This window comes from Oryctolagus cuniculus, chromosome 2 (assembly GCF_964237555.1).
Source record: "Oryctolagus cuniculus chromosome 2, mOryCun1.1, whole genome shotgun sequence".
Taxonomy (NCBI): Eukaryota; Metazoa; Chordata; class Mammalia; order Lagomorpha; family Leporidae; genus Oryctolagus; species Oryctolagus cuniculus.
In genome coordinates this window covers 1,993,817-2,059,596 of record NC_091433.1, presented here as the reverse complement: position 1 = coordinate 2,059,596, position 65,780 = coordinate 1,993,817, and the positions used below count along the sequence as shown (strand labels likewise).

The 65,780-nt window shown below is 70.1% G+C and overlaps 4 protein-coding genes across 10 annotated transcripts in view; 1 reads left to right on the top strand and 3 right to left on the bottom strand.

Annotated features, from left to right (window-relative positions):
- Positions 1-11,225: 11,225 nt before the first annotated feature.
- Positions 11,226-22,096, top strand: LRPAP1 (LDL receptor related protein associated protein 1). The gene is made up of 8 exons (XM_070069536.1): positions 11,226-11,514; positions 17,084-17,228; positions 17,836-17,960; positions 18,844-18,964; positions 19,366-19,524; positions 19,979-20,061; positions 20,384-20,560; positions 21,819-22,096. Exons 1-8 carry the CDS (start codon positions 11,290-11,292, stop codon positions 21,879-21,881), a joined length of 1,098 nt encoding a protein of 365 aa, XP_069925637.1. The 5' UTR covers positions 11,226-11,289; the 3' UTR covers positions 21,882-22,096.
- Positions 22,097-23,784: 1,688 nt separating this feature from the next.
- Positions 23,785-44,552, bottom strand: DOK7 (docking protein 7). Of its 2 annotated transcripts, XM_070069534.1 has the most exons (10): positions 44,275-44,552; positions 44,158-44,203; positions 37,930-38,160; positions 36,610-36,810; positions 32,147-32,266; positions 30,532-30,642; positions 29,421-30,142; positions 26,803-26,845; positions 25,905-26,033; positions 23,785-25,780 (listed from the first exon to the last, which is right to left on the bottom strand). In XM_070069534.1, the coding sequence occupies exons 1-10, from the start codon at positions 44,326-44,328 to the stop codon at positions 25,644-25,646; spliced, it is 1,794 nt and encodes a 597-aa protein (XP_069925635.1). In that variant the 5' UTR covers positions 44,329-44,552; the 3' UTR covers positions 23,785-25,643. The 2 variants fall into 2 exon arrangements, with proteins under 2 accessions (XP_069925635.1, XP_069925636.1); XM_070069535.1 differs by lacking the exons at positions 44,158-44,203; positions 44,275-44,552 and adding an exon at positions 43,819-43,984.
- A 3,261-nt stretch (positions 44,553-47,813) lies between these two features.
- Positions 47,814-53,860, bottom strand: HGFAC (HGF activator). Of its 3 annotated transcripts, none has more exons than XM_070067987.1 (15): positions 53,697-53,860; positions 53,098-53,278; positions 52,906-53,002; positions 52,749-52,825; positions 52,123-52,245; positions 51,916-52,047; positions 51,236-51,346; positions 50,968-51,142; positions 50,790-50,878; positions 50,103-50,358; positions 49,473-49,612; positions 48,912-49,052; positions 48,697-48,845; positions 48,211-48,354; positions 47,814-48,070 (listed from the first exon to the last, which is right to left on the bottom strand). In XM_070067987.1, exons 1-15 carry the CDS (start codon positions 53,802-53,804, stop codon positions 47,888-47,890), a joined length of 2,106 nt encoding a protein of 701 aa, XP_069924088.1. In that variant the 5' UTR covers positions 53,805-53,860; the 3' UTR covers positions 47,814-47,887. The 3 variants fall into 3 exon arrangements, with proteins under 3 accessions (XP_069924088.1, XP_069924089.1, XP_069924090.1); XM_070067988.1 differs by having other exon boundaries at positions 48,217-48,354; XM_070067989.1 differs by lacking the exon at positions 48,211-48,354 and having other exon boundaries at positions 53,697-53,859.
- A 1,224-nt stretch (positions 53,861-55,084) lies between these two features.
- The window catches only part of RGS12 (regulator of G protein signaling 12), a 79,505-nt gene continuing 68,809 nt past the window's right edge, over positions 55,085-65,780 (bottom strand). For 3 of the 4 annotated variants that reach the window (XM_051841604.2, XM_051841606.2, XM_070067986.1), the window contains 6 exons: positions 65,643-65,769; positions 64,621-64,717; positions 62,511-62,590; positions 59,691-59,844; positions 58,505-58,966; positions 55,085-55,840 (listed from right to left, as the gene is read on the bottom strand). In XM_051841604.2, coding sequence (XP_051697564.2) covers positions 55,650-55,840; positions 58,505-58,966; positions 59,691-59,844; positions 62,511-62,590; positions 64,621-64,717; positions 65,643-65,769 — 1,111 coding nt within the window. In that variant the 3' untranslated portion in view covers positions 55,085-55,649. Of the gene's footprint in view, positions 55,841-57,959; positions 58,967-59,690; positions 59,845-62,510; positions 62,591-64,620; positions 64,718-65,642; positions 65,770-65,780 lie in introns of those variants that run through there. The other variant, XM_070067985.1, reaches the window with a different exon arrangement.

Below are 65,780 nucleotides of genomic sequence, written 5' to 3'. Positions count from 1 at the left end.
CTGTCCTCTTCCTCGGCATGGTGCTGGCGGACCTCACCGCGCCCCAGGCACAGGCAGGGAAGCTGGCCCTGAGCTGCGCCTAGGAGAGGGCTGGGACCCACCCGGATGGGGCACGCCTCTGATGCCTGCCTCAGCCACAGGCCTTTCCCACCCTGCCCCCGGCCCCTCCACCCACACCGGCTCACGCCTGCCCTGCTACCCAGCGCCCCCTTGGAAAATGCCCCGCACGTGTGCGTGTGTGACGCAGGAGGCCAGGAAACCCGGGAGCCAGGATCTGCTGCCCGAGCCCTGGACGCCAGGTCGCTGCTCCCCGCGTCCAGGGGGCGCCCACTCCGCACGTAGCTAACTCAGACCCCTCAGCTGTGGAGAGAACACCTCAGGGTGCACCCAGAAGACGAAGCAGGGAGCATGGGGCCATGGGGTTCGCAGGGCAACCGGGGCTCAGGGCCCCACCGCCACCCACCGACAGCTCCAGCCCCTGCGCCCGAATGCCCGCCTGGCTCCCAGAGCATCCTGGGGTCTCTGAGGGCTGCCCGGCAGGGCCCCCCAAGAGCTCAGTGCCGGCGGGGGTGGGGCGGGGCTGTCTCTGGAACGGCCCCTGCTGGGCCGCCGTGGGGGTGTCCTGGTGTCTTCAGCCCCAGCACGAGGTCGTCATCTGCCTCGGCTTTTCTGTCCCCAGCACCCAGCCTGGCCTGGCCTGGGGAGGGCACAGCGCACTGCAAGGCGGGGTGGGCGACGGACAGACGGGCGGACAGAGGGACGGAGGGACGGAGGCCACTGGCCGTGGGCAGGAGCCACACTCTCGGCAGTGAGCGCCTCTCCAAGGGCTGGGCTCAGCACGGACACAGTGGCTGCCTTGGCAAAGGAGGCCCCGGGACAGTCTGATTCCGGAAGATTCCGGCAGCCTCCGGCAGCGCCAAGTGCCCACCGAGGGCTCCGAGGAGGCTGCCAGTCTGTGGGGAGCAACTCGGACTAGACTAAGTTACTCGGATTAAGACTTATTTTATGCATCTGCTCTCCCACAATATGGCGCTGGGAGAGGAGTGAAACAGCTTCTACACAGCTGCCTCCAGTTCAACCAATAAACTGTAGGACCTGCTCCTGATTGGAGGAGAGCAGCGTACTCGGCGTGTGGGTAGCAGAGTTGGGATTGGTGGAAGAGGACTATAAAGGAGGAGAGAGACGGCATGCACCAGGAACATCTAAGGGGAACATCTATCTGAAGGAACACCTGAGCAGCCCCCGAGAGAGCCGGCCGGCGGTGTGCCGCTCCCCCGCGGAAGTGGGGAAAGTGGCAGGGGGAACCGCCCTTCCACGGAGGTGGAAGGGATGGTAGCCAACCCAGGAAGAACCAGCAGCAAACCCGGGGAGGGCCGAGCAGACGAAAGAACAGCGCAGGGTCCTGTGTCGTTCCTCCACGAAGACGGGGAGCGACATAATGGTGCCGTGACTCGGATAGGAAGCCTAGGCAGGGTTTAGTGTCGTTCCTCCACGAAGAGGGGGAGCGACACCAGTCCAAGGCCTTGGGCTGCTGACCACGTGGCAGCCAAGGCCCAGCTCTGACAGGCAGGAGGGGCCGGGGTAGCGAGGAGGCGGGCGCAGGGCAGCCGCTCCGGGAGAGCCAGGCTCACGCACACCCAGAAGGAAGCGAGGTGGGACAGTCCCACGCTGAGGACATGGAGCTGACGGTTCCACAGCCGGCCACAGAGGCAGGCGCAGGGCGAGCCAGCCGAGGCCTGACCCACGTCCATGATGCAGGCGTCCGATCACAGCACCCCTCAGGGGAAGGGGGCCCAGCGGATCCGGGGCGGGGGCCTGGCTTCGGCCTTGGGAGTGGGGTCAGGAGGCGGCTCAGACTAGGAGACCCAGCTCGGCCCGTGGCGAGCGGTGCCCGACAAGGAGCAGCCGGCAGAGCGCGGGAGCAGGTGACCTTGGCCTCCCTCCCACCCCGCCCCCTAAGGCCCCCGTGGAAGCGCACGCATCAACACGTGAAGTGCACGTGTCAACATGCTCCCGTGACCAGGAAGGCCGGGCTCTGGGGAGAAGCTGTCCATCTGACCCAGGCCGAGCCCGGCCACCGTGCCCGGTAATGGGAAGGTGCTGAGAGCCCGGCTCCGCCGTCAGCGGGAGACAAAGGCGCCTTTGAGCCCGGCCGCGGCCGCGGTGGAGAAGCAAAGCCCCGTCCCCGGGAGCACCCAGACCCGGCCAGCAGCAGGCTGGGTTCCCAATCCACCTGAGGGGCTTTATAAACACACAGCAAACAAAACGGTGTCCATTGTAACAGAACGCCCATACACCCCCCTCGCTTCTTAAGCTGATAACTTATTTATTTGAAAGGCAGAGTGACAGGGAAGCCGAGAGAGAGAGAGAGAGAGAGAGAGAGAGAGAGAGGTTCACTCCCCAAATGGCTGCAATGGCCGGGGCTGGGCCAGGCTGGGGCCAGGAACCAGGAGCTTCCTCTGGGTCTCACCAAGCACTTGGCCATCGTCCACTGCCTTCCCAGGCACATTAGCGGGAAGCTGGACCGGAAGCAGAGCCGCCGGGACTCGAACCAGCGCTCTGATATGCGATGTAGGAGTCCCCAGTGCAGCTCAGCCCACTGTGCCCCAAGCCCCGCCCCGGCCTCCTTCTGATGCGCCCGGAGGCAGCTGGACACGGCTCAAGCGCCTGAGCCTGCCACCCACGTGGGAGACCCAGATGGAGCTCTGGCCCTGGCTTCAGACCGCCCCAGCCCCGGCCGCCGCAGCCACTTGGGGAGTGAACCAGTGGGTGGAAATCCTCTCTCTCTCTCTCTCCCTCTCTGTCTTCCAGGCAGGTGAAAATAAGTAAACGTTTATTTAAAGGGAAGCTAGGAAGCATTTAGAAGATAACAAGGAAGTACAGGTGCGTGATGGGGGAGCCGGGAAGGATGTGGTGAGAAAGACAAAAACCGCGAGTGAGCCCGAGGGTTTCAAAGCTTCGGCACGCGGAGAGGACCCGTCAGCAGTGGCACACGGGCCGCAGAGCGGGCAATCGGAAGCCCACAGAGCACGGGTACCTGGACCGCGCGGAGGCTCAGAGGTGCCCGGGAAAGGCGGGAACTGCCGGGGGCTCCAGGCACACCTGTGCTCAGCTGCGGGGGAGCCCGGTTTGGAACCGCAGCCGCCAGAACCGTTGCAAACAAACCCTTCCAGGGGGAGCTCTTAGGACAGGACCGGCAGCCACTGCCGCCGCCAGTCACTCCCACGCGCTGCCCACGGGCGTGCAGATGTGCGCCACCGCTCTGCACTGAGCTGCCGGTGACGCTGGACGTGCAAACCACGCGGCCCAGCACCGCGCTCCTCGGCAAGCAGCCAGAGACCAGCAGCAGCCGGATGCCCGTCCCTGGGGCATGGACACCTTGGGGGGCAGGGCTGGGGTGTGGGGATATGACCAGGGAGAGGCCCCTGGGCAGGCTGTGCCCTGAGGGCCTCGTGCAGCTCCAATGCGACCCCATCAGGAAACGCCCATGTCGGGGGCGGGGGTGGGCCCTGGCCCCCTGCTGGAGTCCTGCCCCACGGCTGCCCAGGAGGAAGGGGGTCTGGGCATCACCTGCGCCCCATCTCCCCTCTGCATCCTCACCTCTCACCCCAGACTGGGAAGCCGCCTGTGAGACACAGGACACTGAAGCCACTTCCGTGCTGGGGGGCCCTCAGCCCCGGGCGGGGTTCCATCTGCACCCCTGCTCCCGCCCATCGCCAACTGCCACCCACTCACGTGCACCTGCTGTGGGCAGATGTGTCCCCAGCCTCTGCAGGGGACCAGGGACAGCCTCCAGGCAGCCTCACAGGGGACCACGGGCCTCGCACCCCTGCTCCGGGGCCCGTGCTGGCGGAAGCCGCGCCACTGAGAACCCAGGTGAAGCGACTGTCTGCACAGCTCAAGCCCCCTTGCCCAGAACAGGAGCCCCAAGGGCACCCAGGACCGGTGTCTGCTGACCGCTCCAGGGACCTGGATGCCACGGGAGCAGCCACGAGGGGCAGGAGGCGAGCAGGAGAGCCACTGCAGCACGCCCGGCCTGACCCCAGCCACGCGACGTCCCCTCCCCAAGGTCTGTGGAGTGGGCGGGGGTTCCTCCTCCCATGATGCTCCATGGCAGGTGACTCAGCGACAGGTGCTGCCCCAGACAGCTCAGAAGAGGGGCCTGTGGCGCCCACCGGGGCCACGCACCTGCTGTGACAGCCCTGGTCCCAGAGGCGGGCGTGGGAAGGGGCTGCTTACCCAGCCGGCCCGGCACGAGTTTCCCAGGGACGCTCCGTCCCCCGCCTGCCCTGGGCACGCCGGCTCTGTGGGAGGCCACAGTGGAGGTCAAGGCGTGCTCAGAGCGTCAACTTTCCCAGAAGTGCCATCGGGAACCGCTATTCCCACCAGGCTCCAGCCTGCCGAGCCGCCTGGCACAGGGACTCCGTGGGAGTTCATCACAGACAAGTCAGCGCCTGTGTGGGTGCCGGAGCCGAGCACGGGGCCCAGGACCCGGGGAGGCGCTTCCCGGCTCTGCCTGCACGGGAGGCCCTGGGGCCGGCCCGATGAGGGGGGAGACAAAGGCTCTGGCAGCAGAGGGCACTGGCTGCCACCCCACACCCTGGGCGGAAGCTCCAGACCCCCCTACTCCTTCCCGAGCACCACAGAAGCACGGTGGGGGGGGGGGCTGCCCGGCCCCGGAGGCCCGGAGCCGGACAGAGGTGGGTCAGCAGCTGCCGCCTGCCCCAGCCTCCCCCAGGAGCAGCTGGTCCTGTCTGCTCTTTCCCAGGCCAGCTCTGGATCTGAGGGGGTACCAGATGCTGCTCCACCCGTTGTCACCACAGGCTTGGTGGCACTTTATGTTTGAGAAGGGCAGCACAGGAAGAGACTGGGGACAAGGGAGGCATCTTGCCTTCCTCCCCCGCCCACCCACCCACTTGTAAATCCATCATCCCATCCATTCATCTACTTACAAATCCACCCACCCATCCATCTATCCATCGTCTACTCATTTGTCCATCCATACACCCACCCATCTAATCCACCCACCCATCTACCACTCACCCACACATCCATTTACAAATCCATCCATCCATCCATCCGCCCACCTGCTAACCTGTCCATCCACCTACTCACCCACCCAGCAATCCAGCCACGTGCCCACCCATCCACGCGTCTGCCTAAAATGCATCCGTCCAGCCACCACGCCTCCATTCATCCGTCCATCTGCGCACCCAGCCATTCATCCGAGCCACCCCCACATACACACACCCATCTGCTCCTTCTACAGTCTGAGCCCACGTCTGCGTTGGACAATGAGAAAGAGACGCAGGAAACACAGTCGTCGCTCTCGGGGAAAGACGCGGGCAGAAGCAGCAGGCGGACCTCGAGGTCTGTGCGCCACTTCCCGCGCGGACAAGCGGGAGCTGGGAGGCCTTGGCCCAGGCGGGAGAGACAGGGAATTGGCAGCCGCTGCCCAGTGTTTGACGCCCTCCTTAACCACCGGGAGGGGAGGGGAGGGACGGGAAGGGAGGGCGTCCCAGCAGCTGAAGCCTCGCCGAGGCCCCGCCCGGGGAGGGCTGGGGAGCGAGGTGGGGGGGGGGGTGCGGTGCAGGGGCTGGGGACGGCTCTTACTCAGAAGGCCCAGGCCGGGGCCCTGCGGCTGGAGGCCAAGGCCATCGAGGCCGAGCTGGCCGAGGTTTCAGGACGCGCCCTGGGCGCTGCCGTCACCGGGGATGGTTCTGTCTTCTGAGAACTAGGAGAGAGGCCCCGGGGCGCATGCAAAGGTCTGGGGGCCTGGGGGTGTCCGCAGCGGTTGGCCGTGAGTGCCGGGGGCGCCGGGGGCACTCTGAGGAAGGGACTGTGTGGAGCGGATGAGACAAGGGTCCCGGGACTGGACCCCGGCTTCTGGAGGGAGGAGGAGCTGAGTCCTAGCGTCCAACGTGGCAGAGAGGGCCCGGGCTCTGCCCAGAGACCCCCCCCCCCAGCTGAGGGCGCTCTGGCTCCAAGGATGTTCCTGGGCTCCTGTTGGGGGGGGCAGAGGTGCCTGGCACAGCACGCGGGACGCTCTGGGTGCCCTCGCAGGTACACTTCCCCAGCCACTTACAACTCCCCGGGAGAAACCACTGCCTAACCCCAGGCCGTGTGGTCCCCCACAACCTAGTGGCTGGCGGGGGCAGGGCACAAACAGGCTGCAGCCCCCAGGCCCCCACGCGGGGCTCCGCACTCCTGAGCTTCCTGGACTCAAACACCCTGCTTAGCTCTCCCGGCCCCTGCAGAGAACCCCACCTCGGGCACTGCTCCCGGGGCGCCGACAGGCAGGAGAGCCGGGGGCCGGGCCGCTGGGGCTGTGCCAGTCCAAGCTGGTGGCTGTGCTCCTGTGCCACCCCCTGAAGCCCCCGGTGTCCTCACTGCCCTCTTCCCGCCACCGTCCTCGGCCAGCACAGCCGCTGTCCCTGCTCCCCGGGCGGCCCCGGTACCCGTGGCTCCTCCTCCTCCCGCCCCTCCTGCCAAGCATGCGTGTTTGGCCAAGGCTCCCAGGAGAGACTCCACAGGGGGCCCGCAGGGGCGTCCCTGGACGGGCTCGGTGCTGCAGCCTCCGCCGGATGCCCACCTGGTCACACCTCCCTGGCTTCCCCGGGACAGCAACAATCCTCACTCCAGAGCCAAGGCCAGAGCTGTCACGCGCCGGAAGTCAAAACCAGCCGGGGCCGGCGCCGTGGCTCACTAGGCTAATCCTCCGCCTGCGGCACCAGCACACCGGGTTCTAGTCCCGGTCGGGGCGCCGGATTCTATCTCTTCCAGGCCAGCTCTCTGCTGTGACCAGGGAGTGCAGTGGAGGATGGCCCAGGTGCTTGGGCCCTGCACCCCATGGGAGACCAGGAGAAGCTCCTGGCTCCTGCCATCGGATCAGCGCGGTGCGCCGGCCGCAGCGCGCCGGCCGCGGCGGCCATTGGAGGGTGAACCAACGGCAAAGGAAGACCTTTCTCTCTGTCTCTCTCTCTCACTGTCCACTCTGCCTGTTTAAAAAAAAAAAAAAAAAAAAAACAGCCGGTCTCCGCCCCTCCAGAACAATCAGTGACAGTGAAAGCCGGCCGGTGGCCAGGGGCAGCCACCAAGACAGGCTCAGGTCAGGCTGAGCGCCCTTCGACCCCTGGACTCCCACGGAGAGGTCGCCCCCCACCCCGGGCGGGCAGTTCGTTGGACTCAGACCACTCCTGGCTTCAGGGGGCGGGCGGTGCAGCTTCCGCGTGGCCTCCCCTCCACTGGGTCCTCCTTGCTTTGCTTGCACACCCTGGCCCTTGCGGCCCCGCGTGGACCGGGCACTGGGGGGCGCTGTGGAGCAGAAGCACTCTGTTGGGAGCTGTGCTGGGCTCTGACTGGCTGGATTCTTGTGCTGTTTTAGAAACACCGAACACACGGAGGAGTGTAAAAAAGGGGGGGGGTGTTCTGCTCCGTTTTTATTTTAAGATTTATTTTATTTATTTGAAAGCATTACAGAGAGAGGCAGAGAGAGAGAGAGAGAGAGAGAGGTCTCCCATCCACTGGTTCACTCCCCAAGTGGCAGCATCAGCCCCGGGCTGGGCCAGGCCAAAGCCAGGAGCCTGGAGCTCCATCCCAGCTCCTGCGCCCCAACCCAGCTCCTGGCTGGTGCACCCTGGGTGGCAGCAGAGCCCCTGACCCAGCTCCTGGCTGATGCACCCTGGGCGGCAGCAGAAGACGCTCAGAGCTTGGGCCCTGCCACCCACAGGGGAGACCTGGATGAAGCTCCTGGCTCCTGGCTCCTGGCTCCTGTCTTCAGCTCGACCCGGCTCTGGCTGTTGTGGCTGTTTGTGCACGTGAACCAGCACATGAAATCTCCCTCTCCCTTTCCCTCTCCCTCCCTCTCCCCCTCCCCCTCTCCCCCTCCCCCTCTCTCCCTCTCCCTCTCCCCTTCCCCCTCTTCCCCTCCCCCTCCCTCTCCCATAGATAAAAACTATGCTAGTGGTCACGGAGGGGAGGCGGTGGCAGAGCCAGTCTCCTGGGTTCTTTCCCTCCGCTCAGTCTAACAGTAAAGAGCCAGGAAGCCCTTTGCAAAGAGGCGAAGTTTTATCTGACAGCAAAGTGTCCAAGGTGAGCCGGGCGGGACGCTCGGGGTTCTGACGGCCACCTCTGGGGGTGCCCGTCGGAGGGGGGGGGTCGCATGCTGTGTGCTGACTGGCTTAGGCTCATAGAGGTAGGGGGGGTCTCCTGGAGCCAGCCCGACTCTCCCCAGGGGCTCAGCCCCCTCCCCCGCCCGCTCTGGGAGAAAGGTTGCCCCCCCCGGGGTGACTTAGAGCCCAAGGTCGCAGGTGCAGCACCGAAGCTGTCAGCCAGGAGAGGCCAGCGGGACCGGAGCTCCAGCCACAGCCGGCAGCCTGCTCGGGAGGGGCCGCGGACCCCCAGCCCCGCCGGGCAGCCTCAAACAATAAGTACTTCAAAGCTTGGACCGTCATCTCGCCCCTGGGTTCTGACACCTCAGCCAGGGGGTCTCGTGTGGTTCCGTGGCTGCCGCGGTGAGAACCACCTTGCGTGGGGGGGGGGGGGTCTGAGAAACGTGTCCTGAGTCAGGCCGACTGTGGCTGCTTCCCTTCTCTCGCCCGCCCTCTGAAACCCCCATCAGTCCACTGTCGGCTTCTGAATGGGAAGTCCCACTTGCGCTCTCTTGCTTAGCACCGGGCACCGTCCCACGAGGGTCTCCACCTGTCTTACCGTGGCTTTGGTTTCCGGTAGCTTTTCGCTCTCTGAACCGCGTATTTTCTTACGTAACGCATATTACATTTCCGCTGTAATTACGTGTGCACTCGTGGGTCTAATGGCTCCTGGTCTTTACGAGGATAAAATGAGCACTGCCCCCTTTTCCCTGCAGTTTCCTCATAGCTGTCCTTTTCTGAATTTGTTTTGGTTTTGGGGTTTAAGATTTTATTTATTATATCAAAGGCAGAGTTAGAGAGAGAGAGAGAGAGAGAGGGAGGGAGAAAGAGAGAGAGAGAGAGAGAGAGAGAGGGAGAGAGGGAGAAAGAGAGATAGAGAGAGAGAGAGAGAGGGAGAGAGAGGTCTTCCATCTGCTGGTTTGCTCACCAAAAGGCCACAACAGCCAGTGATGGCCCAAGCTGAAGCCAGGAGCTGCCTCCGGGTCTCCCATGTGGGTGCAGGGTCCCAAGGACTTGGGCCACCTTCTACTGGGCACCTCCCGGAAGTGCAGCAGCCGGGACTTGAACCAGTGCCCACATGGGATGCCGGCACTGCAGCCAGTGGCAGCTGAACCGACTATACCACAGCGCCAACCCCTTCAGATTTGTTTATTTGAAACGCAGGGTGATGGGGCAGGGGGAGGAGACTTGCCCACGTGCTGTGTCAGTCCTCAAATTCAAATGCCCACTCCGGGCAGGGCTAGGCCAGGTCAAAGCCATTCAGTCCTCCGATGTGGGTGGCAGAAACCACACGCCCGGGCCATCACCAGCTGCCTGCCGGGGCACGTCGGCCCCGAGCTGGACCCCAGGCGGAGCGGCCGGCACTGGCACAGCCACGTGGACGTGCATGTGGGCATCCCGGCGCCACAGTGCCTGCTGCCCCAGGCTCTCCTGCCATCGTCCCTTCCACATCACTCCCAGAGGTTCCGGAGAATTCTGGGAATCTTGGCAGACGGCTCGTGGCGGGGGGGGGGGGGGGTGAGAAGCAACGGCGTGGCCCCAGCACCACCCCCCTCAGCCCTGCAGACCCAGCGGCTCGGGCAGCTGTCCCACACCGGGGGTGTGGCCCTGTGACTGGCCCTCCCTCCCGCCTGTGGGAGGTGACCTGAGCTTGGGTTGAAGCCGGGACCGCCCGGTGCCCAGGTCACCACCCCCGGCGAGTCTGTGGCCGATCGGGACCCCGGCCCTGCAGACTGGAGCAAGAGAAGACACACCTCCGCGTGGGAGACCCAGAGGACGCTCCTGGCTCCCGGCTTCGGATCAGCGCAGCTCCGGCCGTTGCAGCCAATTGGGGAGTGACCCAGCGGATGGAAGACCTCTCTCTCTCTCTGTCTCTCCTCTCTGTGACTCTTTCAAATAAATAAATAAACCTTTATTTAAAAAAAAGACACCCCCCCTTAGGCCCTCAGACTAAGCTGGCCAGCACCTGGGCTGTGGGCGCCACATGTGGACAGCCGGACGGCTGGGCCGGGGCCTCCCGCGGACCTGAGTCCCTATGGCTGGCCTGGCCCTCTGGCCGGGAATAACTAAAGAACTGGACGAGGTAGGGGAGGGGCCGGCCCTCGAGGTGCTGGACACAGGCAGAGGACAGTGAAGCCCACGACCCAGGGGCTCCACACCGCCCTGCAGCGACACCGGTGCGGTTACAAACAACCTCGGGGCAGGGTGAGGCCTGGGAGGCAGGGGGGCCGCTCCAGCGGCTGGAGTCCCGTGGGCCGCGTGCGCCACCTGGGTGGAGCTCCTGACCCCTGGGCCTGGCCTCAGCCCAGCCTCGTGTGGGCCTCTGGGGAGCCAACCAGCAGATGGCCGATCTCCCTCCCTCCCTCCCTCCCTCTCTCTCTCTCTCTCTGGGTGTCTGTCCCTCAAATGCACAAACAGCACCAGCCTCAGGCGAATGCAGGTGCGCCTGTGGGCCTGTCCGGAAAGAACCGAACATTCGGACAGAACTGCCGCCCTGGCTTCGAGCCCCGCCCGCACCCCAAGTCCAGCCTCCTGCTACGGCCCGGCGTGACGGCTCCTCCCCGCAGACAAACAACAAATGACGGAGTGACAAGTGCCACTGCTCCCCGGCGCAGCCCCGTCCACCCTCCCGCGCCCCGTCCAGCTCGCGGCCAGCCCCACGCGCAGGCTGCGAGGGACGCTGCCCACCGAGGCAGGTGCGACCCGCAACTCGGAACCCGCGCCAGGGCCCAGCCAGCGGGGGCCGCGCGACCCGGCCCGGAGCCCTGGCCCCGGCCCACGCCCACCCTGACCCCGAGCGCCCCGAGCCCCCGCAGGACACGGACGCTACAGCGGGGACGCGGCCGGACCCCAGAACTGCGCATGCTCCTCGCGTCCCGGGAGGCGGTCCGGGCGCCGCAGTTGCCTAGGAAACGCCCACGTGCCTCCGCGCGCGGTCTCGCGGGACACCACCCGGTGGGCGGGCCGGGGGCGGGGCCTCGCGTGCGCCGCCGCACGCAGCCTCCCGGGCGCCGAGGAGGACGGAGCTGCCGCGGCGGGGCGGGGCCGGGGGCGGGGCAGGGGCGTGGACGGGGCGGGGCCGGGGGCGGGGCCTGGAGGCCCCGGAGGGCGAGCGCGGGGTCCCGGGCCGCAGAGGAAGATGGCGCCGCTGAGGGTCTGCGCCGGCCCGCTAGGGCTCCCGCGGCTGCTGCCGCTGCTGCCGCTGCTGCCGCTGCTGCTGCTGGCGCTCGGGCCGCGGCCCGCGGCGAGCCACGGCGGGAAGTACTCGCGGGAGAAGAACGAGCCGCAGCCCGCGGCGCAGCGCGAGCCGGGGCCCGAGTTCCGCATGGAGAAGCTGAACCAGCTATGGGAGAAGGCCCGGCGGGTGAGGGCCCGGGGCGGGCGGCGGGGTCCCCGGGGCGGGTGAGGTCCCGGGGCGGGCGGCGGGGTCCCGGGCGGGTGAGGGGCGGGGGCGGGCGGCGGGGCCCCCGGGGCGGGTGAGGTCCCGGGGCGGGCGGCGGGGTCCCGGGCGGGTGAGGGGCGGGGGCGGGCGGCGGGGCCCCCGGGGCGGGTGAGGGGCTGAGGCGGGCGGCGGGGTCCCCGGGGGCAGGGCGCGGGCGGGTGAGGGGCCGCGGGGACAAGGGTCGGGCGCTGGGCGGGTGAGGGGGGCGGGGGGCTCCTGCAGAGGCGCCTGTGCGGACCCCCGGGCCGGTCCCCCCACCCAGGGCTCGGACGCCCATCAGCCCGGCCTGACCTCAGCTGCCCGGGGAGGGGTCCCGGGAGGGGCGGGGGCCTGGGAAACCTGGGCGCCGGCAGCGCTCGCGCGGCCCGGGCTGGAGACCCCCAGGTGCGAGCTGCTCTCGGGCCCTGCACCTGCCTCCCCCCCCGCCCCGCCCCGGCGCTGCGCCAGGGCCCCCGCCCACCTTGTGCCCGGGCGAGGAGCGGGGTTGGGGGCAGAGACCCAGGGTGAGGCAGGGGCGGGCCGGGTGGGGGTGGGGGGAGACCGGCGACCCTGCGGCCACCGCTCAGGTGGAGGCCCCGGGTGGAAAGGGCAGGCCAAGGGCAGCCCGGGGGCCCACGGGAGGGGGGAGGGGGGTGTTAGCGAGCGGAGCCGCCCCCGCCTCTATTTCCAAAACCCGGGGAGAGCGGGTCCTGTGGGTCCTCGCATTCCTGAGATAGGGAGTCAATAATTCGCAGAGGAGTTCTGGAGGAGGCAGAACCTTGGCCTGGAGGCGGCGGTGGGGGAGGGGCTGCTCGGCTGACCGGGCCTGGCCTCTCTGCACTGGCCGCGGCAGGTTCCCCAGCGGGAGGGTTTCCTGGCGCCCCAAGCCCACCCCGTGCCGGTCCGGGGCCAGGCGCCCTCGGCTGCCTCACTGACCTGCCCTGAGTGTCCGCTGGCATCGCTGTGGCTGCGGCCGGCGGGGCCGTGCCCTGCGTGCCCTGCGTGCCCTGTCCAGTCCCTTCCAGCCCTCAGCAGCCTCCTCGCCAGTCGTCTTGCCGAGCAAACGTGGGATTGTTCCAGGGGGGCTGCGCCCGCGTCTCCCCCCAGGGCGGGAGGGGGCTGTGTCCCAGCTGTGCCCTGCGGGCGAGCCCCCAGCCCTGGCACGGGGCCGGGGTTTGAGCACTGCCCCCTCGCCGCTCTGCCAGGGCCCTCCTGGGGCCTCACGGCAAGGCGCTGTGGCACTGCCGCCGCAGGTGGCACAGGGGGCCCAGACGCTTCCAGAGGTCCTCAGTCTTTGTAACCTGGAAGCCTGGAGCGTGTCCCTGTTGCTTGTTTTTTAATTTTGTTTGTTTATTTGAGAGGTAGAGTTCCAGTGAGAGGAGACAGAGAGAGAGGTCCTCCCTCCACTGGTTCACCCCCCAATGGCAGCAACAGCTGGAGCCGCGCAGATCAGGAGCCAGGTGCCTCCTCCCGGTCTCCCAGGCAGGTGCAGGGGCCCAGGGACCGGGGCCACCCTCCACTGCTTTCCCAGGCCACAGCAGAGCTGGACTGGAAGTGGAGCAGCCGGGACTAGCACCAGCGCCCGCATGGGATGCCAGTGCTTCAGGCAGTGGATTAACCTGTGCCACAGCGCCGGCCCCGTGTCCTTTTCCCCTGAGTGGTACTAGTACCCGCAGCGTGTGACACCCTCACATCCCGGGTGTGGGGACACTGTCCCAGCACAGTGATGCGGAGGGGTCCCGTGGAGGTCTTTGGCACCGCCTGCCCACGGGCCTTCGGGGGGGCGGGGAGGACTGAGAAGGCCCTGGGACCCACTCTCCAGGGTGACCACCTGAGGCCACCCTGACGCCTTGTGGCTTTGTTTTTACTTTTATTTGAAGGCAGAGAGAAAAAGATCTTTCGTGCGCTAATTTCCTCCCCAAGTGCCCACAACAGCCAAGGCTGGGCCAGGCCGACCCGAGGGCCGGGACGCGGCTGAGCCCACGCGGGTAGCGGGGAGCCAGCTCCTAGAGCCGCCGCCTGGTGCTTCCCAGGGTGCGTGTCCACAGGCGGCTGCACCGCGAACAGCCAGGACTCGGGTGCCCCAGCAGGCTGCGTGAGCAGGCCCAGCGCTCACCTGGCCCTTCCTCGGGTCTAACCCTCCTGTGTGTGAAATCGCACAGCTCTGTCTCATGGAGGAGTGTGGGTAGTGTGGTGGGGACTGGGCTCTGTGCAGCCCGCGGTGTGCTGACGCGGATGTCGCAGGCCTGGCAGGAGCCCGGGCTGGAGCGAGGTGACACGCGGATGTCGCAGGCGTGGCAGGAGCCCTGGCTGGAGCGAGGTGACACGCGGATGTCGCAGGCGTGGCAGGATCCTGGGCTGGAGTGAGGTGACATGCGGATGTCAGTGTTCTGGGCTGGAGCGTGGTGACACGCGGATGTCGTGGGCCTGGCAGGAGCCCGGGCTGGAGCGAGGTGACACGCGATGTCAGTGTTCTGGGCTGGAGCGTGGTGACACGCGATGTCAGTGTTCTGGGCTGGAGCGAGGTGACATGCGGATGTCAGTGTTCTGGGCTGGAGCGAGGTGACACGCGGATGTCAGTGTTCTGGGCTGGAGCGTGGTGACACGCGGATGTCAGTGTTCTGGGCTGGAGCGAGGTGACACGCGATGTCAGTGTTCTGGGCTGGAGCGTGGTGACACGCGATGTCAGTGTTCTGGGCTGGAGCGAGGTGACATGCGGATGTCAGTGTTCTGGGCTGGAGCGAGGTGACACGCGATGTCAGTGTTCTGGGCTGGAGCGTGGTGACACGCGGATGTCGCGGGCCTGGCAGGAGCCCGGGCTGGAGCGAGGTGACACGCGGATGTCAGTGTTCTGGGCTGGAGCGTGGTGACACGCGGATGTCGCAGGCCTGGCAGGAGCCCGGGCTGGAGCGAGGTGACACGCGGATGTCACAGGCATGGCAGGAGCCCTGGCTGGAGCGAGGTGACACGCGGATGTCGCAGGCGTGGCAGGAGCCTGGGCTGGAGCGTGGTGACACGGATGTCACAGGCCTGGCAGGATCCTGGGCTGGAGTGAGGTGACACGCGATGTCAGTGTTCTGGGCTGGAGCGTGGTGACACGCGGATGTCGTGGGCCTGGCAGGAGCCCGGGCTGGAGCGAGGTGACACGCAGATGTCAGTGTTCTGGGCTGGAGCGAGGTGACACGCGATGTCAGTGTTCTGGGCTGGAGCGTGGTGACACGCGATGTCAGTGTTCTGGGCTGGAGCGTGGTGACACGCGATGTCAGTGTTCTGGGCTGGAGCGTGGTGACATGCGGATGTCAGTGTTCTGGGCTGGAGCGAGGTGACATGCGGATGTCAGTGTTCTGGGCTGGAGCGAGGTGACACGCGATGTCAGTGTTCTGGGCTGGAGCGTGGTGACACGCGGATGTCGTGGGCCTGGCAGGAGCCCGGGCTGGAGCGAGGTGACACGCAGATGTCAGTGTTCTGGGCTGGAGCGAGGTGACACGCGATGTCAGTGTTCTGGGCTGGAGCGTGGTGACACGCGATGTCAGTGTTCTGGGCTGGAGCGTGGTGACACGCGATGTCAGTGTTCTGGGCTGGAGCGTGGTGACATGCGGATGTCAGTGTTCTGGGCTGGAGCGAGGTGACATGCGGATGTCAGTGTTCTGGGCTGGAGCGAGGTGACACGCGATGTCAGTGTTCTGGGCTGGAGCGTGGTGACACGCGGATGTCGCGGGCCTGGCAGGAGCCCGGGCTGGAGCGAGGTGACACGCGGATGTCAGTGTTCTGGGCTGGAGCGAGGTGACACGCGATGTCAGTGTTCTGGGCTGGAGCGAGGTGACACGCGATGTCAGTGTTCTGGGCTGGAGCGAGGTGACACGCGATGTCAGTGTTCTGGGCTGGAGCGAGGTGACACGCGATGTCAGTGTTCTGGGCTGGAGCGTGGTGACACGGATGTCACAGGCCTGGCAGGATCCTGGGCTGGAGCGAGGTGACATGCGGATGTCAGTGTTCTGGGCTGGAGTGAGGTGACACGCGGATGTCGCAGGCGTCCGAGCAGTGGCTGCAGGAGCCCGGCTGGTTTGGGAGCTGTCAGGGTCTGTGGGCCCGTGCAGGCCTGGCGGCGCTCTCCCGCTCTGGCGTTGCCATGTGCTGGTGAGGGCGGTGTCGCGGGGAGGGTCCCGAGGTTGCCGTGTGCTGGTGAGGGCGGTGTCGCGGGGAGGTCCCGAGGTTGCCGTGTGCTGGTGAGGGCGGTGTCGCGGGGAGGTCCCGAGGTTGCCGTGTGCTGGTGAGGGCGGTGTCGCGGGGAGGGTCCCGAGGTTGCCGTGTGCTGGTGAGGGCGGTGTCGCGGGGAGGTCCCGAGGTTGCCGTGTGCTGGTGAGGGCGGTGTCGCGGGGAGGGTCCCCAGCAGGTCCGCGCCGAGCTGCTGCAGGGTCTCCTGTCGCCTGACTGGGAACCAGGGAGCGGGAGCGGGAGGACGGACTCCTTCCGGGACCCTAGGTGCCGCCTGCCTCCATGTGTCCCGTGTCCTTGTTCTCTGAGGTTCCACCGGCCCGGCCGTGGCCTTCGCCCTCCCCAGGGGCCCCACGGAGCCTGGGGCAGGTGGACAGGATGGCAGTGCCGGGGTGAGACCTCCAGGCGCGGGTGGACAGGACGGCGGTGCCGGGGTGAGACCTCCAGGCGCGGGTGGACAGGACGGCGGTGCCGGGATGAGACCTCCAGGCGCGGGTGGACAGGACGGCGGTGCCGGGGTGAGACCGCCAGGCACGGGTGGACAGGACGGCGGTGCCGGGGTGAGACCTCCAGGCGCGGGTGGACAGGACGGCGGTGCCGGGGTGAGACCGCCAGGCGCGGGTGGACAGGACGGCGGTGCCGGGGTGAGACCGCCAGGCGCGGGTGGACAGGACGGCGGTGCCGAGGTGAGACCGCCAGGCGCAGGTGGCTGTGGCTCTGGCTGCTTCGGCCAGCAGATGAGCTGAGGGGCCTCTCGCGCTGCCCGGTCACCTGCGCGGCACCTGGAGGCCAGCGCAGAGCCCGTGGGCCGTCACCAGCCCTCCCGGCCGGTCTCGCCCTGCCTGCCCTATGCCGGGCGCAGCGCTGCTTGGCCGGTGCCACCCGTGTCCCGGCAGGGGAGGCACAGGCCCCAGCCTCGTGTTCTGGCCTGGATCTCGGGGGGCACTGAGAAAGCAGCAGATTGTTGGAAAGTTCCAGCTCCCCCCTGGGGGGCTGTGGGCGGTGCTCAGCTGGGCAGGGCAGGTGTAAGCCGCGGGCGGCACAGGGTCCTGGGGCCACGTGCGGGGCCCCTCGCCCACGTGGGAGACCAGCTGGAATTCCTGGCTGTGGCCTGGCCACCTGGGCACTTGGGGAGTGAACCACAGGTGGAGGTCTCCTCGGCCTTTCAGACAGTTTAGACCGAGTTCTCGGGGGCAGTGGCACAAGGAGTGACCCTGTGGCTGGCTGCCCTGCGCAGCCAGTCCCGGCCGTGCCGCGCGCCTGCCGCCTGTCACCGGCCTCTGCTCCCCGTTGGCAGCTCTCCCTGTCTCCCGTGAAGCTGGCCGAGTTCCATGCTGACCTCAAGATACAAGAAAGGGATGAACTCAACTGGAAGAAGCTGAAGGTCGAGGGCTTGGACGAGGACGGGGAGAAGGAGGCGAGGCTGGCGCACAACCTGAACGGTACTGCTGGTGCCCCGGGGACCCCGCGGCCCTCAGCCAGGACGCGCCCTCGGCCTGAGAGCCCGGGGCGCCTGGACACCCAGGGGACGCAGGGGTGTCCCCAGCCTGTGGGGGTTCAGGGATGGTGCCGAGCACCACAGGCAGGGTGGCGACTGTTCTCCCAGACCCCTGTCCCGGCGTCCAGGGAGTGGCGTGGGCCGGCTGCTCTCCTCATCCGTGTCCCGGGGACGCTGTCCGGCCCTGCTGCCTGCCCTCGCCCGCGAGCTGGCCACGGTGCTTGTGAACCCAGTGGAACACTGCCCCCAGGGTGGGGACGGAGAGACAGCCGGGAGGGCCCGGGCAGCACAGCCCAGAGGCCACACTTCCGCCCTGGCAGCCTCGGGTGCTGAGCCTGGGCTTTGAGGAGGGGGCGCAAGGAGGACCCCAGGGGGAACGGCTTCCCAGCCTCCTGACTCAGAAGGACTCGGCAGGCTGGGGGGCTTGGGGCCCCGGGTCTGTTCACGGCTTCATCCCCACCGTTTCCTGGGTGGTCCCTGGGGAGGAGGCTCGCAGCGAGCCGGGCCGTGGCCGATGGACACGCCCTGCCCTGCCCTGCCCTGCCCTGCAGTCATCCTGGCCAGGTACGGGCTGGACGGCAGGCGGGACGCCCAGGCGGTGCGCAGCAACGCCGTGGAGGACGGCGCCCAGGACGAGGGGCTGGACGACCCCCAGCTGGAGAAGCTGTGGCACAAGGTACCCTCCCTCCGCCCTCCCTCCGCCGTCCTGCTGGGCTCGCCTGCGCTGTGGGCCTGCCCGGCGTCCTGTGCACCTGCCCCCGTGCGTCGGTGTGGGAAGGGGTGGAGCCAGCCGTGCCAGCTCTTTTCTGGGGTGGGGGTACAGCCCCAGTGGTGCCCTGCGGAGACAGGCGGGGCTGGGTCCCCCACAGTGGGCGTTCACTTGCCTCAGTCTCCTTCCTGCCAGCCCCTCTTCTAGAATCTGGGGGGGGGCACCCACCATAACGGGAATTGTCTCTGCTGGTGAAGTAGTGTTGTCGGGAGCCGGGGAGTCAGGGAGCCGGGGGGCCGGGAGCCGGGGGGCCGGGAGTCAGGGAGTCTGGGGGCCAGGAGTCAGGGAGCTGGGGGGCCAGGAGTCAGGGAACCGGGGGCCTGGGAGTCAGGGAGTTGGGGGCCGGGAGTCAGGGAGCCGGGGCGCCGGGTAGTCAGGGAGTCTGGGGGCCAGGAGTCGGGAGCTGGGCGGCCGGGAGTCAGGGAGCCGGGGGGCCGGGAGTCGGGATCTGGGGGGCTGGGAATCGGGAGCCCGCTTGGTCCGGAGGGGCGGAGCAGTGGAGGGGTTGGGAGTGGGAGGGTCTCGCTCCGGTCCCGCCTCTGCCGGCTGTTACCGCACAGCCTGGGAGGCCAGCGGGGGATGCTGAGGGGGCAGCTGCCCCGCCCTCAAGTCCTCCCGCTGCCCAGCTCCGTCCCTGGCCCCCGGCGAGCCTGGACACACCCGGGCGGAAGGACCTGCGGCGGCCCCTTCTCCCCACACCTGCCGCTGTCTCCCTGCCGCGCCCACCGCTAGGGCAGGGCCCTGGCCAGGCCTGGGCGAGGCACTGACTGCAGGTGCGGCCCCCTCCCAGGCCAAGACCTCGGGGAAGTTCTCCCGTGAGGAGCTGGACCGGCTGTGGCGGGAGTTCCTGCACCACAGAGACAAAGTCCAGGAGTACAACCTGCTGCTGGGCGCGCTGAGCGCGGCCGAAGGTGCGGCGCGGGGCGGGGCCGGGTGGAGGGGCGGGGTGGGGCGGGGGTGGGGGCAGGGCGGGGTTGAAGGGCGGGGACAGAGCCTGGGTGGAGGGGAGGGGCCGGGCTGAAGGGGCGGGGTTGAAAGGGTGCCCCCCCCCGCTGAAGGGCGGGGCTGGGTGGCGGGGCGGGGTTGAAGGGCGGGGACAGAGCCTGGGTGGAGGGGAGGAGCCCGGCTGAAGGGGCGGGGTTGAAAGGGTGGGGCTGGGGCGGGGCGGTGCCCGCTGAAGGGCGGGGCTGGGGCAGGGCGGCGCCCGCTGGAGGGGCTGGGGCGGGGCGCCTTAGGGGAGGACCCGACCCTGCGGTTCCGCCCGCCCACTCGCTCCGGGGGGCGCGCCCCTCACCCGCTTCCCGCCGTGCAGAGCTCCAGGAGAACGTCATCAGCGCCGCGGACATGAGCCAGGCGCAGGGCGAGGCGCTGCAGAGGAGGCACCGCGAGCTGAAAGACCGCATGCGCAGCATCAGCCAGGGCCTGGAGCGGCTGCGCAGGGTCAGCCTCCAGGGCTACGGCGCCGAGGCCGGTGAGCGCCTGTGCTGGGGGAGGGCGGGGCGGGCGGGGCGACCATTCGCACCTGCTCCGGCTGGCTCCGAGCCCGCCGCCCACGGCCTCGCACCAAGCCTGGGTCTGCCTCGGTCTGCCTCGCGTCTGCCCCTGCGTCTTCTCCCCTCCCCCTCTGCGGTCGGGGAGCTCGGGGTGTGCTGGGCCAGCTGCCCGTGCAGGATCGGACGGCCACCCTCCGGGGCTCCCACAGAGGCGGCCCCCTGGCTGGCACTGCTGGTCCACGCGGGAGGCCCAGGCCCGCGGCTCCCACTCGCTCTAGGAGCGCGCTCCCGGCAGGGCGTGCGCCGTGGGCCCTAGGCCCCTCCGTGGAGCCCCCACAGGCCCTGCCTGTCCCCTGTCCCACCCGCACACTGTGTGTCACCGACCCCGGGCACTGGCTGTGTGGCCACCCAGACGCTTGTGCTGCTGTGCAGAGTTCGAGGAGCCCCGGGTGATGGACCTGTGGGACCTGGCGCAGTCCGCCAACCTCACCCAGAAGGAGCTGGAGTCGCTGCGGGTGAGGCGTGGGGCCGCGCGGGAGGGCTGGCTCGGGTGGGGCCCGGGGCGCCATGCCAGGAGTCGGGGGCCAGTACCCAGGCCCCTGGGCTGCGGACCTGCGGAGCCGGGCCCTCGGGGGGAGGGTCAGGGTCGCCGGCAGGGGCCGGGCGGCTCAGGGCTCCCCGTTGCAGGAGGAGCTCAGGCACTAGGGGGCCAGGAGTTGGGTCAGGGTCGCTGGCCGGGGCCGGGCTCCAGGGGCCGGGCAGCTCAGCGGTCAGGGTCGCCAGCAGGGGCCGGGCGGGGCGGCAGGGGCCGGGCAGCTCAGCGACGCCCCGTTGCAGGAGGAGCTCAGGCACTTCGAAGCCAGGGTGGAGAAGCACAGCCACTACCAGCAGCAGCTGCAGCTGGCGCAGGAGAAGCTGCAGCACGCGGAGCGCCTGGGCGACGAGGCGCACGTGCGCCGGAGCCAGGAGAGGCACGCGCTGCTGCAGGAGAGGACCAAGGAGCTGGGCTACAAGGTGGGCGCGCCGGCCCCGCGGGGTGCTGGGGGGGGCGTGTCCCGACCCCGCCCTGGGCACTGGGGTGATGGGAGGGGCCGTGTCCCGGCCCCGCCCCGGGCACTGGGTGATGGGAGGGGCCGTGTCCCGACCCCGCCCCGGGCACTGGGTGATGGGGGGGGCCATGTCCTGACCCCGCCCCGGCATTGAGGTGATGGGGGGGGCTATGTCCTGACCCCGCCCTGGGCACTGGGTGATGGGGGGGGCCATGTCCTGACCCCGCCCCGGCATTGAGGTGATGGGAGGGGGCCGTGTCCCAACCCCAACCCGGCATTGAGGTGATGGGGGGGCCATGTCCTGACCCCGCCCTGGGCACTGGGGTGATGGGAGGGGCCATGTCCTGACCCCGCCCCAGGCATTGAGGTGATGGGGGGGCCATGTCCTGACCCCACCCTGGGCACTGGGGTGATGGGAGGGGCCATGTCCTGACCCCGCCCTGGGCATTGAGGTGATGGGAGGGGCCGTGTCCTGACCCCGCCCTGGGCATTGAGGTGATGGGGGGGCCGTGTCCCGCCCCTGCCCTGGGCACTGGGGTGATGGGAGGGGCCGTGTCCTGACCCCACCCCGGGCATTGAGGTGATGGGGGGGCCATGTCCCGCCCCCGCCCTGGGCACTGCGGTGATGGGGAGGGGCCGTGTCCTGACCCCACCCCAGACATTGTGATGGGGGGGCCATGTCCTGACCCTGCCCTGGGCACGGGTGATGGGGGGGCCATGTCCCGCCCCCGCCCTGGGCACTGCAGTGATGGGGAGGGGCCGTGTCCTGACCCCACCCCAGGCATTGTGATGGGGGGGCTGTGTCCTGACCCTGCCCTGGGCACGGGTGATGGGGGGGCCGTGTCCTGACCCCGCCCTGGGCATTGAGGTGATGGGAGGGGCCGTGTCCTGACCCCGCCCTGGGCACTGCGGTGATGGGGAGGGGGCCTGTCCGGACCCCTCTGGTTGTGCTGGAGTGGGAGGGAGGGCACCTGGCTGCCTGCCAGCTGTGGCCTTGACGCTCGGAAGCGGCTGGGTGGGGGAGGGCCTGCTCTGGGCTCTGAACTGAGGGCAGGCACGGAGCTGGCGGTGGGCGGGCACCTGCACCTGCGGGAGCAGAGGGTGCAGGCCTAGGTCCTGGGCTCGGCGCAGTGTCCGTGCCCTGCGGGGCGGGCGTGGTCCCGGGGGGGCGGGGGGCGGGGGTGGGGCCGTGGGCTCACGACGGCCCCCCCCCCCCCCCGCAGGTGAAGAAGCACTTGCAGGACCTGTCGGGCAGGATCTCGCGAGCTCGGCACAACGAGCTCTGAGGGCGGCGGCGGCGACGGCCGGTCCCCCGTCCCCGGCAGGAGCTCGCCGCGGCGCCCCGGAGGACGCGCCTCGCACCCGATCCCCTGGACAGGGGCTTCCTCCCGCGCCCCCAAGAGGGCCTTCCCGGGCACCGGACAGTGTGTGTGTGAGATGTGACTCTGCCCCCGGAGACGCCGGTACAGCGGCCTGGAAATACACCGTGGCCTGCCCCTCAGCGCCTGGTCCGCCTGGTCTCTGGCCGCCGTGCTGCGGGTTCCGTGAGGCGGGTCGCGGCCGGGCCTGGGAAAAGCAGGAGCTGAGGTTTGGGGTGCAGCCGCAGGGCCCTGGAGGAGGGGCTTCCTGGTGGGCTGCTTAGAGGCCGCACCCCAGCTCCAGCGTGCGTCTGCCAGCGGCACCCAGCACGCCACACCGGGCCTCCGCGTGGCCTCTGCGTGGTACCTCCTTCATGATGGTCCCGGGGCCATGCATGGCTCTGGCGGGCCACACAGTCGGGGTGCAGGTGCGAGGCCTGGGATCAGGCCGGCGGGGCACCGGGGCTGTCCCCAGCCGGGGAGCCGGCAGCAGTGAGTGGCCGGGGCGGGGCTGTGAGCGCGTCTGCCCCCCGGGTGCCTCCCCGAGACCTCGGTGGCTCCCTGCCCATCACAGACGTGAGGGGACGCTGCACACGTGCGTTTCAGGCCTCGGAGCCGCGTTGTGAGCCCTACCACGTGCGTCTGCTCAGGGGCTCAGGGCTGGCCCAGCCTCGGCCCCGGCGTTTGTGGCGAGTGGCACTGTGGCTGGTGTTGGCGCCATCTGACTGGGGAGTGGTTTGTCCTGAGTGCTCTGTGGGGGGGGGGGTGCTGGGGGACAGCGGCCGATGGTGCCCTCCCCTGCCCAGCCCCCAACAGGGTGCCGCCCCCTCCCTGAGGCAACCCCTGCGTGTTTCTACCCGTTCTTCGGCTTCCCCCAGCTCGCCGTCCACGCGCTGACCGCTGGGGCCTGTCCAGCTGCCCTCTTGCTGACCGCCGGGGTCTGTCCGGCCGCCCTCTTGCTGACCGCCAGCGTCTGTCGGCCGCCCTCTTGCTGACCACCAGGGTGGATGCGCGCTGGCGCTGGCGCGGGTCACAGCCGAGCCAGGCTTCCCCGTGTTCGGCGGCTTACAGAGCTGGCGTGGCACGGGTGTGCTGTCTCGGAGCCACAAGGCGCCCGGCACGCCAGTGCCCGGGGCGGGGTCGGGACACGGCCCCCCCCCAGCACCTCAATGCCAGGGCGGGGTTGGGATACGGCCCCTCCCATCACCCCAGTGCCCGCTTCCCCGTCTTCGGCGGCTTGCAGAGCTGGCGTGGCACAGGTGTGCTGTCTCGGAGCCACATGGCGCCCGGGCCCAGCCGGGCGCCCCCCCCAGCACTCCTCTCTCGAGCCCCGTGGGCCGTTGGCTCCTCGGTGTTCCCGTGCCCACGTGATGCTTGGGCGCTCGGCTTCTGGGCTGAGGGCGGTGAGTGCGCGCCCATACGGTGCCCAGCTGTGCCGCATCACACAGCTCTGGGCTGGCTGTGCGGAGCCCCGGGGTCTCTGCCAGGGGTCTGCTCCTGCGTCGCCCTCCCGTGCCTGGCACCCTCAGCTCACTCGCTGTCCTCCATCCGTCCCACTGGGTCTGTGGCCCACTTCCTGCCGCAGTGGGGGGGCTGGCATCCTGCCCTCACACCCGGCGTCGGAGCTGTGTGGTGTAGGCGCCTGTGTTGGGGGAGCAGGGGCCCTCGGTCCCGTGCAGGTGTCAGAGGCGTAACCGTGGGTGTCGGTACCTTGCACCCGGCCACGGCGCCCCGCCCGCGGGAGGCCTCAGTCTGTCGCTCGCTTGCTCTGCCGCGGTCTGCGCATCCCGTCTCGGTGAACAGAGGACTCGGGGCGAGGCCGTCTGGGGCGTTTTCTTGGTTGCCAAGGTTTTTATTAGGAATTCAGTGTTTAAAAGTCGCCACCCCAGGCTGGCGTGGCACGGCACGGGAAGCCGCTGTGGCCGCGCTGGCGTGCTGGTTGGGATGCCAGTTCCGGTGCCAGCTCTCTGCCGAGCATCTGGAAAGGCGTCGGATGGTCCCCAGGCCTGGAGTCCCGCCACCCACGCGGGAGCCTGGATGGAGCTCCTGGGTCCTGGCAAAGCCACAGCTGGTGGGGCCACTTGGGGGGTGGACCCGCGGGTGGCAGCTTTGCCTCTGGCTTTCAGACAAAACCTCAGCCTGCAGCCCAGGGCCGTTCCCGATGGTGCAGGTGCCTCTGCTGGGCCCTGCCGGCCCTCCCTGGAGCCGTCACTCCGTAACAGAGTTGGGCAGGAACCCAGGCAGGAAGGCAGAGGGCTCCCGGCACAGCACCGCGACCCCCGGGGCGGCAGGTCCGAGGGCTGCGGGACGCTCCCCGCCGCGTGGCGCGGTGAGCAGGGCCTCCTGCTGCTCACACGTGGAGACGGCGCGTGACGGGTGCGGCGCCAGGGTCGCCCGTGAGGCCGCCACTGGGGCCCTGGGCACAGGCGGTGACAGAGTTCACCCGGCGCGCGGTTCCAGAGCTGAATTCCTGAGCCCCTGCTTGGAACCTTGTTTCCAGCCTGCTCAGCCGGGAGCACTGGGGGGGTGGGGGTGGGGGGGCGGGCCCCTGGGGTCCGTAGTGTGGCGTGCGGTCGCCAGCATCCCCATCCTGGGACCGGGGCACCGAGGGACTGGGCTGGGGTTCCTGACCTGACCGGGGCACCGCCAGGAGAGGAGGGAGAAGGGGACCACGAGGGGGAAGCCACGGGCGCGCCTGGAGCCAGAAGCCCCCTGGGACCCTGCCCCGTGCAGGGCAAGGCGAGCGCGTGTATCCACGCTGGCCGCTGAGCCCCAACCACCCTGCACAGCCGTCACATCCACGGCGGCCCCGCCCCTGGGACCCTTCCCCACAGCCTGGGGCCACGTGCCCCGTGAGCCGGCCGCGGACGTCCTTGGCTGGGGCCTGCTGACCGCCGTGAGCCCTGGCCTCCCGTCCCCATCTCCAGGTGGGCGTTTCCCCGGGAGGTGGCTCCGTCGTCGCCCGGCTGCGGGGAGGGGAGTCTTGTCCACTCTGTAGCTAGGAAGCCCCAGGTCTGGCCAGTCACGGGGCGGGAGCCAGGCTGTGGGCTCCGCGTCCTGTCTGAGCCGGGTGCCAGGTGCTGTGGCTAGGAGGTGGCTTGTCTCACACGCGGCTCCTGTGGAGGCGTGGCCTCCAGCCCAGCGGGGGGGGGGGGGGGGGTCGGGAAGCCAGCCTCCAGCACCGGCACAGGCTGCCCTGTGGTAGGCGCTCCCTTACGGCCACAGAGGGCGTGCCAGGCCCCTGCCAGGGCCTCTCAGCCGCTGCCCCTGGGAGGAGGAGGAGTGAGCAGGCCGAGCCCCGCCTGCCAGCCCGAGGTGGGGGCCCCCAGCTCCCACAGTGCCCTGGGAGTCATGAGAACGCCGTGCCCCCACCCCTGCGTGGGAGCCGACTCCTGGGCGGAAGCTGCGCTCACCTCGGGGGGGGGGGGGGGAATAACGGGCGATGTTAACAACAGAGCGGTCGTGATCCATGTGCACCCGAGGGTCCTACGCACGGAGCTCGTGACGCGGGCCAGGGGAGGGAGCCTGCTGCTCGTTAGCCCAGCCCCAGTGCCGCCTGCGCCCCTGCACCGGGCCTTCCACGGCCCCTCCCTGCTCCAGGACGCGGGAGGGGGAGGGGAGTCCCCACCCCCGGGCGGCTCTCCTCCTGGGAACACGTCCGCGGGGGTCAGCACGGAGGGCGGCGCAGGCTCAGCGCGGGGCCCCCTTCCTGCGCTGCTCCAGCTCCCGCAGCCGCTCCTGCCGGGCCCGCGCGTGCTGGGCGCCCACCCGCTGCGCCGCCTCTGTGGCCCCCACGTCGATCTGGGCGTAGCGGGAGGCGCCTGCCCCTGCGAGCAGTGGAGGGAAGGGGCTGTGGTGGGTGGGGGCCGGCACCGCCCGCGCCAGGCTCCCAGCTGCACCCCGGGCCCGCGTGGGGGGGGCCGCCTTGGACACTGCCCCCCAGAGACCTACCTCGGACCCCGGCCACGGCCTCCTGCAGCTCCAGCCCCAGGTAGTACAGCTGCTTCCTGCAGGAGGGGCTTGCGGGGAGGTTTGCGTAGGTGGGCGTCCAACTGCCACCCCTCTCGGGCCCTGGGGAGCCTGTGGGGAGAGGGGCTGTGAGTCCCCAGGCAGGGCGCCAGGGCTGGCTGACCCCTGAGGCCCCGCCCACCCCTGCCTCCTCCAGGAGCCCCGGGGGTGCCGCCTCCACCTGCTGCCACCCACCCCTGTGGCCCTTCTCCCACGTCTTTGCGTGTCAGGAGGAGCCCTCTGCTGGACACGGGGGGCCTGGCCTGGCTGCTGCCCCTGCAGAGCCGACCTCCAGGGCCGCCTGCAGCCAGTCCTGCCTTCTCAGTCCCCAGCGTAGCTCTCTCCCAGGTCCCCAGAACCTGCCATGTCTGTAGCACACGGGATCTGCCAGAGTGACCAGACGGGCAGGCACAGGGAGAGCCGGGGCATCTCGCCCACCGCACCGCACGGCCCCCCAGCGCTCTGCCCCCCGCCTGGCCAGAGCCCACGCCCTCCCCGGAGAGCCGGGCCACCTAGCCCACCATGCTGCAGGGCCCCCCAGCGCTCTGCCCCCGCCTGGCCAGAGCCCACGCCCTCCCCAGACTTGCGAATCCACTGCTGCACCCCAGACCAGGCCCTCGCCAGGCCTCTCCCAGCTACCTGGTGACCAGCCAAGGGTAGGCTGCCTGGGGGCGGGGCTGGCTGAGTGTGGGGGCAGGGGCCTGGAGCAAGTCTGGGGGGTTCAGGCTGGACCCAGGGGGCGCCCCTAGGGTGTGGAGAGCACAGCGCAGGCGGAGCCCCTCCCATGCCCCCCCCGCCCACCCCAAGCTGCGAGAGCTGGGCTCCAGAGCCAGGTTCCTACCTGGATGCACCACCACAAGGCCTGGGGCTGCGGCTTCTGCACCCTGAACAGGGAGAGGCGTGGTCAGTGTGCCCACCGGCTCCCCCAGCCTGCCCCGGAGCCCCCAGGGTGACCACCTGCGGGACGGGTGCCCGCCCCGTGTCTGTGCCTGGTTGTGTCGGTGCACAGCCTGCAGGGGTTCCCCGGGATGAGCACGGCCCCCCAGACCACACCGTGCCCTCTTCCCCTGAGCTGGGCAGTGGCTGCTCGGAGGAGTGGGGAGGGACAGCCAGGAGGAGGCCTGGGCTGGCCACCAGGGAGCCCCGTGTCCCCCGCGCTTCTTTTAGATCTGCTTGGATTGCAGTTGAAAGGTGGAGAGAGAGCTTCCGCCCACTCGTTCGCTCCCCCAGATGCCCCCAGCAGCCAGGGCCGGCCCAGGTGCAGCCCAGGAGCCCCATCTTGGCTCCCACGAGAGTGGCAGGGGCCCGCGCACTTGAGCCATCGCCTGCTGCTCCCCAGGGTCAGGCCTCGAAGCCTGGCAGTCTGACACGTGACACCTTGACCGCTGCGCCAGACACCACGTGCCTCCGCTGGCACCTTGGGGGGGTCGCCCAGGTGGTGTGGAGGGGGCTGGCGGCCTCCGCTGGGGGCGTGGCCCAGGACCAGAAGGTATCCCCCCACCGTGCGCCTCCGGGCAGGGTGGCGCCCACACGTTGGCGTGGGCAGAGGGCAGGAGGCCTCACTCGGGGCATCCAAGCTGCACCCCGCGCCCTGCCTGCCTGGAGCGAAGTCGGGGTTTATGGTGGGCGCTGAGCTCCCAGGAAGCCGGGACCCGGGGCCTGACCGCCCGAGGACAGGGTGAGGGGCCCCGCAGGGAGACGCCCGCCGGGGCTCCGAGTGCACACGGAGCCCCCTCCCACAAGACCCCTCCCAGGAGGGCCCTGCAGCCCCGCCTCTCCGGCTGCACCCCGCCCGCCGGCCCAGGGCTGAGGCTCTTCCACGTGCTTGCTCACATATGTCCTCTGTCACACACGTTACCACACGCTTTCTCATGTTATCTCAGCGCTCACAGGTCTGTCACACAGCACATGTTAACTCTGCAGGTCATCTCATGTTCTCTTGCACGTTCCTGTCACACATGTTATCACACGTTCTGTCACATGTTCTCAGAGTATCTCAGTGCCACCTCACATGTTATCCGGCATGTTATGTTCTCACGTTATCTCACATGCTGTCATGCTAGCCCACGTGCTATGTCTCACGTTATCTCAATTCTACACGTTCTTACATGCGGTCACGTTATGTGTGTTCTCGGACATGCTCACATGACCTGTCACACAGGTTATCAGGTGCTTTCACATTATCACGCGTTACGTCACATGTCCACACGTTATCTCAATGCTGCCTCACATGTTATCTGTCACGTTATCACATGCTGTCATATGCCTTGCATGTTAACCCCTCGTGTGCTGACATGCTATCATGTATGTCCTCACATGTTCTCATGCTCTTACGTGCTGTTTTGCGTGTTACCCCTCATGTGTTATCTCGCAGGCTCTCAGGGCAGCCCCAGGAGGCAGGGCCTGGGGGGGTCCTCAGCGAAGCAGAGACGCGCTGGTGCCACCTGCTGGCGGGGGACGGAAGTGGTGCAGCCCTCTGGGCGGCTTGCAGGCGCCCAGCCAGGAAGCCCGCGGGTCCGTGGCACGGGTGGCCAAGGTGGCTGGAGGGGGCCGCAGTGGGCGGGGCGGGGTCCTCCGCCCTCGCCAGCCCCTGGCCAGCGTAGGGAGCATCTGGGACCTCACTGTGGACCCTCACCAGGGAACACGCTACACACAGGTGTGCAGAGGCGCTCAGCACACGTGCACAGAAGCGCAGCACATGCATGGGCACGCACCGCGCTGGCAGGGACACACACATGGGCACACACACTCGTAGCACACATAGTACACACATGGGCACACATGACACGCAGCACACGCATGGGCACACAGGCGCTCGTGTCACGCATTCCCCAGGCCCTGGCGACATCTGGAGCAGCCTGTCCTTGGTGCCCCAGTGGCCTCCCTGGGGGTCCCGGGGGAGGGGGTGGGGCAGGCCACAGGGAGCAGGACAAGGCAGTAAGAAAAGAACACTTTATTTCCAGTCTGAGAACGTTACAAACAGAGACGGGGACAAGGACAGGGCGGCCAGGATGGGGCTGGCTGCCATGAGCGCCCCGCGCCCGCCCCTCCACCTCGGAGGTGGGGCCCCTGGGCCACAGGGGAGGACGCAGTGCAGCTGCCCCGCCCCCCTGCAGGGGCTCAGGGGCGGAGCCATGGGGCCCACCCGCGAGAGCTGAGGGGACGTGGCGAGTGGCCACGCGAGCTGCCCAGGAGGCCTGGCCCCCAGTGGGCCCAGGGAGCACCTGCCGCTGGGGGCGAGGGGGCGGGCTGCTCTGCGGCGGTGACCGGCAGAGGTAAGCAGCGGTCACTCACAGAGCACGAGAGGGACAGGGCCAGCCCTCGGAGGCCCCCCGCCCTCCCCAGCCCCTCCCCGCCGGTCAGCGGCTTCTGTGAGGGGTCGGCGCCATCCAAAGGGGCCAGCGCCCGCCCCCTCGCAGCCACAGGGCCCGTCCGTGGCTCTCAGGGAGGGGACTTTACCTTGAGACCTCCACAGATGGGACACGCGGCAAAGAAGGCTGGAAGTGGCCCGGTGGGGGGGCCGCCCGCCTCCCAGGGCTCGCCGGGGGCCGGGCCGGGCAGCTCGGCCTCGCCGCCCACGGCCTCGGTCGCCTGTCCCCGCCGTCTCACGCCCGGCCAGCCAGGACAGCCGGTGGACGTCTGGCCGCCTGCGTCCCCGGCCGTGCCGTCGTGGGGCCCGCCCTTCACGGCGGGGCTCTGGTCCCTGGGGACCGGGCGCAGGCTGCGGGGCCGGTCGTAGTGTGGCCGCAGCGCCGTGGGCACCTGGTACTCGGCGGCCCCGGGCGGGCAGGTGCACAGGCTGGCCTCGGGCGCCCCGGCAGCCGGCGGCAGGCTGAGCAGCGAGCCGAGCTCCTCGCCCGCTCGCCACACGTCCGGGCTGCTGCCCGCGCAGGACGAGACGCTGCCGCAGCAGGAGGAGCGGCTGCCCGTGGCGATGCCGCTGTCCGAGGAGCTCTGGCGGCCGACCTCCTGCAGCTGCCGCGGCCGCAGCGGCTTGGGGGGCGGCCTCGAGGCGCCCAGCATGGTGTCCCCGGGGGCCTGGGCGCCCGCCAGTCCCGGGCCCTCCTGTGATGTGCTGGCCGAGGACGAGGACTGCTCGGGCCACGGGGTGAGCCGGCTGCTGGCGCTGACGTCCGAGTGGCTGGCCTCTGAGGACGAGCTGGACAGGCTCCGGTCGTCCCCTGGGACAGGAGCAGGGGCGGAGCTGGGACAGCCAGGCCCCGCCCCTGGCTCCTCCCCCCTCCAGGGCCCCGCCCCTCTGACATGGCCGCCCCCTCCTGGCCTGCCCTCCCACTGGACAAGTCCCCCCCACGCGCCAGCCCCTGCCACGCTCGCCGGCCATCTCTGGTTCCTGGAGGAGACTCGGGGCCATCTCAGAGACCCTGCTTAGGAGAGGTGGCCCGTCCACCCGCCACCCCGGGGCATGGGGCCCCCACCCGAGCTGACCCATGGAGGTGGGGGCAGCGCAGTCCAGCGGTCAGGGCCACTGTGTGTGGAATGCCACGTGAGGGAGGGAGTGGCTGACTCCAGGGCAGGTGGCGTGGGGACCCCAGGGCGGACCGGGCCCTACCTCCGCTTCCCGGCCGGCCCGCGTGCGAGAGGAGGCTGAGCCGCTTCTCCAGCTCCAGGGCCTCCTGGGTCACACGCTCCCCCGCCGGGGAGGGCCCCCTGGCGCTGGGGTCTGCAGCAGAGAAAAGCACAGTGAGGGGCAGCAGTCCCCCACCCAGCCTGGGCCTCTGTGCTGTGGGCGGCCCCTGTGTCTCTGCTCATCAAAGCCCTAGGCCAGACAGCCCTGCCCAGCACCCCCAGAGTCGCCAACCTGTCCCAGGTGCCTGCACCTGCCGGGTCCCCCACGCCCACGCCTCCAGGGCCCCACCCCCGAGGGAAATGCCCCCTGGGCCCATGGAGGCTCACAGGGCTCGGAGGCTCAGGGCGCTCAGCCTGCTGACCCAGCCCCGTCCCTCACAGCTGTGTCCAGGGAGCAGCGACCCCGCCCCCTCTGGCCTCAGCGTCCATGTGGGTCAGCAGAGAGGTCTCCGAGCCGAGTGGGAGGCTGTGCCTAGTGGAGGACCTCCAGGCTCCCGCACTGGGCATGGGGCTTCGGTGTGACGCCCCGCCCACAGGACAGCAGTCCCCAGCCCCCCCCCACACACACACACATACACACAGTCTGCCCTGCAGGGGCTGAGGCCACTACCACCAGCTCAGCCCCCCCCACCTGTGACTCCTGGTCAGTCCACCCCCCACTGCGAGGGGGCAGCGGGCAGCTCCTGGTGGGCTGAGCCCCTCCCTACCCCCAGCATCCTCTGCTCGCTGCTGAGCCCGGCACAGGCCCTCCTCACCTGGGACCACCTGCAGGGGCAGCAGAGGGCAGGTGCCTCCCGCATCGCCAGCTCCCACTGCAGGGCGAGGATTGGAGGGAGAAACCCCGGGCCACATCCACGCCCTGATGCCCACCATGGCTGCCATTGAGAAAGGTGCCAGCAGGGGGCGCTGTGGCACCGTCCAGCCCAGCCAGGGCAGTGTGGAAGGACTTCCGCCACAGAGCTGCCCAGGCAACCATCCCACCTGGGGGCTGCCGCCGGGAGAAGGGAAGCCTGGGTGCCCACCACGGGGCCAGCAGTGAGGTGAGGGGCAGCTCACGACTGCCAACGGTGTGGCTGCAGGCCTTGGACCAGCTAGCTCTGTCCCCGCTGGACGAGCGGAGCAGCAGAGAGCCCCTTGGAGCCCCCAGCACAGAGCCTGCCTGAACCTAGGGGAGCCCAGCCCCGCCCCGGGCCCCACAGTGCCCGGACAATGTGGCCCCTCACGGGTCCAGCAGTGTCCCTCAGCCACACCCGGGCAGCCCTGGCCCCACTCAGAACCCACATAGCAGCCAGCCTCCCCGGGCGGCTCCCGATCGACCCGCCCGGGCTCACAGGGCCAGGCCGGACCGCCCTGCCCCATCTGGGGTGTGCAGGGGCTGGGGAGGCCCCTGGGTTGCAAGGCCTCGAATGTCCCCCAGGTGCAGCTGCGGCTCGCCCGTGCCCTCCAGAAAGGCTCGGGCCGCCGAGCGCCCCAGTGGCTCAGCGACCCCACGCAGGGAGGCCCTGGGGTGCCCTCAGCAGTGGGGGGGTGACCCCTAACTGGGCTGAGGAAGGCGGGGTGGCAGCCCCCGACCCACGTGGCCACGCCCCTGAGCCCACCTGGGAGAACCGGCCGCAGCCCAAAGGGGCCCTTGGTGGGCGAGATGCCGCGGACGATGCAGTCGAACAGGAAGCTGATCTGCTCCCCCTCAGCCGAGGACAGGAAGAAGACCCCGGCCCCTGCAGAGGGAGGTTGGAGGAGACAGGTCAGCCTGGCCCCGGCACGGCTGGGGGGACCCCTGCGAAGTGGGTCAGGGTCTCAGAGTGGGGTCACAGGCGCTCCCTCCACGCCCCGGTCCAGGTCCCCGCCACCCGACTTCACTGGGCTGGAGCTCCTGCACCCGGTGAACCCCACCGCGCCCCACAGGCCCACTAGGCCTGCCCATGCCAGGCCGCCAGGGCAGCCCGCCTCCCTTACCTGGGACAACGCGGCCCCCAGGTGCCAAAGTCGGCACCACCCTCCCACGATGCCTGGGTAACCGGCCGGGGCCACGCCATGGGTGCAGAGCACCACCCACCAGTCCACCCCGACATGGGGCAGGCAGCTGCCAGATCTGTCCCTGCCCCCCCCCCCGCAGCCTCAGATTCCTCACCTGCCCCGGGGAGCGGCGGTCCCCACCCCACACATCCGCTCAGGGTGAGCGGGCAGCCCAGACCCGGGCACGTGGGCAGGTCTGTGGGATGTGTGGCACAGGTGGCCACTGGTGACAGGGCCACCACTCCCGTCCAGCCCCCCGGCCCCCGAGCTCGCACAGAGAAGCCCTGACCACACGCGTGTCCCAGGCACCGGCTCCTCCCACCGAGCTCACTCAGCAGAAGGGAAGACCTCGTGGACACGGCCTGGGTCTCTTGGGCAGAGGGACAGGGGGCAGGTGCTCGGGGCCTGCACGCCCAGGAGCCCAGAGCAGTGAGTCAGCAGGGAGCCACGCCCACAGGCCACGTGGGCCCAGGCGCCTGGCCGGCGGCCTCCCACTGGGCTGCGCCGGGCCCAGGGTGAATGAAATCTCTCCTGGCCGAGTGAATGGGGAGGCCGGGCTGGCCGGGCACGCGGCGTCCAGCGCACACCCCGCCCGCTCCAGCCTCTGCCCGTTGCCCAAAGAAAGGCAGGCGCTCCAGGGACGGCTGGGCAGCCGCAGGTGCAGTGTGGCGGGGCCCCCCGCCGCGCCCAGCACCGCCGTCCTGGCGTGCCACACGCTGCCTCAGCTTCACCCCAGGGGACGCCCCCGAGCTGCCTGTCCACGACCACGCGGCCGGGAAGCGGGCCCACCTGGACACCATGGAGCTTCCCGCCCCGCTCAGGGCAAGGGGCCGCTTGAGCAGACCACCAGCAGAGGGAGGAGGGGACAGAGGCTGATGGCCACCCCAGGGATGCCCGTGGCTTAGAGAGGCCTGAGGGAGTGCCCCCGCCCCGAGCTAGGGGGGCAGGGGGCGGTGCTGGCGGAGAACTCCTGCCCAGGACCGCGGCCGGAGGGCAGGCGAGGAGAAGGCCCTGTAGGCTGCTCCGTCTGCTGGCCGCCGGCCGGAAGCTCCCGCCGCTGCCCCAAGTCCCACTCCGCGCCCCACCCGTCCGGCCCCAGCGCTCCAGGGCTGGGCCTCTGATCCGCGGCTTACAGACAGCTGGCAATGGCACAGCACAGTCAGTCCCCCGACTATAAAAAGCCACATTACCGAAGGCACGAGCCGGCCCGGCATTCCACGCCACGCTCCCCGAAGACGTGGCCCCGACGCCGCCCACGCCTGCAAGCTGTGACCTCAGGGCCCGGGGGACCCCTCTCTGCGTGGGGAGGTGGTGTCTGGCCGGGCCCCGGGATACCGCAGGGCTGCCCCCTCCCCCCCGCCGCCCTTCCTGGCTCATCCCCAGCCCCCCCCAGCACCCCACAAGCTCTCGGCAGCATTCAAAGCCCCCAGCGCACCCGGCCCACAGCACACACCTGCACCTGCACGCCCTTGGCCGCCAAAAGTGCTGCTGGCCTTGCACGACCCTGACCCCTGGCCACAGTCTCAGGAAGCTCACCCCGGGGTCCTTCCCTTCTCTGGGGTTGGCCGACACACCCCCCATCTGCCTCTTGCTGCCTCCGGGCCGCCGCCTGGCCCTGGTCCCTGCCCACACAGGTGCCCTCCGCCCCGGAGCTGGGCCAGCTCTCCAAGTCTGAGACCAGGCCTTCCGGGGCCCGGGAGCCTCCTGCTGCCCTCCGGGGCCCACCTCCTGTCAAGAAGCCCCTGCATCTCCCCCGGACCCCCTGGCGGCCAGGCCAGCTCCCGCTCACCCGGAAAAGCCTCACTCCCTCTCCGGAGCGCACCCCGACTGCCTCAGGCTGGGGTCTGCACCCTCAGTGCACACTCTGAGGCACCCCCAGGCCCAGCCTAGGGAAGCGCTGAGCCCCCAGGGACCAAGGGGCCAGGGCTCCCAGGGGTCGGGGTCCAGGGCGCCAGCGGCTGGAGCCGACCCCTGCGGATTCCCCAGCATCCGGGGCCCTGCCCCTCTGTGGATGGGGCCTGGCTCACCGGACGCCCTCACAAGGGACAGCAGCAGACGGGACTCCCTGTGGGCGCCCCTGCAGACACCCCGCTCAAACCCCCACCCTCAGAGCCTTGGCTTCCCGGACTCAAGGCCACCTCTGCGGAACACCGCCCTCATCTCTCCCCACGCGGCTCCCACACAGCGCTGAGGCTGCCTGAACTGTCCCCAGGCCGCCCTCATCGCGCCCAGGGCCTTCCCAGCCGGAGCTCGGGGGACCACACACAGGCTGTGACCACAGAAACAGAGAATGGGCCGCCCGGGAGCCACCACAGGCCCTGGTCCCCTGCCCTCCCTGCCGGGTTCTGAGCAGGCCACAGTGCCCACATGGGCTCCACGGAGGGAAAGCACCCAGCCTGAGGCACCGAGCCCCTGCACCCCGGCTGGGACCCGAGTTCCCAGCACAACAGCCCTGGTCACCCCTCCCCAGACGGACCGCGCCCACCCCGCCTGGCCAGGGCAGCACCCTCTGCCTGCTCCTTAAGAGCTGGCCGGGAGACACCAAGGACAGTCCCCGAGGGAGATGGTGATGCCACCTTCACTCGGCCAAGACCCCCAGGGCCCTCCGACCACCCCACCGCAGATCCCTGACCGCCAGAACAGACGTGGCCAGCACAGACCCGTGACCCCCAGCAGAGCGCCCCAGCCCCGGGCGCCCAGAGGTGGGCACAAAGCCTCTGCCGTGGAGTGGGTGCCCGGCGTCTCTGCAGGTGCGACTGAGTTCTGAACCTCAAGAGGAGGTCCCGTGGCCTGTCCAGGAGGGCCCACAACCAGGGACAGGGTCCCATGGGACAGGAGACTCCCAGAAGGTCCCGTGGCCTGTCCAGGTGGGCCCACAACCAGGGACAGGGTCCCATGGGACAGGAGACTCCCAGAAGGTCCCGTGGCCTGTCCAGGCGGGCCCACAACCAGGGACAGGGTCCCATGGGACAGGAGACTCCCAGAAGGTCCCGTGGCCTGTCCAGGCAGGCCCACAACCAGGGACAGGGTCCCATGGGACAGGAGACTCCCAGAAGGTCCCGTGGCCTGTCCAGGTGGGCCCACAACCAGGGACAGGGTCCCATGGCAACAGGAGACTCCCAGAGGACAGAGCAGGGCAAGACAGTCTGGGGAGCCCCCACTGCTCCTCCCCCAGGACTGACCTGGTCTGACCATAACAGCCAGCAGAGGCGCCGGCACTGCAGGCCCCCCGCCGCGTGCCCACTGAGGACACCCACCAAGCTTCAGGACGGCAGCAAGCGGAATGGGCAGTGGGGACCCACACAACACCAGAGACGGAACAGGAGCCGGCCCGCCCAGATGTCCGTGTCTGGGACAGGTTTACAGGTCTCCAAGGAATGGCCCAGCCCCCACACAGCTGGCCAGCCCCCCAGGGCCCTCTGCTGCCTGCCCCCCAGGAGTTCCAGGGAGGACGGACGGGGTCTCTCTCCAGGGGCTCCCAGCAGCCTGGGACTCCCGTGGGCGGCCTCCTCTGGCAGGGTCCAGCCCGGGCTATGCTCACCACACGGTAGGAGGACCTGACCCTCAGCTCTCCTTGCCTTTGTCAAACACCCCCTCCCCCCGCCTCGTGGGACCCGCAGTCACCTGTCAGCCCCCAGCCCCACCGCGGACTCGCCCCTGCCTGGACCCTGTACCGCACGGACCCTCGGACCCCACGGGGGCCCGCACACCGGGTGGAGGCGGGGCTGCACCTTCTCGGGTCTCCCCTCCCCTCCCGCTATGGGGAAGGCAGCGGCTGGAGCCCCCACCTCACTCCCTCCCCACTGCTGCGGGGCCGGGTCCCCGGCACCAGCTCCGCCCAGCGCCATGACCTCAAGGCCCACGTGGCCTCGCGGACCCCGGGTGGACTTTGCAAGGGCCTTGGAACCCCGCCCACTTGCCCACGCCCACCCAGGGGTCCGTGGGCGGGGTCGTCAGGGCACCTCCTCGCCCCGCCCGAGCCGGGCCTGGGGCCGGGGGCCGCGCCTGCGCAGGGGCGCCAGCGCGCTCCAGCCGCCGTACTTACAGTACCCACACCTGGTCCCGCCTTCGAAGATGAATCCGCTGGGCACGGCCCCGTAGCGCCGCAGGTCCGACAGCTTCCACTGCCCCGTGACGGCCGGAGGGACATCTCTGGCCAGCGCGAGCCCGTCGTTGCAGAGGTGCAGGGTGGCCGGGCCGCTCTCCAGCTTCGTGCCCGGAGCCACCGTCACGTGGAACCTGTGCACTGAGGCCGGCAGGGGCAGCGGCATCACCGGACGAGGCGGCCGCCGCCCGGGGTCGCCGGGCTCCGCAGGGGAGCAGAGGAGCGCGGGCGTCCCTGGGGACCACAGCCCCCTGGGGGCTGCACAGACTCCCTGCTCCGCCTGTGGGGACCGACGGCGGGCGGCTGACCACCGGCCCTGTCCGACAGAGTGGCCCGGCCTCAGACGGCTCCCACAGAGGAAGCTGCTGCAAGCCCACGCAGGGCCTGTCACGGAGCTCAGAGCACCTGCTCCAGGCAGCGGCGAGGGCCCGTTTCCCAGACGGATGCACCCAGGCTCGGGGAGGCCCCACCCTGCAGCCCCCCCACACACGGGGAGGCCCCCACCCTGCACCCCCACGCACACACGGGGAGGCCCCCACCCTGCAGCCCTCACATACACGGGGAGGCCCCCACCCTGCAGCCCCCCCCACGGGGGAGGCCCCCACCCTGCAGCCCCCCCACATACACGGGGAGGCCCCCACCCTGCACCCCCACGCACACACGGGGGAGGTCCCCACCCTGCACCCCCCCACACACGGGGGAGGCCCCCACCCTGCAGCCCCCCACCACACACGGGGAGGCCCCCACCCTGCAGCCCCCCACCACACACGGGGAGGCCCCCACCCTGCAGCCCACACACACACGGGGGAGGCCCCCCTGCAGCCCCCACACACACACGGGGGAGGTCCCCACCCTGCACCCCCCCACACAGGGGGGAGGCCCCACCCTGCAGCCCCCCGACACACACACGGGGGAGGCCCCACCCTGCACCCCCACACACACACACGGGGGAGGCCCCACCCTGCAGCCCCCCCCCACACACACGGGGAGGCCCCCACCCTGCAGCCCCCCGGAGGGTCCACCCTGCACCCCCACACACACGGGGGAGGCCCCACCCTGCACCCCCCACACACACACACACGGGGGAGGCCCCACCCTGCAGCTCCCCCCCACACACACACACGGGGGAGGGTCCACCCTGCGCCCCCCCCACACACACGGGGGAGGGTCCACCCTGCAGCCCCCTCCCCACAAGGGGGAGGCCCAGGGACAACACGGGGCAGGGGAGCCCCAGCCGGACCCAGCCCCTAGCTCACTCACCCTCGCCCAGTGCGTAGCGGATGCGGGTGTCCCAGGCGCACATGGCCTCGCGGCTGTCGAAGCCCAGCATGACGGCCTGGGACAGGCAGACGATGGCCAGCGTGTGGGCCAGGCCCTCGTAGGGCAGGCCGGGCTCCAGGCCGCAGATGTCCTCCAGGGTGAGGCCGCTGCGCTCCCGCAGGCCCTGCGCGCGCTCGGCCTTGTCCTTGTAGACCAGCATCAGCAGGCAGTCTGCGGGGGGGCGGCTGTCAGGACGCCAGGAGCCGGCCCAGCCCCAGCCTCGCATGCACAGTGGGACCGTCCCCCCGGGAGGTCCTGCCCGCTCGCGCCAGGCCGCGTCCGGCACGCTGGGCCCCAGCCCCTTCCTGCCCAGCTGAGCCTTGCTCCCTGAACCCTCCAGGGCAGCTCCGTGCCCCCGAGCCCCCGGTGGCCATCGCCATGGCCGTCACAGTCCCTCCGACACCACCAAGCACGGAGCAAGCCCACTGCAGCCCGCCCGGCCCAGGGCCCAGCTCAGACCCAGCAGGGCTCATCCACCTGCACGGCCCTGGGCAAACCGCCGATGGCTCAGCTGGGAGAGCGCCCGGAACGGGCAGTGCACCTGCCCCAGTGCCCAGACGGGGCACCCCCAGGCAGCAGCCAGGCTGTTGGACAGGTGTCCTGCGTCCCCAGGCCCCCAGGGTAGCCCACGTGGTGAGGGCTTGGGTTTTGGGAGACAGCCCCGAACTGTGCCCGAAGCTGCAGGGACAGAGGAGAGGGCTGTGGGGAAGGCCAGGCGAGGAGGACGTCCACTCCAAGCCTCTGGAAAGCAGGCGGCCACTCTCCCAGCAGCCGCCCGGACTCCCAAGCCACTCGCCAGTTCCAGGCCCAGATCAGCTCAGAGCCACACATCTCGTGTTTGCAGCCCCTCCCAGCCCAGTTCACCAAACCTCGACCACAGGCCCCGGGGCCAGGGAGTCCACTGTCTCCGTGGCAACCACCGTGGTGCAGATGCAGCCAGAACCGGCACATCCAGCACCGGCCTGGCTGGGTGGGACCCTGCTCGGCCCAGCAGCGGTGTGGCTGCCGGCCTGCTCGCTCATTTCTGGGGTGGGGATGAGACCCCCCCCCCCGCAGCGAGGCCCTGGGGACCACGTACAGGGCAGGGCATGGAGGCCTCTGCTGCCAGCCACACGCCACGTCCCCCAGGCCGCACCCTGGCCGCTCCGTCGGCACAGGGGACAGTCGGATGTCCTGTCCGGGAAGCCCACCACCTCCTGTGCTCCTGAGGCCACAAAGCAGCCAGAGCCCGCGCGACCCGGACTTAGGAGCAGAAGCAGGGGCCGGGGCCTCCGTCTGCTGGCTCCCGCCTCCATCAGCCCTCCTCACCCCTCCTCCGCCCCTCCCCCGGGGCACTGGTTCCGGGGCCACAGGCAGGAGCCCGCACTTGTCCCCCACACGCTTTCTGGATTCCTGGGACCTGAGAACCCAGGGGCGCCTGCGTGCGTCTGCAGGGTCTCTGCGGGTGTCATGGAGTCCGGAGGCCCAGGTAAGGTCATCCCCGGACAGAGGCAGGGACCCGTGAGGAGACCACACCCCAAGGGGCACCTGCGGCTCTGTGCTCCCACCTGCCTGAGGGCCGTGGTGGGGAGGGGCCCCTGCAGGAGCCGGCGGTGGGCGGGGCCGGGTGGGCGCGGGCGGCCCCTCCCCCGCAGGGCCAGCAGGGAGCCTAGCAGCTGTTCCAACTGCTTCCCCTTGCTCCCCCCCCAGCCCACGCCACTGGAAGCGAGACGATTAGCAGCCAGCTGCTGCAGTGAGGGGCAGGAGACTCGGGGGCTGGGTCGGGGTCCGGAGACCGGCAGGGCCAGGCCCCTGTCTTCCTGGGATGCGGCCGCCACTGGCCACCTGCGGCTGAGCGCCTTGAAAGCATGGGCCGTCGAGGTGTCTCCCGCCCCGTGGCTGAGGGGGCCCTGCCAACCCTGGCCACCCCGCACCCCACGTCGCCCCCACGTGTCCGGCAGCTCCCAGTGCAGATGGAGCCATCGCTGGACTGGGAGGTGGTCCCACAGCTGCCTTATGGCCCGTGCATGTCATCTGAGAAGTGGGCGCAACGCCCAGCCTGTGATGACAGGCCAGGCTGTGGACAGTCGGGCCAGGTGTGCCGCCCGGGGCCATCACTGGACACTCAGCAGGATACGGGGTCGGAGGGCCCCGCCCAGCCCCACCTGCCAGAGACTTCCGCCCTGCTGCAAGCAGCGAGGCAGGCAGCCACGGCGGGCTGATGTCCCGCCAGCAGCCCGGTCAAGGTGAGTCCTGCCGTCTCCCCCCTGCGGCCCCTCGGAGCTCAGCCTGGGTCTGACCCCGCCTCCCCGTGGGACCCAGGGGACAGAAGCGGCTGCTGCAGGGCTCACCCCCGCAGGGGAGCCGGCCACAGACAGGGACAGAGAGCAGGTACTGTGTGGCAAGGGGGCAGGGCCGCCCCGAGGCGACAAGTGGCCTGAGATGCAGCCCAGCGCCCCACAGGGAGCAGCCCGCGCGGAGGCGCAGACGCAGGGCTCCCAAGGGGACGGGGATCCAGCGTCAGGTGGTGACTGGGCACAGAGCTCTGTCCCACGGCCAGGGAGCTGCACAGGGCTCTGCAGGGGGCCCACCTCGGCCCAGGAGGCAGTAGCGGGCCCTAAGGGGACCACGCCCCAGGCTGCGGGGACCTCGGCAGCCTCCCTCCCCCCAAGCCTGCCCCGGCTCCCGAGGCACCTGCTGTGCAGGAGGGGTGCACCGGGGCCAGAACTAGGGGTGCTTCCTGGACACACGGGACCCCAAGTGGCTCAGCGGGCAGGCAACTGGACAGGCGTCTGGAGATGTAAAAATAACTGTGCACTCATGAGCACACGGAGGCCTTGACGGCCAGCGCGAGGGCTGCCGGGAGGGCGGGTGGAGAGGGCGAGCTCGGAGGGGGAGGGGGAGAGAGGAGGGAGGAGGGCGAGGAGGAGGAAGGGGAGGAGGGAGAGGAGGAGGAGGGGGAAGGGAAGGAGGTAGAAGAGGAAGAAGAGGAGGAGGGAAAGGAGGGGGAGAGAGGGGGAGGAAGAGGAGAGGAGGAGGGGGAAGGGAAGGAGGGAGAGGAGGGGGAAGGGAAGGAGGGAGAGGAGGGGGAAAGGAAGGAGGGAGAGGAGGGAGGAAGTGAGGAAGAGGAGGAGAAGGGAGCTCTGGGCAGGGCTGAGGGAGAGGAGGGGGAGGGAGAGGAGGAAGAAGAGGAGGAGGGGGAGAGAGGGGGAGGAGAGGGAGGAAGAGGAGGAAGAGGAGAGGAGGGAGAAGAGAAGAGAAGGGGGAGGAGGAGGGAGAGGAGGGAGAGACGGCCGGCGCCGCGGCTCACTAGGCTAATCCTCCGTCTTGCGGCGCCAGCACACCGGGTTCTAGTCCCGGTCGGGGCGCCGGATTCTGTCCCGGTTGCTCCTCTTCCAGGCCAGCTCTCTGCTGTGGCCAGGGAGTGCAGTGGAGGATGGCCCAAGTGCTTGGGCCCTACACCCCATGGGAGACCAGGAGGAAGCACCTGGCTCCTGCCATAGGATCAGCGCGGTGCGCCGGCCGCGGTGGCCATTGGAGGGTGAACCAACGGCAAAGGAAGACCTTTCTCTCTGTCTCTCTCTCTCACTGTCCACTCTGCCTGTCAAAAAAAAAAAAAGAGGGAGAGGAGGAGCGAGAGGAAGGAGGAAGTGAGGAGGAGGAGGAGGAGGAGGGAGCTATGGGCGGGGCTGAGGGAGAGGGAGGGGTGGGAGAGGCCCAGGCACCCGGGAGGTGCAGGAGGCCAGAGGAGTGGGGTTGGATCTGTCCCGAGGAGGTCATGGCGACCTTGACCTTGAGGCAGTGCCCTCCTTCCTGAGCTAGGTGGGCACCTGTGCAGGGCTGTGCGGCCTCACACAGGTGGGCCCTGCCCGAGAGCAAGGCTTCCGCTGATGGCAGCCATGGCAGGTGCAGGGCTAGGGCTCAGCGCCCAAGGGCACTTCCTTGAACCGAGGCTTGGCCCCAGGTGCTCCGAGTCCCTCTGTTGTCACGCCCAGTGACAGTTCTGCGGCCGCCACCCCACTCTGGCCCTGGCCCCGGCTGAGATGTCCCCCACGGTCACAGGGAAGGAGGCAGAGGGGCAGACTCCCAGGCCCTGTCCCCCAGGAACATGGCCCCTCCGTGCTCAGCCCTCCTGCAGGGAGCAGAGGCCAGCTTGTGAGCAGGGAGGTCTCCGCCCTCTCCCAGGCCGCCTGCGCCAGGCCATGCCGAGTTTGAGGACCTCCGCAGGAGTGGACAGCGGGGCCAGGGAGACGCCGGGCAGCAGGTTCTGGCCCTGCAGCTGGCCGTGGCCAGCAGCTCCCTCAGTCCAGGGTCTCTCCTGGCTGGTGGGCCCCCAGGGACAGGCCCTGTGGGGAGCAGTGCAGCACGGCCGGCCCGGGAGGCCCCACAACCACCTCAGAGCACCTGGCCCACCCCGGGGCAGGCGGAGGGGCAGGGCAGCAGCCTGTGTGTCCCGGGGAGCCTCCTGCCAGGGCTCCAGGCATGCACGTCCCACCGGGAGGGAGGAGGGAGAGGAGGAGGAGGGAGGGGGAGCAATCCCACCCACAGAAGAGTTCCATCCCTTGTGGGCCGCCACGCTGGGGACTGCGGCCACGGGCCCTCTTCTGCTTCCTCAGGGTCCCCCCACGTCCCGGCTGTGTCACCCTGACACTTCCCACCCCACCCCCACCAGAGACGACCCTCACAGCCAGGGCAGCACGGGTGGGGGCAGGCAGGAGCGGGTAAGAAGCTGGCTGTCCCATGCTGCCGGCTCCTCCCTGCACCTGGAATGGTGGGGGAGGGGCCGCCCCAGGGCCGGAGCTGAGTCTGCGCCGCGGGAGGTAGTGGGGGGCAAGGCAAAGACCCCAGAGGGGCCCGCGTGGGCCCTGCAGGGGCAGGGAGGTCCAGACAGGATGGGAGCAAGCTCTGTCCAGAGGAAGGGGGCAGAGCAGGCAGGACAGGGCTGCTAAGGTGACCGGCCCAGCAGTGGGTGTGTCTGAGCTTGGGAGACCCACACAGTGACATGGTGGGGACAGGGCCAGGATGGACATCAGCCCAGGGGCAGGGGCACCTGCCACCACACCCTGTGTCACCACCAACCCCCTCCCAAACCCAGCTCCGCCTCCAGCGTGCCCCCCCCGCCCCGCCCCATGGCTCATGGCCTCCAGCCCACACTATAAGCAGGAGAGGTGCCAAGGCCACGGAGGCCACGCAGAGGCTCTTGGGTCCTGGGGACCCCCACACACCCAGGCCCCCGGAGCCCTCCCTCTCCTCCCCCAGGGCGAAGGCCACACCTGGGGATGCTCCCCTGGGAGGAGCACCTGTCCTAGATGCTATCTCCGGAGGCCTTGGCCAGCCCCACCCCCAGCCGGATACCGACCGTCCAGCCAGTCCGGCAGTGCCCCCCCACACCAGAGTACTAGGACCCTTGCCGGCCGCCAGCTCTGGACCCCTGGGGTCCAAGAGAAGACACCTGCCGCAGTTGGGTCTGAGCCCCGAGACAGCCCCCGCCCGCGGCCAGCGCAGGGGCCCAGAGCCGCGCCGCCCCGCCCGCCGCCCCCACAGGCCTCTGTGGCCGAGGCCGATGCCAGCCTCGCACGTGCGCAGCAGCCCCGCTGGCGCTCGCCGACCCCGCGGCTGGGCCGGCTCCAGCAACAGCTGCGGCTGCGGAGTGGGCGCGCGGCCGCGCCCGAGCCCAGGAGCCGGAGGCGCCGCACTTGGGGGGCTCCTCCCGCACTGGCAGGGCGGGGGTCCGCCTCTCCTCCCACAGCGCGGTTTGCCCCAAACCAGGAAGACGCCCCGCTCTCCCACGTACCGGCCGCGCCTCTGCCCCACCTGGGAAAGGCTCCCGCCCCTCCCGCGCAAGCCCACCTCCCCAGGCGGGCGGGGGCGCCTGCTCTCGGTCGCGGGGCTCCGGGACCGGTGCACGTGCAACCAACCTCCAGGGCCAGGCGGCCCGGCCCCCTCCGGGACGGGAAACCGCGAACCCCGCGGCTGGGAGGGGTGCGGGGCGCCGCGCGGCCGGGCGCTCTCCGGTTACCCGGGGCCGGGTTACAGCGGCGCGACCGCGCGGCTATTTCGGGCGAGCTGGCGGCGCGCCCCCGGCGGCCAGGGTCCGCGGGGCCCGGGGTCCGCGAGGCCGTGGGTCCGCGGGGTGCGCGCCGCGCCCGGCCGCCCGGCCGCCCCGCCGCCCGCCGGCCCCGCGCTCACCTGCCACGGGCGACGGCTTGCGCAACACCAGCCACCTAGTCTTCCACTGCGGGGACAAGGGGGGCGTGAGCGGCCGCCCGCGCACGCCCCCCGCCCGCGCCCGCGCCGCGCCCGGACCTTCTTGCCGTCCCGCAGCTTGACCTGGCCCTCCACCAGCGCCGCCTCGGTCATCTTCGGTCATGGTTCCGCCGCCCGCGCCCGCTCCGCGCCCGGCGCCCCAGCCCAGGGTCACTTTCAAAATAGCTCCGGGCCGGGAGGGCGGGGACCTGCGGCGCCGGACGGGCGGGGCGAGGGCGCGACGCGTGCTCCCCCAGGCCCGCTCCGGGCAGGTGCGGGACGTGGGAGCCGGCAGCTTGCCCGCCCCGCTGGGCTCGCCGGCCCCACTGCTCGCTGTCCCACCCTCTGGGCCCCGCGCACAGGCACACAGGCAGAACCATGGGTGGGGTTGGGGGGCGGGGAGACGTGCTTCTCTTCCAAAGGCGCCAGGGCCAGGGGACAAGGAGGCTTCGCCGGTTTCCCAGCCCACCTGCTCTTCCCTTCCTGGCCCCCGTCCCTCCCCCTGGCCCAGGGGCCGCGCCGGGCCCCCAGCCAGTCCCCAGGCCTCTCCCGCTCTGAGCCGCGCCCATCTCCCGTCCCTGCTCCCATTGCGCCCTGAGCACCTGGTGGCCGGGACCCCTGTGCAGGTAGCGCTGGGTCACCGTGCTTGGTCTCCCCGCCCCCTCCATAGTAGCCCCCGCCTGGCCTTTGGCCCCAGAGCTCCTGTATTTCCCCTCCTCCAAGGCGCAGCCCCCATGGTCCAGCCCCAGCTATCGAAGCCAACTCCGGCTTCTGCTGGACACCAGGTGCTCTGGGGGGCCTGGCGGGCCCACCCAGGGGCTCCAGCTCTGCCCTCCACGTCTGCCTCCAGCCCTCAGGGCTTCGGGGAGCAGCAACAGAGGGGTAGGAGTGCTGGGTGAGCAGCAGAGCCCCCGTCCACCTGCTGTCCTCAAGGCCACGGCCGTGGGGATGGGGGAGAGGAGGGCAAGGCAGTGCCCTGAGGGTCTTCATCCCTTCCTGGGCAGGCTGGGGTCTGTCCCCTCTACAGAGGCACACTGGGGCCCGGGGTGGGGGCATACGACAGGGCTGCTTCTGATGCAGCAGTGTTGTCTTGCTGGGTAAGGCGACGAGGACCCCAGGCCCAGGAGGCAGCTCCGCGTCTCCCCCACCCCCAGCCGTCACCTGTGCCACCAGCGCCATCCGCAGAACAGTTGCTGGCCACAGAGCCCCATTCATGCTCCCTGCACGCCTCAGGCCTCAAGGGGCTGGCCCAGGACAGCCGGCATGGAGTCGGGTGGCAGTTGGGGGCTGTAGCCACGGCCACATCCGCTGCCCTGGGCGCCTGGCACTTGCTCATCCCCCGGGGAGGGGCAGAGCCCGGCTGCATTCCGATGCGCTGGCTCGCGCCCAGGCTCCAGCCACGTGTGGCAGCTGCACCTGCTGCCACGCTGGCCGGGGGAATGCAGGCGCCAGGGGGACAGACAGCTCCCTCCCCGGCTCCACGTGGCCCCAGGGCTCTGAAAGGTGGAGACAGCTTCCGCCTGTGGAGGAGGCCGGCTCCCACGCTGGCCAGGAACGCCGTCTGTGACCAGGGGTTGGCTCCGGTCCCTCTGCCTGTTTCCCCAGCTGTTAAAGCCAGGGTCGCTGGTTGCAAACACTGGCCTCTGAGCCAGAAGGGGTTAACTAGCAGGCGGTGGGGCACTTGGGGAGATGAACAGGAGGAAGGGGCCCTGGCCTATGCCACAGTGCAGCTGGAGACCACGCCTTGGGCACGGCTGCCACCTTCAAGGAAGCTCACGGCTGTCGTCAGAGCAGCAGCACTGGCCACACAGCCACGGGCACCGCGGCCACCCTGCCACCGCCGGCGGCCCTGGCGCCCCATCGGCCTGCTGCCAGGTGCACGTTCAGTGTCTTGGGAGCTTCCGCTTCTCTGACGGTGCTGTGGTCGGGAGCCAGGGGAACCTACGTCCACGTGAACGCGGGATTTACAAACACGAGCGGTGACAGGGACTCGGGCGACTGACACGGCCGGCGCCGTGCGCTGGGGTCACCCACTCGCGTTCCCAGTGTCCGGCGGAGAAGAGGCCCCGAGCTCCCCTGGCCTGCAGTGCTGGACAGCATCTCCCAAGCCTTTTCGCTCATTGGTGAGACAGAGGTGTTAGGGTGCACCTGGGCCGCCCCAGAGTTGGGGGCCGGGGCCCCAGGGTGGCTGTGTTGGGAGCCAGGTCCTTGAAGGTGGCTGTTAGGGCGGGAGGGGCCTCAAGGGTGGGCCCTGGTGAAGGTGGGCGTGTCCCTGCCCCCTCAGTGTCCTCAGCACACGCAGGAAGGCTGGGGAGGGCCCAGCGGGCAGAGCCCTCCCCGGAGCACCTGTGCGCGGGAGCCCCCAGCCCGGCTGCTGAAGCCCCCGGCCGGATGTCTGGTGGGGCGGCCGGGGCGGGAAAGCAAGGTGAGTGTGGCCCTGACGGGCAGGTGTCGGAAAACGCACCCCAAGTTTCTGTGGGAGTGGGCTTGGAGGCGGGGCCGTGGGGAGGGGCCAGGGGCCGAGGGGGCCGGGAAGGGGGTCCCGCGCTGGCGCTGGCGGCTCTCGCCATGGGACACCCATGCCAGCACCCACCCGTGGACGCCCCAGCCTCCCAGACCATGAGCCAAGCAAGCTCCTGTTTGGCCTGTTTTGTCACAACCTTATGGGAATAAATGTGAATAATTAGGCAAATTCATAAGAATGTGCATCCTTGAACTGGCCCAGGAGGAGGAACCCGTCACCGAACATCAGCCCGTGGAGGAGACGCCGGGCCAGGAGATTCCATGGGCAAATCTCCCAGGCGACCCGATCCCACCGGAATCCCCCACGGACTCTCCCCCAACACACACACACCGCGGACTGCTGTGAGGCGGGGGCGAGCCAGGGCGGCGGATGGAAGACCCCGGGTGCTGTCAGAGCCACCCCGCCTGACCCCCGCTAGGTGCCCCTCAGTGTGTGGCCCAGGGGGCAGGGCAGGGCTGGCCTCCATTCTCCATCTCTCCCCGGGCACTGCTCTGCCCCAGGAATCCCTGGAGAAGCGTCTGAGCCGCTGGCGGCCACTCTGTGGCCTGACCCCGGCCCTGTTCTAAGGGGCTGGGCGGCAGCGCCTGGCCTGCGGGGAGAGGACCTGGGGAGAGGACCCCCTGCGGGGCCCCCAGGAGATGGGAGGAGGGGCCGGCGCACCTGCTCCCGAGTGGGGGTGCTGGAGGCAGGGCTGGGCTCTGGCCACACGGAACAGCCGGAACGGGGCCCTCCTGCAGCCCAGGCTGAGCGCCGGCTGGAGATCCCTTGCCTGGCCCGCCTTCCCGCACCGGTGTTGGGGTGTCTGCCCCACTCCAGCCCCCTGCCCCACGCAGCTAGGCCTCAGCATCCTGGCTGGAACCAGGGGCCTCCAGCTCACGGCCGAGGGGCAGCTGCCCGTCAGGCCAGTTCCGCACTGCTGTCCACGGCCTGAGGAAGCCCCCAGGCCCCGGGCCACAGACACTGCTCCCCTCTGGGGAGGATGGTTTGGGCCTCTTGCCTGCCCCACAGGCAGCAGCCACCAGTCTAGCTCTGGGCCCAGCCTCCAGCCACACAGTCCACAGATCGGGGATCGGCATGGGCAGCGTGGTGGGATCCTGTTTATTGTCTGGGGGAGGGCCTGCAGAGGAGGCGGGAGGCGCCCCTGGGGGCTCAGGAGGGAACCACAGGCCGCTTGGAAGGCCGAATCCGGTCATTGATCCAGTCCACGTAGTTGGTCACCCGGGTGTAGACGCCAGGCTTATTGAGCCTCCCGCAGCCGTCGCCCCAGCTGATGATGCCGTACAGGTAGGCCACGCCGTCCTTCTCACAGGCCAGGGGCCCGCCCGAGTCGCCCTGGACAGAGAGCCGGCTCAGAGCCCCGCCCCGCGGCCACCGGCCGGGACTGCTAGGGCTGCTGGGCGGCTGGGTGGGTAGACCCCCTCCCCCCCACCCCCGCCAAGCCGGGCTGACCCCTCCCGCCCCCCACAGCCCACCCCTGCCTCCCCACGGAGCTCCTGGAGCCACACTCCGCTGTTCAACGGGCAACTGCTGGCTCCTGAGGTCAGGGCTGCCACGGGGCCTGGGCCCGAGGTGCAGGACACGCGGGGTGGGTGCCAGCAGGCGCCTGTCTGCGCTCCCTGTGTGAGCGGTGCCCCCCAACACCAGGAGACTCCAGAAGTCCTGGGTGCTGCCCAACTGGCCCAGCGGGGTCAGGGCGCGGAAGGGGATGGGGCGTGGGCGGGGATGGGGCGCGGGCGGGTCGGGGCGTGGGGCGGGTCAGGGCGCGGACGGAGGCGGGGGGAGTGGGCGGGGCACGGGCAGGTCAGGGCGTGGGGCGGGGAGTGGGCGGGGCAGGGCGCGGGCGGGGACGGGAGTGGGCGGGGGCGGGGAGTGGGCGGGGCAGGGAGTGGGCGGGGCAGGGCGCGGACGGGGGCGGGGAGGGGGCGGGAGGGGGCGGGGCGGGGCCGGCTGCCGCTCACCTGGCAGGCGTCCGACTTGCAGTCGAAGTAGCCGGCACAGAGCATGTTGGGCGTGATGTCGGCGCCGTACACCTCGGGGCTGCTGCACTTGTGGTCGGCGACCAGGGGCACCAGTGCCTCCCGCAGGACGCTGGAGTAGCCGCTCTCGTCTGCGGACACGGCGGCTCAGGGCGGGCCCCGCAGGCCGCGGCTCTCCCGGCCCCGCCCCCACTCACTCTCGTCCACGTGGCCCCAGCCAGCGATCTGGCACTTGTGTCCGGCGGGGAAGACGCTGCCCGGCTCGGGCAGGCAGATGGGCTGGACGAACTGGGAGCGCACGGCGCAGCGCTCGCCCTTCTTCTTCAGCCGGATCAGGACTGCGCGGGAGAGGAGTCAGAGGCCAGCGGGGCGTGGGGCCCCTCACAGCCAGCCCCGCCCCCGGTCTGCCTGTGAGCCCCCAGCTCGGGGCGTGGGGCCCCTCACAGCCAGCCCTGCCCCCGGTCTGCCTGTGAGCCCCCAGCTCGGGGTGTGGGCCCCCCCCGGACAGCCCCGCCCCGCCCCCTCCCCGGTCTGCCTGTGAGCCCCCAGCTCGGGGTGTGGGCCCCCCCCCGACAGCCACCCCCGCCCCCGGTCTGCCTGTGAGCCCCCAGCTCGGGGTGTGGGGCCCCCCCTGGACAGCCACCCCCGCCCCGCCCCCGGTCTGCCTGTGAGCCCCCAGCTCGGGGTGTGGGCCCCCCCCCGGACAGCCCCGCCCTGCCCCGCCCCCTCCCCGGTCTGCCTGTGAGCCCCCAGCTCACCCAGGTCGTGGTCGCTGGGGCTGAACACGGAGTACAGGGAGTAGGGGATGTACTTCTCGATGGCAAACACCTGCGTCACGGCCGTGGTCTGGTTGAAGAGGTGCTGGCCCAGGACCACCGTGACGCTCTCCTTGCGGGGGCTGGGAGGGTGGGGGCGTCTGCTTGAACCCTGGCCCCGCCCAGTGTGGGGGAACAAGGAGGGGCTGGAGTCCCACCCCGCCTGGCCCCGCTCCAGCTCCTGTCTGTCCATGCAGCCCCGCGCCCCTGCTGGGCACAGAGCCTGCGCCGCCGTGGTCAGCCCTCGCCCTCAGCCTGGGTAGTTTCTGATCTGCAGGGAGGGTCTCCACCCGCCTGGGGTGAGCCCCAGCAGCCCCGGAGCCCCAGCCACCAGCGCCAAGCCTTCGCCACGGCTGGGGGCCGGGGACAGCTAGGCAGCCGCGTGGGGGCATGTCCCGCCCCAAGTCCTCACAGACCCTCCTCACCAGCAGCCCCCCGCCGTGCCCCCCCCCCCAGAACAGCTCTGGCAGGGGCGGGGGCTCAGGGGCTCTGAGCAGGGAACGGCAAATGGCCAAGCAGGTGAGGCGTGGCGGGCCAAGGGGCAGATGGGGGGTCCGGGGCCTGCGCGGGCACCTGCTGGAGAAGCAGTGGGCGGCGGACACCACCCAGCAGGTGTGCACCAGGCTCCCCGTGCAGAAGCTGCTCCCGATGTAGATGGCGGCCAGCCAGGGGTGGGAGCCGGGCAGCGAGGAGGAGCCGCCCACGATGCGGGGCCGCAGGAAGCTCCTCTTCCTGTGCCTCTTGCCGCAGCTGGGGCGTCCAGCTGCCGCCGGCTCAGCCAAGGTCACCAGCACCTCGGAGACCGGGTGCTGGGATCTGGCCTGGGACTCTGGGGGCAAAGGTCACCAGGTCACAGTCCCGTTGGGCCCAGTACTCACCCTCCTTAACCCATGAGGGGCCAGGGCCCAGGCCCTCACTTTCCTGATCCGCAGCGCCAGGGAAATGGACCCTCAGGGCCTTTGTTCCTGGGACCCCACAGCCCAGCGCGCGAGCCCTGGGGGGCTGCCCAGCGAGGGTCTGACTCGAGGGCACCTGCTGCATGTCCACTCACCTTGCCCAGCCTCCAGCCGACTGGCCAGCCGGGTCACAGCTGCCCCTGGGGCAGAGCCGCGTGTAGGCTGGGTGGCAGCTGTGCCGCTCACCCCGCTGCCCGCCCGCTCGCCACCCTGGGCGCTCGTTTGCTCATCCCAGGGAGCAGGCAGTGGCCAGGGGAGGGGCTGGGGCGGGAGGGTGACAGCCCCCCCCCGGGGCCAGGCGTACCGCGGCAGGCCTCCAGGCGGCAGTACTCCCAGGAGAGCGTGTGGTCCTTCATCACATAGCACCAGGGCCGCTCGTCCCTGTCCGGGTTCCTGGGGGGCACAGACGGTGGCAGGGGTGTCCCCGCCCACGCAGCCCTCCTCCCCGGCAGGCGCCCCGGGGGCCTGGGCCTGCAGCTGACCGGCAGTAGGCGTGGGGACCCAGGCCGAGCAGGGCCGCAGCAGCCACCGAGTCCACATGCAGCTCCTGGTAGAGCAGGTCGGAGTTCCAGGGCAGGCAGCTGAGGCCCGAGGCGGCGGTGTCGGCCACGCCACGGTACTCGGAGCCATTCCCCAGGAAGCAGCGTTGGGCGGGCACTGGGGGTGCATGGCAGGCCGTGAGGTGGCCCCGCTGGCTCCACCCCGCCGCTGGCCCCAGGCGCCGCTCGGCCTCGGCCCCGTGCCACTCACCGACATTGCAGAGGCGCCCCGCGTAGCCGGGTGGGCAGGCACAGATGGTGGTCCCGGTGGCCACCATCAGGTGGCAGGTGCCCCCATTCAGGCACGGGCTGCTCATGCAAGCTGGGGCAGCACCAGAGGCTAGGCCCAGGCCCTGGGGCCCCATGGAGGGGACAGGGTCCGGTCCTTCCCTGGGGGCCCTGGTGCAGGGGGTGGGGGACCCTGGGGGGGCAGGGCCAGGGCAGCACCCCTGTCTGGCCATGAGCACCTGTGTGGCGGGCAAGCTGGGGTCCCGTGGTGGGAGCAGGGCCCCTGGTGGGGTGGGGGACCCTCAGGTGGGGTTGGGGCAGGCACCCCTGTCTGGCCATGCGCACCTGTGTGGCGGGCGAGCTGGGGCCCCGTGGTGGGAGCAGGGCCCCTGGTGGGGTGGGGGACCCTCGGGTGGGGTTGGGGCAGGCACCCCTGTCTGGCCATGCGCACCTGTGTGGCGGGCAAGCTGGGGTCCCGTGGTGGGAGCAGAGCCCCTGGTGGGGTGGGGGACCCTCAGGTGGGGTTGGGGCAGGCACCCCTGTCTGGCCATGCGCACCTGTGTGGCGGGTGAGCTGGGGCCCCGTGGTGGGAGCAGGGCCCCTGGTGGGGTGGGGGACCCTCGGGTGGGGTTGGGGCAGGCACCCCTGTCTGGCCATGCGCACCTGTGTGGCGGGCGCTCTGGCACTGGGCCTGACCGCCCACGCAGTCACACTGTTCCACGTGGCCACGGTGCACGCGTGCCCAGCGCTCGCCCAGATCCAGGTACTCGTGACGGGTCTCGTCGAAGCATTTCTCTGGGGGCGGCACGGTGCAGTCCGCTCAGCTCATCCGCCCCCAGCCTAGCCCTGGCGGCCCCCAGCCCGGCTCACCTGTGCGGCAGTCCTTGCCGGTGAAGGCCGCGGGGCAGGTGCAGTGGAACGACGCGGGGTCCTGGGAGCGGGAGCAGGAGCCTCCGTTGTGGCAGGGGCTGGAGGCACAGGGGTCCACGGCAGCTGCGGGCAGCAGCAGGGACCTGAGGGGCCACCCAGGAGGCAGGCCCCCCGCACTGAGGCAGCGCACCCCCAGATGTGCACTCGGCTCCCTAAAAGCCTGACACCCTCAGCGCTGGACAGGTCCGTTCCCTCCGAGCACCTGCCCACTCCCTCTCTTGGCCCCACCCCCGACACTGGGCTTGCCTCTGTGGCCACAGGGCTTGGCGTCACCACCAGGGGGCGCCTTGGCACCAGCAATCGCCACACAGCCACACAGGCCCAAGAAGGTGGGATTCTGGGAACCCCTCTCCCCAATGTTGTGTCCTGAGCTGATGGCCCCACCCCTACTTGGCACTTTGACCCTGATGCCCCCTCCCCAAACTAACACTCCTAGCTGAAGCTCAGGCTGCACCCACACACACACACAGAGTTGCAATACACACACACACACGCACACACACACACACACACACACACGGCTGCACGAGGCTGCACACACACAGCCCGCCAGCCTTGGCACCCACCTGAACCCTCTGGGGACGGGGTCTCCACGCAGTAGCCCCAGGCCCGGTCCCGGTCGTAGTTGTGAGTCGTGGCGCACCTTGGGGGCAACGCCAGCGCTGACCCCAGTTCTCCACCCCCCATCACGCCCGCCCTGGCCCCCGCCCGCTGGGGACCTACCACTTCCGGTGGGCACTGCCCGCCGCGGTGCAGGAGTGCAGCATGCGGCCACCGTAGCGGAAGGGGAACCTGCAAGGCTGCCCGGCCTCCGTGAGCACTGCGGGGGGGGGGGGAGGGGGGCAGGGCATGGGGCTCGCACGGCTCCACGCGGCCCACCCCCCTCTTCTCCAGCCTCCCAGGGCCCCGACCCACCTGGGCCCCCAGGGCCACTGCTCGGCGGAACTGCACCCGGCAGGGGCGGGAGCCCCCCACCTCGGGGTCCCTCTGTCTCCTGAGCACTGGCAGCTGGGGTCTCGGGGGCCACGGAGGTCGCCGGGGTCACGGGGGTCCCAGGGGTCGCTGTGGTCTTGGGTTCTGGGGCCTCTGTGTAGTTCTAGGAGGAGCCGGAACTGCTGTGAGGCATGGGTGTGGGGCGCCTGAACCCCGAGTCCTCCCATGGGGTCCCAAGGCCTCTGGGTGGCCTGTCCCCTCCCCCATACGGGGGCTGGTTGGGGTCATGTGTCTGCCTATGCAACCCATCGCCCAGGGCTGAACGCCAGGCTCCGTCCCTCAGGGGCCCCCGCTCCCCTCCCTCAGGTATTAGGGCCCAACAGAGGTCCAGCGAGAGGGGTGGCCCCCATACCCACAGGATGGACAGCTCCCTGCGGGCCCGGCCACGTCAGCCTCCCCAGGAACCAGCTGCCCCCACCCCTGGGCACTACGGCCCAGCCCAGGCCTCCCTCTGGCCTCGTCCCAGGGACCCTGAGTGGGCACAGGAAGCCCTGGGCCACGCGGCGGTGGGGGTCGCTCACCCTGCCGGCCTCAGGCTGCGCCCCCCCAGGCGGCAGCAGCAGCAGGAACAGGAGGGGGCACAGCCTGGGTCGGGGGTAGGGGCAGGGGACCCAGGCCCGGCGCCCCATGGCTTCCGTGAGCTGGCGTGTGGGGTAGCGGGGGCGGGAGCAGAGCCGCAGGGGCGGCTGGGGGTCAGGGCCGCCTGGCAATGATTAACCCCACTGCCTCCCGCGCGGAGCCGTCCCCGGGCGCACCTGCTGCTCTCGGGCAGCGCCCACTGTCCTGGCTCTGACACTGCAGCCGGGACGGCCCGCGCTACCGCCCCCAGCCCAGGGCTGCCCCGCCCTCAGGCACACATGGGGCCCAGCCTGAGGGAGCCTCCCTGGACGGGGCGGGGGACCCTCCGGGAACCAGGGGCAGCTCCCCTGGGCCAGCTTCACAGTGACTCAGCGACTCCCCCGCTTGGCTACTGGGGATTGGCCTGGCGGTGTGGCAGCCTTGCTGCGTGCCCAAAGCTCCATGTGGGTCCTAGGGCACTGTGGGTGCTGGGTGCACAGTGAGTACTGGGTGCTAGGTAGGAATTGACATAGTGGGTACTGAGTGCACAGTAGGTGTTGGGTGCACAGTGGGTACTAGTGCACAGTAGGTATTGGGGGCATGGTGGGTACTAGTACATAGTAGGTGTTGGGTGCACCGTGATACACAGATGGTACTGATGCATGGTGGAGGCTGGTAGCAGGGCAGTCGATGTTGGGTACACAGATGTTGGGCATTGGGCACGGTGGGTGCTGGGTGCACAGTGGGTAATGGAGCACAGTGGACGCTGAGTACACAGTGGATGCTGGGTGCACGGTGGGTACTGGTGCACAGTGGGTGCTGGGTACATGGTGGGTACTGGTGCACAGTGGGTACTGGTGCACAGTGGATGTTGGGAGCACGGTGGGTGCTGGTACACGGTGGGTGCTGGTGCACAGTGGGTGCTGGATACACAGTGGGTACTGGTGCACAGTGGGTGCTGGGTGCACGGTGGATGCTGGGTGCACAGTGGGTGCTGGTGCACAGTGGGTGCTGGATACACGGTGGGTACTGGTGCACAGTGGGTGCTGGGTGCACGGTGGGTACTGGTGCACAGTGGGTGCTGGGTGCACGGTGGGTACTGGTGCACAGTGGGTACTAGGTGCACAGTGGATGCTGGGTGCCCTTCTTCCACTCCTGTGCCTCCCTGGCCCTATCCAGGTCGCCCACTGGTGACCACCGGGGCCACCCAAGGGCTCACCACGCTCTTGGCCTGCCGCCTCGCGGGCGTGCGGTGACCTGGGCGAGGGCTGGGCTCTCTGACGCAACCCGCCCCCGCGCGGCCCCGCCCACCGCCTGGGCCACCCCTTCTGGCGACTCCACGTGCCTGGCGCTCGTTAGAGATTTATTTATTGACTTGAGAGGCGGAGTGACACAGAGGCGGGTCTTCCATCCGCTGGCCACCCCCAGGTGGCTGCCGCGGCCGGGGCTGGGCAGGCCGGAGCCAGGAGCCGGGAGCTCCACGCCGGGCAGGGCGGTGGGCAGCTGTGCCACGCCGTGGCTGCGCCTGCTGTGCCGGACAGGGCGGGGGGACGGCAGGCAGTGGAGCCCCGCCCACCCGCTGACGCCACGCTGGAGAGGGCCGAGGCGCCCTGCCTCTGTGGTGCGGTGTGGACAGGCCCGGGCACCGGAGGCCACGCTCAGCACCTGCAGGGCCTGGCCCGGGGCGCCTGCGGCCGCCTCACCCCCCCCAGCCCTCTCCTCCACCTCCTGCCGCTGCGGCCCTGGCGGCTGGCCCCTGTCCCCACCAGGCTGCCCAGGAGGCCCAGGGCCAGGCCAGTCCCGTCCTCTCCCAGGCGCTCACGGTCCCACTTCCCAGGACGCACGCGGCTGCCCCTCGAGGTTGGGGCCCCGCACACGTGTCCAGTGGGGGACTCCAGGACAGGGTCTGGGCAGCTTCAGACGAAAGTGGCGTGGTACGCGCTGGCCGTGGGCTGGGTGGGCTCGCCGGGGAGGGCTGGGCTTGGGGGCCCGCCAGCGACCGCCCTCCGGGGGCTTGACTGCATCTCCACGACGCTGCCCCCCGGGACAAGGTCCACGCCGGCGGTCCTGTCCACCACGAGGCCTCGGCTGCCACGGGCCCCGCCTCCTGTCAGAGAAGAGAGACGCTGTCACTTGCCTGGGCTGTCCTGGAACCCGCCAGGCCCGCCCACTCCCCGGAACACCCCTCAGCCCTCCCGGGCAGCACGGCGCCCGCCCCTCCCTACATGTGCAGACCCTGCCCACGTGGCCATCTCCTGGCAGGCTCTGCCAAGGCTGCTCCTCCCCTCTGCTTCTGTCCCCCAGTGGGCCAGGGGAGCTGGGCCAGTGTGCGCTGTGAGGCAGGAGGGAAGACAGCGGGGGAGGGGCTGGGACAGCAGGGTGACCACTGGCAGTGGGCGGGGCCCCAAGACAGAGGGGGCATGTCTCCACAGCCTCCCGGCCCCCACCCTGCCTACTGCTTAGTGGGGGCCTGGACCCAGGGGGCGGGGGCCACACCTGGCCTCAAAGCCTTCAGGCCTGGCCCCAGTTGCTCCCAACTCCTGGCCACCGGTGTGCACCCGCCACCCAGCCCCCAGACATGGGTTTCGCCGGGGCCTGAGCAGTCCTCTGCTGGCGGAGCCCAGGCCAGCCCCCGAAGCCATCTCCCCATCTGATCCGGCACATTCCCCGCTTGGAGGAAGGAGCAGCCGGGCCCGCGCCTCCCACGGACCCTCCCACGGACCCTCCCCGGGCACCGGGCCCTGTACCATAGCCCCAGGCTTCAGGAAGCAGCCTCAGGGGGCAGGTGCTGGCCAGTGGCCTCCAAACCAGGGCCTCTGGTCACCGGCAATGCTGTGATGGGGTCGGCCCCCTGCTCCCCAGGCCAGGCCCGCCCTTCCTGCCTGCCCAGCCCAGACAGGCTCTCCTGAGTCACTGGCAGCCCCAGGCTGTGGGCCGGGCCCAGGTGGAGGCAGCGCCCGAGCGCCCCGGCCACCAGGTGGGGCCTGTGTCAGCCCAGCTCCCCGCCTGCCCAGAGGGGCACGCCCTCAGCCCCCTAGGCCTGCCGTGCGGGAGTCTGGCCTCAGCTCCAGGCCCGGGACCCACTCTGCTCTGCACCCCAGCCCCGCCCCCACCTCCCTGTGGCCTTAGAAGCTCACAGGGCACAGGGGACTCTGAGGAAGACCCCAGGGGGCTGCAGAGGGAGGCAGAGGCCAGGGACCCCGCCACTGCCCACAGCCTGGGCGTCCCCGGGGCCTTGGCCTTGTCTGCACTGCATCTGCACTTGGCTGGGGCTGGGGGTGCTGGGGGGAGGGCAGACCTCTCTGTGGGCCTCTGGTGGGTGCAGCTGGGGGCCAGGAGGGGAGACCCCCGGAGGGCTGGGCAGGCCTGGGGGTGTCTCAAGGTGGGTGCATTAGACACCAACCACAGGGCTGGGCCCCAGTGGGCACCCCGGCTGCCCCAGACACCTCACAGTCCTGGGTGGGTGGCCGCCCTAGGGCTGCTGTGTCCCCAAGAAAGCCAGGCCCGCCCACCCCCATCACGGGCGTCTGCCCTGTGACCTGGAGGCCGGGCCATCTGCCCCACAGGTGGACACAAGGGGGCTCCGTGGGAGCCCACAGTGGCTGGGCAGGGCTTGCGGGGCGGGTGCCACGGGGCGGAGCCAGGCCTCAGCAGCTGGTCAGCAGGGCTGGGGTCCAGTCTGGGGCCGGGGGCTCCGGGGCTCCAGCCGCACCAGGGCAGTGGCCTGGCTGCCTTCCCCGCAGGGCGCAGGCATGGTTGGCCCTGGGTCACGGCCACCCTGGCGGGTTAGGGTGCGTGGACATGACTGTCGTGGCCACACACCAGGGGGACCCTGGCAGCTGAGACCCTGGCGAATGAAGGCTCCAGGTCAGGGGCCTCCGTCCTGCGGCTGCTCAGTGCGCGGGGCTGGGCCGGGGAAGGAGAGGACTGCGCTGGCTCTGCCGGGGCCGTCTGGGACTCGGACCGCTCCACACTCATCCCGGCCCGCGGCTTCCCAGCTGGGAGGAAGGTGCACCCGACCCCCCCCCCCCAGGAGTGAGCAACACCGGAGGGAGGGGCTGCGGCCTGGAGGCTCCCCGACGCCCCTGCAGGAAGAGGGGTGGCTTGGAGGTGGGGCGACGCCCACTGCTGCGGGGCGGGGCTCCTGGGACAGGCCTCCCGCCCGTGGGCTCCCGCAGCCCTGCAGTGAAAGCGAACTCGAGTGCGAAAGAAGAGTTTCAGCCGAGTGCGGTGACAGCTCTCGCGTTTATTGCCCTGGACACATGCGTGGGCCGCGGCTCCGGGGCCCAGGGAGGTACACACGCAGACATGCAGACGGGCCGCCCCGCCCCGCGAGTGCGGCGGGGGCGTGCTTGGCGCCCACAGACGACGGGCAGATCTGAGTGCCGCGCACCACGGCCCGGCCCGGCCCGGCAACACCAGAGAGGGGCTGGCAGCGGGGCTCCGGGGACGTCGTCCCTGCTGGCTGCGCCCGGGGGCCTCGCTCGGTTCTACGCCCGGCCCAGGCCGTGCCCCGGCTCACAGGGAAAGCTCACGCTCCCACCACTCCGGACGCTCGCGCCTGCTCGCGGTCCCGCCCTGAGCCGCTCGGGGCAGGCAGGCGGTGCAAAGCACAGGAGCCACGGTGCCCGCGCGTCACGGGTGCAGGCTTGGACGCTGGCTGCTCCCCAGCCCCTCCTTCCAGAAGAGGGGAAGGCGGTGCCAACAGCCCAGGAGCGCCCCCCCGCGGCGGCCGCGCCTGTGCTGGGGCAGGATCAGAACGTGGAGGTACCTGGTTGCGGAGGTCCGGGGGTGTCCTGGGGGCTGGGGGGTGGCGGCAGCAGCGTGCTGTTGGGGCTGCCGATGTCCCCCTCCCCCACCAGGGTCAGCTCAGCCAGGTGGTCTTCCACAGTCTGGATGGCCGTGGCCTCCACTTCCCGCGACTGCCTCTTCCAGATGTGCGTGGCACCCTCCTGTGCGTGGGGGGCGGGGGGCAGGGGTGCGCAGAAGGGCCCGCCGGGAGGCCTCTGCCCAGGTGGGGTGGTCCCAGGAGGCCCGGGGGGGCTGTGGGCGGAGCCAGAGCTGGTGGCAGGGCTGTCGCTGGAGCCCCCGGCCTCGCTGAGCGGGGACGCCTTGTCCGGGGAGCGCAGGGGCAGGCGCAGGAACTCGGGCAGCACCAGGTCCTCCTTTCTCAGCAGCCCGCGCTGGTCCTCTGCTCTGTTGCTCTGAGCCTTGGAAATGAGCTCAAAAAACTCTACGGGGAGGGAAGCCACACGGGCCACGATTAGACCCACAGGGCGCACAAAGCTCTGGTCGCCGCGGCCCTCGGGGCGCTGCTCTCGGCACTGGAGCAGCCACGCGCTGGCTCACAACTAGGCACAGGTACCGCTAGGGAGGGCACTGCCCGCCCGCCCAAGCAGCTCCCCTCCCAGGACGAGGCGGACGCCGCGGCGGGACCCGGGGCAGAGCCTCAGCTGGGGGGGCAGCCGGCCCCAACGCGCCCCTGGGGTCACCCGCCTCGCACCACAGGCCTCCGCCGCCTGCAGCCCCGCCCGCTGGCTCCCCCTGGAACTCAAGTTCCCCACTCGGCGGCGACGCGTCTCAATTTCACTTTGGGTTTCAAAGCAACCGCAGGAGTCAGGCCACGCTTCTCCTTTCTGCGTCAGCCCGCAAGCTTTGGGCGGGACGCGCACACGTGCTCCTGGGCCCGTGGTCTCCCGGGCCAGGCTCGCAGCCAGGCCGTGACAGCTGTCAGCTCTGATGCCCTGGGGTGCCGCTCTGGGGAGAAGGACCCTCTCTCCCTGTCGGGGCTCCTGGCCCCCCAAGCCCGGACCGTGCCTCCCTCGGAGCTCTCGTCAGGGCTGGGCGTGGGAGGGGGAGGCTGAGCGGCTGGGAGGCCAGGAGCCCACCCCCGGTCCCCCAGAGCGGGCTCCGACGCCTGTCACTCAAGATCGTGCAAGGTGTAGAAAGACACGTACCCTCCGCTTCGTCCAAATTAATTTTCTGATATTTTTTTTTCCCAATCTTTGCAATAGATTCTTCTCTCTTTGAAAGCCGGGGATCCCTAGCACTTTTTCCATTGTCTCCTCTTATTTTAATAGAATTAGACTTGCCTAGCGCTCGCTCCGCTCCCTGCATCAGAAGGAAAGCCAGAGCTTGGTGTACATCCCACACAGGGCCGCGCGCAGGGCCCAGAGCCCACCCCGCACACGCGTGCCAGGGCCCCACAGCCCACCCCGCGCACACGCACACGCGCGCACACGCGCCAGGGCCCCACAGCCCACCCTGCACACGCGTGCCAGGGCCCCACAGCCCACCCCGCACACGCGCGCCAGGGCCCCACAGCCCACCCCGCACACGCGCGCCAGGGCCCCACAGCCCACCCCGCACACGCGCGCCAGGGCCCCACAGCCCACCCCGCACACGCGCACACACGCGCCAGGGCCCCACAGCCCACCCTGCACACGCGTGCCAGGGCCCCACAGCCCACCCCGCACACGCGTGCCAGGACCCCACAGCCCACCCCGCACACGCGTGCCAGGGATGCACAGCCCACCCCGCACACGTGCACACGTGCGCCAGGGCCCCAAAGCCCACCCTGCACACGCGCACACATGCGCCAGGGCCCCACAGCCCACCCTGCACACGCGTGCCAGGGCCCCACAGCCCACCCTGCACACGCGTGCCAGGGATGCACAGCCCACCCTGCACACCCACACATGTGAGCCAGGGCCACACAACCCACCACGCACACATGCACACACGTGCCAGGGACGTACAGCCCACCCCGCACACCCAGATACACACGCACATGTGAGCCAGGGCCACACAGCCCATCTCACACACGCACACATGCGTGCCAGGGACGCACAGCCCACCCCACACACCCATGCACACGTGAGCCAGGGACGCACAGCCCACCCCGCACACGCATGCTAGGGACACACAGCCCACCCCGCACACCCATGCACACACACACACGTGAGCCAGGGACACACAACCCAAGCACACATGCACATGTGTGCCAGGGACACACAGCCCACCCTGCACACCCACGCACACACACGCCAGGAATGCACAGCCCACCCGCACATGCGCACACACGTGCCAGGGACACATAGCCCACCCCAACCACCCACGCACATGCACACACACATGCCAGGGACACAGCCCATCCCGCACACGTGCACACACGCGCCAGGGATGCACAGCCCACCCCGCACACACATGCACACATGCACCAGGGACACAGCCCCTCCTGATACCCACGTACACGCACGCCAAGAATGCACAGCCCACACGCACACGTGCACACACGCGCCAGGGACGCACAGCCCACCCGCCGCAGAGTGAGCTGGAGGCTGGCACTCACAGCTGGGGGGAGACCCCGAAGAATGTGGTGCAACCCTGAGCAGAAACCTCGGGGGACAAAGGCTCATCAGGGAGGGCCAGGGGCTGCTGGACCTGCACCCTGGGGGAGGGGCCTCTACCCTGGAGGAGGCGGGAGGGGCTGGTGGAGCTGCACCCTGGAGGGGGGGCTGGTGGAGCTGCACCCTGGAGGGGGGGCTGGTGGAGCTGCACCCTGGAGGGGGGGGGGCTGCTGGAGCTGTACCCTGGAGGGGGGGGCTGGTGGAGCTGTACCCTGGAGGGGGGGGGGCTGGTGGAGCTGTACCCTGGAGGGGGGGCTGGTGGAGCTGCACCCTGGAGGGGGGGGCTGGTGGAGCTGTACCCTGGGGGGGGGGCTGGTGGAGCTGCACCCTGGAGGGGGGGGCTGGTGGAGCTGTGCCCTGGAGTGGGGGGGCTGGTGGAGCTGTACCCTGGAGGGGGGGCTGGTGGAGCTGTACCCTGGAGTAGGGGGGGCTGGTGGAGCTGTACCCTGGAGGGGGGGCTGGTGGAGCTGTACCCTGGAGGGGGGGCTGGTGGAGCTGTCCCCTGGGGGGGGCTGGTGGAGCTGTACCCTGGAGTGGGGGGGCTGGTGGAGCTGTACCCTGGAGTAGGGGGGGCTGGTGGAGCTGTACCCTGGAGGGGGGGCTGCTGGAGCTGTACCCTGGAGGGGGGGGCTGGTGGAGCTGTCCCCTGGGGGGGGCTGGTGGAGCTGTACCCTGGAGGGGGGGCTGGTGGAGCTGTACCCTGGGGGGGGTTGGTGGAGCTGTCCCCTGGAGTGGGGGGGCTGGTGGAGCTGTCCCCTGGAGGGGGGGGGCTGGTGGAGCTGTCCCCTGGAGGGGGCTGGTGGAGCTGTACCCTGGAGTGGGGGGGCTGGTGGAGCTGTACCCTGGAGTGGGGGGGCTGGTGGAGCTGTACCCTGGAGGGGGCTGGTGGAGCTGTACCCTGGAGTGGGGGGGCTGGTGGAGCTGTACCCTGGAGGGGGGGCTGCTGGAGCTGTCCTCTGGAGGGGGGGCTGGTGGAGCTGTACCCTGGTGGGGGGCTGGTGGAGCTGTACCCTGGAGGGGGGCTGGTGGAGCTGTACCTTGGAGGAGGTGGGGGCTGGTGGAGCTGCACCCTGGAGGGGGCTGGTGGAGCTGTACCCTGGAGGGGGGGCTGGTGGAGCTGTCCCCTGGAGTGGGGGGGGCTGGTGGAGCTGTCCCCTGGCGGGGGGGGGCTGGTGGAGCTGTACCCTGGAGGGGGGGCTGGTGGAGCTGTACCCTGGAGGAGGTGGGGGCTGGTGGAGCTGTGCCCTGGAGTGGGGGGGCTGGTGGAGCTGTACCCTGGAGGGGGGGCTGGTGGAGCTGTCCCCTGGCGGGGAGGAAGCAGGGCGGGTGCCATGCGGAGCCGCGGTGGGTGGAGGGAGCGGGGATTACCGTAGCCGAGTGACTCCTGGAACCGGAAGCCGCAGCCACGTTCGGTCTGGCCGCTGCACCTCTCTGTCTCTCTGTGGGTGCTGAACAGAGACAAGCTTTACCCCGACAGAAGTCACAGACGCGTCTCAACGGTCAGCAGTCTGCGTCCACTGTGTCCGCCACAGCGCTGCAGAGAAGCCAAGACAAGTGCTGTCCCTGCGTCTCGCGCTGGCCTCGGCCAGGCTCGGCCTTGTCCTTGCCCAGTGCAGCTGGCCCCTGGGCCGGCGTGCGGGGCGGCAGTTTCTCTGCACACCTAGCGACACCGACCTGCATCCACGTGCTATTTGGTGCGCGTATTCTTGGTTTCTAAAGAATGTATTTATTTGAAAGGCAGAGTTACAGAGGGAGAGAGAAATCGTCCACCCTCTGGTTCACTCCCCCAAAAGGCCACAATGGCCAGGCAAAGCCAGGAGCCAGGAGCCTCGTCTGGGTCTCCCATGTGGGTGCAGGGGCCCAGGGACATGAGCCACCCTCTGCTGCTTTCCCAGGCGCACTAGCAGGGAGCTGGATCGGAAGTGGAGCAGCGGGGACTCCAGTGGGCGCCCACGCGGGATGCCGGTGTGGACAGCGGCGGCTTCACCCACTAGGCCGCAGCACCGGCTCCCCCCACGTGCAGGTGACTCAGCTCCCGAACTTGCCCAGGTGCCTGAGTGCCAAAGCCGTGGTTTGGCACTGACGGGTGGAGACGTCCATCACGGGGAAGCAGCCAGGTGCTTGCAGCTGCCGGGGCACAGCGACACCCGCCTCTGCCTCCCCCGGGCGCGCACCGCGAGCCTCCCGCAGTGCGAGCCAAGCCAGCCCCTCCTTCCCAAGCCGCTCGTCTCACGTCCTTTGTTAGTGGGAGCGAGAGCTGAGAACGACGCGTCTCTAGACACGACCTCCACCGGCATCACGGTCGAGACCTCTCTCCAGCCCAGACCCAACAGACGAGCACCCTGCTCCACACAGGGCTGCGCAGCCCCCCACACCCCTAGAGCCGGCGGGAGCGGCAGAGAAGGCACGGGCCGCGCCAGGGCCACCTGCCACCCAGACACCAGCATTCTCTAGGGCAGGCACAGGCTGGTGGAGACCCTCCCCTCTTCAGCGAGTGGGGGGCTGAACAGGAGAGGGGGGCATGGAGCCCCACTATGGGGGTCCCAGTGGGACACGGACAGCGCAGCTCAGGAGCCCCAGGAATTGCCTGGGCCACAGCTGTCACGGGTCAGGCTCTGCTGAGGGCAAGGCAGCCCAGGGCTGTCGGGAATTGGCTCCGGGCCACTCAGCCTCCTGGTGGTCCTCTCTGGAGCCTGGGCGGTGCTCCGAGGCAGGCAGCCCCGGGGCAGGGCTGGGCTTCCGGACCCCGCACACCTCGGTGCAGTGCAGACCACAGTGGCCCAGCAGGACCTGGCCACAGCGGCCACCCGCAGCCTCCTGCTAGCTGACCACGCTCTCCCGGCAACCTGTGCAAGGGAGGTGCGGTCACAGCCTGGCTCCTGGCTCCTGGCTCCTGGCTCCTGGCTCCTGGCTCCTGGCTCCTGGCTTTGCCTGGCCATTGTGGCCTTTTGGGGGAGTGAACCAGAGGGTGGAAGATTTCTCTCTCCCTCTGTAACTCTGCCTTTCAAATAAATACATTCTTTAGAAACCAAGTCCTCCTGCCCTGCCCGCCCCACCCCCGCCGCACCCTCCCAACCAGGCCCAGGGTCCCACACCGAGTCGACCCCATCACCTCCATTCCCCGGGAGCCTCCTTCCTGCCTCTGCCCGGCATGGGGGCATGGCCTGCCCGGCTCCTCCGCTCACCGCGCCCCTCGACACTCGGGCTGATCCGCCAGGTGCAGCCTCCACCCGCTGCCCGGACCGGCTGCCACGCCCCGAGGCCCTGCTGCCCTTTTGTAGAGTGTGGCTAAGGACGCCTGCCAGCAGGTCTGCGAGCATGCGGGGCCTCAGGGCATGCTGGGAAGCGGGGCTGCTCACCCCGCGGGCACCCCATTGGAGAAACGCCGCGGGACGGGGCAGATGCTGTTGTGGGAGCCCGGGTCCCTGGGCGCGGTGAGGGCGGCAGGGCCGGGGCCGGGGTGACAGGCGCCCCTCACCTTTCCCCCGGGAAGGGCCCCGCTCCTCCAGGATGACCCGCTGTCCGTCCAGACTCGAGATGGGGGCGCCAAGGTCCAGGGGCTCCTTCTCTCCACTCTAAATGCAAACAGAGGGCGTCATTTACCCAGGATGGAGACTCCTGGAACAGTAGCACGGGACGGAAAGCAGTCCCAGGCCTGGCGGGAGTCACACACCCACTGGCCCCACTGGACAGGCCGCCTGCCGGAGCACCGGCACCCCCCTCGGCACAGCAACGCTGGCTGAGTCCTGACACCTGGCTCCAGCCGCCTCCCTGCCCCCCGCCCCAGGAAGTGCGGACCTGCGGCCTGGGCCAGGGCTCCTTCTGAGGGCCCCGCCTCCCCTATGACATTCCTGGGCACCAGGGAGCCCACAAGACCCACTTAGGTCAGGCGAGTGTAACCACCGGCTGCACGTGGATTCACACCAGGGGGTGGCCCTGGCCGGCCTGGCCTGCGTCCCACAAGCACGGGCAGGGAAACCGAGGCAGGAGGAGCTAGGCGGGGGCCGGGTCTCAGCAGAGCAAGAGCAGAGGGGGTGGGCGAGGCGGGGCCGGGGGCAGGGCGAGGCTGGGGCGAGGCAGGGCCCTGAGTGACTGGCGGGTGGGGCGGGGCTGGTGGGGGAGGCTTGGCCGCTCCCTGAGCCATGGAAACTGTGCCTGGTCTGACAGCTCCGGGCCACCTGGCCTGCTCTCCGCCTGCCTCCTCCTGCCCCGCCCACTGTGGTGATTGGCTGGGGGCCTGCTCTCCTCCCGCCCCACCCAAGGCAGTGATTGGCTGGGGGCCTGCTCTCCTCCCGCCCCCTCCTGCCCCGCCCACTGCAGCCAGCAGCCCGCTGAGTGCTCGGAGGTCCGGGGAGCCGGTGAGGGGCATTTCAGGGTCACTTGTTTCTCACTTCAGCTTCCTTGGACCAAACCCCAGCCCGGGCACAGGCGGGCACGACCTGCCCCAGGAGCACAGGGGCTGAGGGCGTGAGGGGCACACAGCGACCTGGCGACACTCACCAGCCTCACGAGCAGACTGCCCAGGTCCAGGCCGTACTTGGCCACGACGGGCCGCAGCACCTCCGTGACCGGCTTCGTGGGCTTGGCCTTCAGTCCCACTGACCGGTTAATCGGAACGAGGTCCAGCCTGGGGGGAGA

Coding starts and splice junctions, on each gene's coding strand:
- LRPAP1 (XM_070069536.1), top strand. CDS start 11,290: ATGGCGCCGCTGAGGGTCTGCGCCGGCCCGCTAGGGCTCCCGCGGCTG. Junction 17,961..18,843: donor TGGAGAAGCTGTGGCACAAG/GTACCCTCCCTC, acceptor GCCCCCTCCCAG/GCCAAGACCTCGGGGAAGTT. Junction 20,561..21,818: donor CCAAGGAGCTGGGCTACAAG/GTGGGCGCGCCG, acceptor CCCCCCCCGCAG/GTGAAGAAGCACTTGCAGGA.
- DOK7 (XM_070069534.1), bottom strand. CDS start 44,328: ATGACCGAGGCGGCGCTGGTGGAGGGCCAGGTCAAGCTGCGGGACGGC. Junction 36,811..37,929: donor CCGCTACGCACTGGGCGAGG/GTGAGTGAGCTA, acceptor TGCCGGCCTCAG/TGCACAGGTTCCACGTGACG. Junction 26,034..26,802: donor CCTTGTGGTGGTGCATCCAG/GTAGGAACCTGG, acceptor CTCTCCCCACAG/GCTCCCCAGGGCCCGAGAGG.
- HGFAC (XM_070067987.1), bottom strand. CDS start 53,804: ATGGGGCGCCGGGCCTGGGTCCCCTGCCCCTACCCCCGACCCAGGCTG. Junction 52,826..52,905: donor GGCAGTGCCCACCGGAAGTG/GTAGGTCCCCAG, acceptor GTTGCCCCCAAG/GTGCGCCACGACTCACAACT. Junction 48,071..48,210: donor AGCTCCGTGGGGAGGCAGGG/GTGGGCTGTGGG, acceptor CTCTCTGTCCAG/GGCGACTCGGGCGGGCCCCT.